This window comes from Marmota flaviventris, chromosome 3, assembly GCF_047511675.1.
Source record: "Marmota flaviventris isolate mMarFla1 chromosome 3, mMarFla1.hap1, whole genome shotgun sequence".
Classification (NCBI taxonomy): domain Eukaryota; kingdom Metazoa; phylum Chordata; class Mammalia; order Rodentia; family Sciuridae; genus Marmota; species Marmota flaviventris.
This window is the reverse complement of record NC_092500.1, coordinates 101041786-101103739: the sequence shown is the minus strand read 5'-3', so window position 1 is coordinate 101103739 and position 61954 is coordinate 101041786. Positions and strand designations below refer to the sequence as shown.

Sequence of the window (61954 nt, the reverse complement as noted above, 5' to 3'; positions counted from 1 at the left end):
AGATGGATAGCATACCCTATTATTTATTTTTATGTGGTGCTAAGGATCAAACATAGTGCCTCACACATGCTAGGCAAGTGCTCTGCCACTGAGCCCCATCAAGTTCTGGTTCTTTTTTGCTTAACAACTCTTCAATTTATCTCATTCTTTTTGCATTTTATTATAAGCAACAAGGAGAAGCCAGGCTGTATTGTCAGTGTTTTGCTTGTGAATCTCAGGCGAATAACCAAATTCATTGCTTACAAATTCTGCTTTTCACAAAATCAGAACACAATTCAGCCAGTTTACTTCTCTATATAAAAAGGATAATCTTTCCCTCAATTTCCAGTAATGTGTTTCTTATTTTTTTCTGAGTCCAACTATGTTTGTTTGTTTGTTTCTTATTTTTTTCTGAGCCCACAATAAAAACATTTGTATTTATTTGTTATAATTGGTTATACATGACAGTAGAATGCATTATGACACATTGTACACAAATGGAACATAACTTCTCATTCCTCTGGCTGTACTGCTGAATCACACCAAGAGTATATTCATTTCTGTAAATATTTTGTTCATAGTAAATGTGTTCTTCAAGATGATAGAAACTTTCTCGACCATGCTCCTAATATCCTTCTCAGTCTTCATCATCTGTCTTTAACATCTGTATTTCTATCAACATTATTCAAGGCAGTCAAGACTTTTACTGTCATGTACCTTAATATTCTTCATCTTCTATTCATTATATAATTCCAAAGCTACTTCCACCTCTTTGTGTTATAGTACATGTTATAAAGCATCCTATTCCTTAATACCAAAATCTATATCACCTTTCTAGTTTTCTATAATAAATTACCTCAAGTAGGTGACTGCCTCAGCCTCTATTGTTTACTGCCTCCTATCTATCAAATATCCCCGGTGTGTCTTTTATCATGATACTTGTTAAGATGGTCCTCCCAAATCTTTTATTACAAATTTTGTTGTATAAGATAGTATCTACTTCTTTGCTGCAAGTCACAAATTCTGAGAATTAAGATGTGAACATATCATCTTGGGTACTACCATTTAAATTACTACATTAGCCATAAGACCAGGAGAAAGAATCTTAGACAATGACTACTCCAGCCAAATACCACAGCAAAACTGCTTTTCTGTCAGCAAAGGTCAAACAAGGAACTTTGACTTCCACACTCATCAGATTGTTATGAGGAGTCCCCATATCTCCCACTAGGGTGATGACAAAAGAAGACCAACTGAGGAGCTAGGACTTACATGTCTGCTAGATGCTAACAAGTCCCCTTCCACATGGTATCAAGGGAGATTACATGGTGAATGGCACTTTTAACCACCCATTAATTGTATTAATGGAGACATAGTTAAGAGAGTAAACTTCCACATCTTTCTAAGTATCAAGGAGCTCCTGCTCCCAGTATTTGTCAATGGAGTTTTACTGAACTCTACTGCCATCAATGAGTATATCCAGCAGACATTCCAGATGGCAACAGGCAGATTACCATTTTCACTTGATAATAATTAGATGGCATTTTGTCTCCCTTGATAGAACAGTGCCAGAGGAAGCCTACTCAGAAGATTTAAATAAAATACAGAGCTACATAACACTCAAGTATCTAAATTTCATTCTAAAATCAATTCATTTTTATCATGGGTCTATATATTTATTCAAATCTTCTCATAAAACTTTTAAATAGCTGAAATATTTTACCCATCTAGATGTTGCACATTAAAAAAAATTAATTCCTACACACTGTACTTTTGTGACATGTCATTTTGTCAATATTTTTTATTTTCTATAATTTTTAATTGGTTTTTAGTGGTAGAGGGGAATAAGTTAATGTTAATAATCCAGTCATCTGGTACATTTTTATTGATTATAAATTAAACACATTGATTATGTAATTATATATTATTAGTTTATTTTAATTCTATTGTTATCTATATAAAAGTTACTCTTCATGGCAAATATGATTTTTTTTCTTTTCTAATCCCTTTGATGTTTTATTTCTCTTGTCATTGTAAGAAAATTTCTGTAAATATTTAGATCTCCAGTACTGGTTGTACAATAGTGATGATATTGGACATTCCTGTCCTCCACTGAAACCAAAATTATATTACCAAAAAGGATGATTACCATAGGCTTCTGTCAGATAGTGTTTATCAAGTGAAAGATGTTTTATCATATTCCATTTTCTGAATCCTGTTAAGATCATAAATTCACTTGAACTTTATCAAATGCTTGCTTATGATTATTTTTAAGTTCAGTTAGATAATATTTAGGATTTTTACATTTATTTTTATATCTGAAAAGGGCCAACATTTTTCCATAAGCTCCAAAATAGAATGAGTTTTTTAATAAGTTTAAGGAAAATGCTGATTTTTTTCCCTAGATTGATGCTCAATATTTTTAACTTTATGTTGATATCTCACAAACCTACATTTCTTCTTCTTTTTTAAATAAACCTACATTTCTACTCCTAAACTTCAAATTTCTGTATCTAGTCATACCAATCATATTCAAATACCTCACCCAAATCTCCTATATCTGTAATTTTATTTCAGGTAATGAAATTGCCATCTCATAAGCCAGAAATGAATGATTGTGTTAGTCAGATTTCTGTCACTATAAAAAATACCTGAGAAAATCAGCTTATAAAGAGAAAAGGTTTATTTTGGCTCACAATTTTGAAGGTTCCTGTCCAGGACTGACTGGCCCCATTGCTTTAGGACATGGTAAGACAGCACATTATGGCAGGAGTAGATGGCAGAGTGAAATCACTCACCTCGTGACCAGGGAACAAAGAGAAAAAGGAAGAGACTAGGATCCCATACTCTCCTTTGGGGGCATACCCCCAATGATCAAAAGACCTTCCATTATGCCCCCACAAAGTTTCTACCACTTCCCAAAATGTTTGCTTATGATTATTTTTAAGTTCAGTTAGCACTTCCCTGGGCTTTTGGCAAACTTTTAAGATCCATACAATAGCAGTGATCATGCTAGCCTCATTGCATTTTTCATCCTCCAATGAATATGAAGAGAAAACTGGCAAGAAATAAAGTTAGAGGGTAGGCAGGAGATGAGTCATCTTAGACCTGCAGGCCACAGAAAGGAGTTTGGTTTTTATTCTAAGAACAGTGAAAGGGTATTTAAATAAATGTAAGATATTTTTTGCATTATGTCTTTAAAAATCACTCTTGTCCTATTTGGTGAATAGTGTGTGGAAAGAAAAGGGCAGAAGCAGGATGTCCATTGATGACAACTATGGCAATAGTTCAAGAGACCATGCTACACCAGACTTGCATATAGCAGCTGAGGTGGTGAGAGGGAATCTGATTCAGAACAGGCTTCCCTTCATATTCATGGGGGATTGGTTCCAGGAACAAAGTCTCCAGATGCTCAAATCCCTTACATAAAGTGGTAAAGTATTCTCATAGAACCTATGCACATCCTCCCAAATATTTTAAATTATCTCTATATGCTATGTACTGTTGTATGGTTTAAGAAATAACAAGAAATAAGTTTGTACACGTTCAGTATAGATAGGTTTTTTTTTTCAAATATGATCCATGTTTGTTTGAATCTGTGGATGTGGAGTCCTCAGATACTGAGGGCCAGCTGTGTTCTAGAGACTGAACAGACAAGAACTTGCTGATAAATCGGATGTGGGGTATGAAAAGAAAGCAATTAAAATGATTCCTGGGGTGTTGGCCCGATGACAGAATAGATTAAAATGCCATTTACTGAGATAGGCAAAATTTAAGGAGAAGCGAGTAGGTAAGAATCAAGAATTCTTTAGAATATTTTGTCAGTTTGATGTGTGAGCTCAAGGGAAAGGTTAGGTTAGAAATATAAATATAGATGTCTTCAAGCTACTCATAGCATTTTAACACTAGAGAAGGTGGAAAAGCTGCTTAGAGAATCAAGGCCTGAGCTCCTTTCCCATTAAGGGAGGAGAGCCGAGGAGGAGCTAATAACCAGCATGTACATACATGGCCCCTGAAAAATGGACAGAAAAGAGGAAGGAAAACACAGAGTATGTGCTATCTTAGAAGTCAATTGAAAACTAGTTATTTCAAAAAGAAACTAGTTAAGTGAATCATATGTAGGTTGTCTAAGAAGATCAGGAATAATTTTCCTTGTATTCTCTAGTATTGATTTTTAAAAAGCAGCCATAATATTCATATAAAATTTTTTCACACAACTCCCTACATTTGTAAATTTGGAGGTAAATAAAAATGCTTTTATTTAATGAAGGATAGTCATTCTCTAGAACAAAGTAATCTGAATATAACCTGGCATATCAATATTTAACAGGAAAAATATGAATATGGAAAAAAAACTAGTCCAAGTCTATTTACAAAATTTTGTCAAAAATATACAAAAGAAGGTAAGTAATAATATATAAAAGATCTAAAAAATTAATAGAAGACAACTACCTCCATTAGAAAAATAAGCAAAGGCAGGGGTAGTGGCTCAGCTGTAGAGCGCTTGCCTCGCATGTGCGAGACCCTGGGTTCGATCTTCGGCACCACATACAAAAAATAAATAAGTGAAATAAAGGTATTAAAAGAAAAATAAGCAAAGGACATGAATAGGAAATTCACAAAAGAAGAAATACTAATGTTCAATAAGCATCACTTAACATGTACACTGATATTGCAAAAAAAAACAAAATTAACCATATGTTGCTATTTAAAGAAAAAAATTATGTAAAGCCTTACTTCATTATTTTAAGATAATGGGGATTTTAAAAGGCAAAGATTAAAAACAAGAAATGTATGTTCCAAAATACTGATAGTAGTCAAGCTGGATAGAGAGATGATCACTAAATTTTCTTCTCCTTTTATTCACTTATCAAATTTTTCTACAGCAATTATGTATCATTTCATAATAAAAGTTTAACTTTATACACAAAGCAATTGCCTAGAATTGGTTATAAATGGACCTAGGTGTTATGCTTTTAGGATAACATAGAGCTGATGTCATATTTCGACTTCTCATGGTATAATGAAAATTTAATTGCTCATTATAGGTCCTTATTTGCTTATTACATTCTCCCTTTCTTGTGGTCTTTTCATCACTTTGGCTCCTAGCACAAAAGGGGAATAAAAAGTAAAATATCTTTAGCTAATAGTTGGCAGAAAAAAAGTTCTGGTGGATAGCTGCTTGTGTCCACCATTCCACGCTCCTGCAGTGCCGAGTACAGAATTTCACTGCAGTGTGGATTGCAAGACATTCCCAGAGCCTTTGGAAATAAGTATGATGCTAGTGTTGCCTTTATCACATATGAAATCTGTCATGCATTCAATATCTATTATTGTGCACATATATGTTCACAAGACCAGTCTTCAGTACCCAATTCCTACCATCAAAATTGGACTTCTGTTTTTCCTTCTTTAGGGAGAGGATTCCAGAGAAACATCAGGAAAACAGAATCTCTTAGGTTAAGATTCCAGGTCTTCCCCTAAGAAACATACCAGGATGTAATTCTGAGGTTCCCATTTCCTCTAGCAAAACTCAAGCTTTGAGCCATTTGCTTCTAGGGCAGCTTCCAAGACCCTCCCTTTCTTTTTCTACCAGACCAAGGACGCTCCTCTGTAGCCCCGCCCCGGAACCGCCCCAGCGCGTGACGTCACCACACGCGCCGCGCCGCGCCGTGCCTCCTGTCAGAGGCAGCCATTGTTCAGCCGGTCGCGCCCGCCTTGCTGGGCTGGATTGATCCTTATCCCTTCCTCAAGTCCCCGTTCCTTCTTAAGGCTGGGGGAGGCAGGCTAGTCCCTGTCTCTCCCAGGCTCTCCCAGGCTCTGGACACCCTGGAGCCCTCGGGTGCAGGCCACCATGAGTAAACGGAAGGCGCCGCAGGAGACTCTTAACGGGGGAATCACGGACATGCTCATGGGTTAGTCCCGGGCCCGGCCCCATTGGCTTTCTCTTTCCTTTCTACCCATTGCCTTCCTTTCTCCCCATTGCCTTCCCTCCCTTCTCGCCTGCCGCTATAGTCCAGTGGGTGGGGTCAGCTCCTTGCAGCTGGTGGTCTTCCTTGGAGCTCTTCCTGAGGCACCCGTGCCGGGAGCTGATTGTCAGTTCTTCCGGGGATTTCTGGGTCATCCCTTGGGCAGCCTTTGCTGCCTGTGAAGAAATGGGTAGCCACTGGCCCTTAGATGCTGCCACATCCTCTTCCAGGGAACTCAGTTTTCCTGCGTTTACTCGTAATTCTTGTTCACCCAAGCCTCTTGTTGCCTTTTCAGAACTCGCAAACTTTGAGAAGAACGTGAGCCAGGCTATCCACAAGTACAATGCTTACAGGTGGGACAGTGCAGCATTCTTTGCTAGCATGCAATCTGGTATACACCTGCTTTGCGTGGCACTTAACATAACCAAGGTTCCAATGGATATTTCGACCACCTGCAAGAGCAGAAAAAGCAACAAGAAGGTGGTACCTCACTTAATATTTCTGGAAGAATTTTGACAGAGCTCTATAGGATCAATTCAGATAAGTTCCCAATTATCCAACGTGATTGATTGGAAATGGAGTATGATTTTAAGCCATAATGAAAGGCAGTGGTTGCAATATGTACTCAAACATTTGTGGTGCGACGAATCATATCTTTCCATCTGGTTGGTCTGTGGCTGATCCTGTCACCTTCGTCGGATCTAGTCCTTGTCCATTACCAGGGGCCTTTTCCTAGCCATTATTTCCACATTTACCTGTCTCAACCCCTTAGCCTATAAATGTGCCCAAGTCCCTCAGTTCTTAATAGCAAAATGAAAACAGTCTTAACTTCCCTCTAGCTAGTACCTTATTTTTCCTTCTTGAACAATCTATGTTTCATTTCTGGACTTCCTCATCAGTAGTCATTCCCTTATGTCATTGCAGTATAATTCCCATCTTGACATTTCTCTGAAAATACTCTCACCTACATCTCATCTTATTGGAGTCTCAGTGGCATTCATCATAAGCTCATTCCATGAAAGTCTTTCCCTTGATTTTCACGATGGTAATCCCTTCTATTCTTTCATTTTTTTCATCTGTCTTAGCTTTTACTGTTGCTAGTTTCCAGAAGTCTTCCTGTAGCCCTTTCAATACTTTCTCTTTCTTGCCTTTGAGTACCACTTAAGTCATAGACTCCAAAACTTTGGGCTTTCACCAGAATTTTTTCCTTCCCACTCAAACATATTTCAAAACTGATTATGCTTTCTTCTTATGATTTCCTATGTAAAGTAATTGTACTATCATTCATACATTAGTGACCTAGAATTCACACAGATATTCAACCCTGTTTGGGTCACAGCAGTGTTTAATCTTGAAGGAGCTCATCAGAGGTTGAGAGGAGCAGAAATCTAGACAAAGGATACAAAATGGGGCAAGTCCTTGAGGTGAAAGAATATAACATTTTCTAAAAGTCAGTAATTCAGTTGGCTTAAGGGTTATATATAGCATGAGTGGGAAATAAATCCAGAAAAGCAAATAATCCCCTACTATCCCTACGTACTACTCACATACATACTCACCCCTAGTATACATTTCTCTTGATTGTGAATGAAGTATTTTTAAAAATAATCTAGTCTTGTCAGTATTTCATATCAAATAATTCAATATTTTTTTTGATAAAGCCTAAATATATGATGGCATACAAAAGGCCTTTCATGATCTAATTTATTCCTTTCAGGCTTGGGTACCCAGTTCCAGTTATCTGGATCTACTTGCCTTTCCTTAGCTAATCCCTTCCATAAACCGCCTTAGCCTGTTGCTTCCCCTATAATTATAACCTTTCTAGAAACATCATCAATCATATGCTAATAAATAAGGTATAATTCAAATCTAAAGATATATATGCTAGAATAGAGTAAAAATCATAGGTTCAAAAGATTATTCAACATTTGTGCTTTAGATTTAGTTGTACTATTGCTTTTTATCAGCAACAATTCTAAACTACATTTAGCATTGAAATTTTAGACAGAATACCCTGTTGAGCACCCAGAGTATACCTAATCTATCATCAGATTATTAAACTGGGTGTACGTAGAAGTAGGCAAGAAACACATGATCACTGCTTTATGTTAAACTGAAATGTTAACAATTTTTTTTAAAAAAGAATTGATATAAGGACATAGGGAATTGCAGTTTGAAGCCATGAATTTTAAAATAGCCATCTGTAAGCAAATTTGATATCTAATAGTTCAATTAGTTTGTTAGCACATTTTAAAGCAAGAATTATGAATCATCTGCAGAAACAATTAAAATATATTGTTATATGCTATTTTTCAATTATTTACAAGAAAGAAGTCTACTGGTATCCCAGATCCCTCTAGTGTTACATAAACAGTTAAAATTATCCTCATCTGTGAGAAATTTCAAGAAACTTAAGAATTAGAGATATAGTAGGTAATCTATCAGCTCTCTAAATTCTAAGTCTTACATGGGAATGGAAAATTAGTTATCTTGGTGAAAGTGTAAGGTAGATATTTGTATGTGCATTTTAGTTTAAGAAAAGTTAAGATCTTGCTTGTTTTTTAATTGATTTTCCCTTTTTTTCTCTTATAGAAAAGCAGCATCTGTTATAGCAAAGTACCCACACAAAATAAAGAGTGGAGCAGAAGCTAAGAAATTGGTAAGTTTAGTGAACACACTGGTCGAACAGTTTACAAGTGTTCAAATTTGGGGGGTTCTTACAAAACTAAACTCATTTTTCTGAAGCTGTCTTGACCCACACAAACAGATTTCACTACTCCTAATTTTTTGGAATAAAATTAATGCCATTTAAAGCATACTCTTTCAAGCTCAAAATGTGTTTATTTGGAGATGAATAGATATATAATTGTACTTTTCTTTTTCTACTCTATCACATATGCATGTACTGACTCTCACATTGAATTCCTCTGACAATGGTGGCCATTGTCAGATGGTGTACACTTGTAATCCCAGCAACTCAGGAGGCTAAGGCAAGAAGATTGCAAGTTTGGGGCCAGACTCAGCAATTTAATGAGTCTTTTAGTAACTTAGCAATACCCTCTCTCAAATAGAAAATTAAAAGAGCTTGGGATGTAGGTTAGTGGCAAAGAATCCCTGGGTTTAATCCCCAGTACCCCACTGCCCCCCAAAAACTATGGTGATGTAATGATACTATCATATCTGGTCCCTATCTATCCTTCTCTGATCCCCAGGTATAGGGACTTACATTAGTTACATTTGGGGAGAGTATTCCCCAAAGAGATTTTTACCTACAAATAGGCACATGAGTAGACCTTTTTTCTAATATGGTAGTTAGCCCTGTTTTCATTTCCATGAAACTCTATGTGCTAGTAGTGTCCTAGTAATATCAGTTTCTAGAGGCTCACATCTCTTGGTAATTTGTAATAATATCACTAAGAATGTCCTTGGAAGATCTCCCTATTGATAGATGATTCTCTCTTATTTAACCTTACATAAATGATTCAAAGTTGCTTAAATATCTTACATTTTGTTAAAAATGCCAAACTGACATGGCTTTGATTATTCCGGATGATAGTTATCATCTCCATTTGTTGTTCTTTACTTGTGTTTTACAAAAGTCCTCTGGAATTTTAAGTATTATATTTGATCATCCTTAATTTTTCTAATGAGAGCCTTAAAAGTATGAACCATAAATGCCCTTTGTTCTCTCACCCTTCATAGTCACCCATGAATCTTGTGATTCTTACATTAATCACGTGCCACATCTTAACCTTGAATTTGTTAACCAATACAAATCCTACTTTGGTGCATGGGTTTTAAATCCTTTGTGCCATGAACCATTACCAGCAATAGTATATTTTCCCCCAATACAGCATCCAACTAAGTTATAAATACATTAGACATTTACTTCTTATTCTGAATTTCTGTCTTAGTGAACTGTTGCAATGTTAACTTCAGAGACCACACCTATTCATTCTGTTCCCCTTTCATTGAAACTCCTGAACTTCCTTTTCTGTGCTGATTGCAAATAAATTTTATTAAAGTTTTTGAAAAGCTCTGATACACTTCATCCTGAATCTGAGCTCCTGATATGACCCTAAAAAAAAGCATGAAAGTATCCAAAACTCCTTTTCCATTAGACTGGACTTCACATAAAAATATCAGCATTATTTCTTTTTACTATTACTTAAGAATCAAAGACCTATTATCTAGCCCATAGGAGTGCTTCTCAATAATTCCAGAAATCTTACATTTCCAGAATGAGTTGTTTGTCTTTTATTCCTTAATGTTAGATACAGAAAATAGCTTGGGTCTAAATTGCTTGAGGTCTATTTATTGAGTGAAATTGTTGTAGCACTATCTGTAAAGGAAAAAATAATTACCTTTTTATCATTTAATATTAGAAATGAGAAGTCTGAGCAGTTTTCCTTTTCTAATCTTCCTAAATCTTTTGTTCATTTCTACTTGGTTATTGCTTTTTCAGAATTTGAATATGCATTCAATAGTTTTTGAGACATCGAGAGTACACAAGGGTGAATTAGGGCTAAAGGTCAGTAGGAAATAACTGACACACATGTTATTTTGCTTGTTGAATGTTTAAAAGGACCAATAAATGTGAAAAAAAAAAGTTTAAGTTGGAAAATAAAACAATATACCATATATTGCCTCTCAAATTATCAAACTAGTATGAAATGTAAATAAGGTTGTGAAAAAAAAAAAAAGAACCTTCATTTACTGCTGAAGGGTGTCTTGATTGTTACAGCCTTTCTGGGGAAAATTTGGCATACTGTATATATTGACCCAACAATTCCACTTTGAGGAATTTGTTCTAAGAAAACCAGTAGAGTTATGTGTACACAAGGACTAAGCAACTTACAACTTTTGAGCACCTATATGCCAGGCATTAGGGATATGCAGTGAACAGATAAGATCTCTGCTTTTTTAGAGCTTACATTCTAGAACAGTACTGTCCAATATGGCAACCATAAACCACATTTGACTATTTAGTCCTTGAAATGTGGCTAGTGTAACTGAAGAATTCTAAATTTTAATTAAATTGTCATTATGTGGCTAGTGTTCTACATTGGACTTTGTAGTTCTAGAGCAATGATTCCTAGACCAATGTGATACCTAGACCAGCAGCAACAACAGCACTGAGGAACTTAGAAGTACAAATCCTTGGCATATCCCTGATAAAGTGAATCAGAAACGCTAAGGTGGGACTTGACACTGTGCTTTTTTTTTTTTAATACAGACACAACACATATTGGGTTTTTAATGAGAAAATGTCTGTATACTTGCATCAAATGCCTCACAATCACTATAAAACCAAAGCAGGATAATAACACCGAAATGGTTACATACACAGGAAAGCCAGATACAGAGTATAATTTTCAAACACAGTATTACTACTTTTTCCCCCTCCTCCAATAAAAAAAGAAAGAAAATGTCATTTGGATAAAGAGCAATACAAAATCAAAATTGGCAGCTTACTGAATGCTAAAATTCAGGAAATTGGTTTTGTAACTCAAACTGGATATAATCACCATCTCTAATACTTAGGCTGTTTTTTTTTTCAATACATAGTTTAATTAAATCCATTCTTCATTTGGAAAAAAAATGTCTTCAGCGACAAGAGTCAACTGCTTTAGTGTTCGTTGTTATTGAGTATATATATGTGTGTGTTCATGTGGAACTGATATAGATACTGCTTCTGTGTCATTGCCTAGGGTGGGCAGCATGAATGGGTAATTGGCATTGTCATCCAAGTAGAACTCAACCCGACTTCTGTCACTGATAGACCCTGTTTCTATAATTTCTGGATGAGAGAACCCAGGTGTGTCAGTAGACACTTTGCTTGTGTCCAGGTGATGCTAATGCATGCACCTCTGTTCTAAAGGGAGTTCATAATAGCATTATTATACTATCAAATAATTAGAAACCATCTAAATGTTTACATGTAGGGTATTAAGTAAATTATACATCTGTAAGATGATATACTAAAGACACCATTGTATTTATTTATTGATATAAAAATGTGTTCATAATGTATTAGGAAAAAGCATATATGTAAAGATGTATATTTATAAGTAAAAAAGAAATCAAATAATAATTTCCAGGGCAATGAGATTGACAAGTGATTTTAGTATTATTTGTGTAACTTTTCTAATTTTTCTACAACAAAATTTAATTTTAAATGAGTCATTTAGACTTATTTTATAAAGGTTTCTCTTTTGTCAATCATTTAAGCATTTTGCTGCTGGGAGAATTCATTACTGGGGTTCAATTTTCTGTCCATTGTTTGAAAACTTGTCGCTTATGAGCATTTGTTTATCTTTTCCCACTTTATCATTTAGTAATTTGGTAAGCATTACAATTATATGATTTTTATATTTTTCATTTTTTGTGTAGCCTGGAGTAGGAACAAAAATTGCTGAAAAAATTGATGAGTATTTAGCAACTGGAAAATTGCGTAAACTGGAAAAGGTAAAATTTTAACTGATTTACTTATTTGGTTACAGTGGCTTCCTTTATGGCAACAATCATGTAGTGTCCTTACAGGGCAATTGATGTCTTTACTCACTTTTCCAGAAGGAAAGAGATGAGTAGACTTTATGGCTTTACGTATTCTATTTTTTAAATGTGAACATTGCTTCTATAAAATTTTCACTTATTAGTTGGGCATGGTAGTGCAACCTGTAGTACCTTATGCACAGGAAGCTGAGATGGAAGGATCACTTGAACTCACAGGTTTGAGATAAGCCTGGCCCACTTTGTCTCACACACACACAAAAAAATCCCTCTTATTTTATGTGACATTTAAGAGATTTTTAGCATCATGATACAGTTGGCTCTTTATTTTTTTTTACTATTCAGAAAAGAGATTATAAATTTTGACTAAAAGGTCATTGTCATTTAGAATTTCTGTTCTTTAATTCTTCCAAGTATTTTTATGCTTTTATTTCACTCTAATGATAATAATTATATCATTTCTCGTCTCTTATGGATAGGCCTCTTAAAAGTATTAGAAAATTGAAAAATTCAGAGACTGGATGTTAAATGTTCTTCCCATGAAAATAACTATATGAAGTGGTACATTTGTTAATTAGCAAATTTATTGGATTTTACCAGTCTACAACTTATGTATATTTCAAGACATTGTGTTGTATATGATAAATACACGCAATTTTATCTGTCAATTTAAAGAAAAAAAGTTATTTGTTTTGGTGCTGATGATTGAATTCAGAGCCTCATGCACACACTCTACCACAGTACTATACCCCCATCCAAAAGTATTGAATAAATTAGAGATGAGACATCTTCAGCTGCTCTGTTATTCGCCTGTAACTACCTAGGTTATATATGAATATTTCACTATGTGTTAACCAGGTAAATGTAAATGATTTTGGTTTTTAATAAGATCATTTAAGTTCTCAAAGCATTCTTAAATCATTGTTAGACGTTTTTTTTTTTTCCTTAAAGATTCGGCAGGATGATACAAGTTCATCCATCAATTTCCTAACTCGAGTTAGTGGCATTGGGTAAGAACTACTTTTTAACAGACATAGTCATAGATTGGTTATATTTTTCATGTCAATCAAGCTAAGTTACCTGCTGTTTTTCTTCTAAACCTGTGCTTCACTACCTCTTTGCCTTTACTCATACAGTTCACCTTTTCATAGCTTATGGATGTGAAGCTGATTATTCACATGATGCCTCATTTAAAGCAAATGTTACCTTCTCTCTTCTTTCCTCTAAACTCTACTAGTATTTGCTGTGTACACCTTTTGCCCTCTTCAGATTGTGTCTCTTCTGCTTCTCTAAGCATAATGTTTTTCTTTAGAACCATGAATTTAGAATAAGCACTCAGATGTTTTTTAATGCAGGAATCTTTATCTCAGATTTGGAACTAGCACTGAAAAGGTCTTTTGACACTGGACAAAGGAAAGATTAACACTGAAATATTAAGGCCATAATGTTTTCCGTACCTCTTATCTTTAAGAAACAAGGCATTCCTTTACATTATATGATGATTATTCCTTTAAGTGACCACATTTTAGATAGAAGTTATTCTAAACTGTATTACATTCTTAAGCATAATATACTGAAAATTATCATGACTCCTTATGGACCCAAGGCTATTTTAAAATTTTCATTAGAAGATGTTTTAGAGAGCATGTTATATTATCCTCTTTTTTTAAGGAAGAAAGCTGAAACTTGAGTGTAGAAAGTACTGTGGCAGAGCCAGAATTAGAACTCTTGTCTCCTGACTCCGCATTCAATTCTGTTTTTCATTTGCTACATTGCCTTACTAATATCCATGTCAATTATACCACACTATAATATCATAATGTTTGCACACTGTTCCAAAAACTATGACTCGGGCTGTTATATGAACATGAATGTGTATGTGTGCTTTTCTTTCTGATCTCTGTTCTCACTTTTACTGTAAATTGATATAAGGGAAGAGAATCAGGAAAACTGAGTACTGGTCCTGACCAACTAAATTTGTTACCTTAGCAAATTATTTTCAGTTTTTTAGATTCTGATGTCCTTCTTTATAAAATGAGATGGAGATTTGATTAATCTCTAAGGTTCCTTCTGTCCCTGCCATTCCATAAGAGCATCCTTAGTCCTTTTTTTTTTTTTTTTAATATTTTCTTAGTTGTCAATAGATCTTTCTTTCTTTCTTCCTTTCTTTATTTATTTATGGTGCTGAGAATCAAACCAGTGCCTCACACATGCTAGGCAAGTACTCTACCACTGAGCCACAACCCCAGCCCATCCTTAGTTCTTTCTAATGTTCTGATTTATTTATGTGAACATGGCAATCACAGTGATTGTTCATTAACCCAATCAGATTTTATCACTGCTTTGCTCAGTATGCTCTAACAGCCTCCCATTGCACTCAGAATAAAACCCAAACTTACCACCCTGGCTTTAAAAACATGATAATGTGTGGCCCCTGTGTACTGCTCAGTGATATCTCATTCTAGCCATACTTGTTTTTCTTCTTTCTTGAACAAGCCAAGCTTATGCCAGCCTGAGGGCTTTTGACCTTCCCTTTCCCTTTCCCCTTGATCCCTTGTAGCTGGCTCTTTGTTATTTAAATCTCAGCTTATGTATTATCTCAGAGCCCTTTACTCACCACCCAGTCTAAAGCAGAACTCAGTCATTCTGTTATGTCTGGATTTGAATTCCTCCACTTGATATTTTTCTTGTTTGTATATGTATTTATGTATCCCCTTACTAGAATGTAAGCAGGTGATATCTAGTGCTCTCATTTATCTTATTTATGCTGCATCTTCAGCACAGTGTCTGGCATATGATATGGTCCTCAGTAAATCTTATCTGAGTGAATGAACAATTTTCAAGTGCCCATATGTTTGAACGTGGATATTATGATGGCTAGCTGTTTAGGTGTTTTTTTCCCTGTCCAAGTTCAGGATTATCTTCCTAATGATTGAAACTTCAAAAATTCTTACTTTGAATAAAATTGCACATTACCAAAGTAACCATTTTGGTAGGTCTTATTTAGCATAATATCAGGTCTTTATGTTTGACCTTCCCTTTTATTTTATTTTTTAAATATTTGATTGTTACAGTGACCCTGAATTCCATTCGATATTGAGACAATGCATTTCTTTCTTTGTAGTCCATCTGCTGCAAGGAAGTTTGTAGATGAAGGAATTAAAACATTAGAGGGTAAGTATGACCACAGGTTGCTAATTCCAGCTTAAATATGGTCCTGAAGGACCATTAATAAATACTCTAACAAACTAAAACCTGGAAAACCTGTTCTCAATTAATAAATACAAATAAAATTTTCTTTTTAACTCTGTAGTAGAATATAGATGTATAATTTATAGTCCCATCTTAAACATTTTTAGGTTTGTAATTCAGAAGAAAATCAAAACCAGGAAGTGATTTCTTGGTTTAAAGACAATGAAAATAGTTCTCATTTATAGATGTTTAGAAGATTTAAATTACTTTTGTTTCTATAATAAAACAAAAACATTTGTTTCTATAATAAAACATTTAATCTTATATGTTAAGATTAAATGCTGAGTTATTGAGAGTTGAGTGCTTATTGAAGGAATTTTTAATTTGAAGGAAGTATTAAAAATAGAGCCTAAATCAAGTAATTTTAAAACACATAAACTTAACATAGCAATCCTTTCAATTTAATTTATCTCTTCATACTTTTCAAGGTGTATACTATATATATATATATATATATATATATATATATATATATATATATATATATATGAATTCATTATAGTACATCCATGGCATTAAGGGTTTAGTATTTGTGGGTTCAACTATTATAAGCAACACAGTGGTTAGGTGAACGTGTTTTGGAGACTGACCTGGTTTGAATCCCAACTAGCCATACTTGTTTTTCTCCTTTCTTGAATAGCCAACAAACTCATGCCAGCCTGAGGGCTTTTGACTTTCCCTTTTCCCTTGATCCTTCATAGCTGGCTCTTTGTCATTTAAATCTCATATTATATTATATTACATATTATCTCAGAGGCCTTTATGAGCATTGTGCTTCAGTTTCTTAGCTACAAAACAAATATTTCATATAATTTAATGCAGTCTGTAAAGCACTTAGCAGAGTGCTTAATAGTAAGTACTGAAAAATGATTAACTTACTTTTATGAAATATTGTTCACTAAACTAAGTATTACTAAACCGAGAATTTCTAGAGACTGATCTCTTTCTGTGCATCTCAGAGAGGTTATGTGCTTTTCTCCTTGTGACATATACAGTATATCTGAAGAAGATGATTGACTAAAGCACTTAAACCCACTCAAGTTTGTGGGTTTCAAGCTGGTTGCTGCTTGGGAGGCTGAGTCAGGCCAGCCTGGGCAACATAGCAAGAAACTGGAAAGAAAAAAAAAAAGTGGGTTTCTCAAAGGTATTCAGGTTTTATCTCTTGGTAGTGTCAAACATTTTGTTTTTATATTACTTCATAATTATGTAATGTCTATATATTTAACTTATAGATATATACATATATATCACTATTTCCATTTCATTTTCAGATATATATGTTTAGTATTTCCTGTGGGAGATGTTAAATGTTCCATGTGTCATAAAGATGCTTATTTTTCTCTGTTTTATATCTCCAGAGTGAATTTATGTATTTGTTAATCTAAGGGTGATCATAGGAATTGCTTTTAAACCATGCTTGTTGTTTTCTTTAACGAGGTTCACTACTGTACTCATGCCTAGAAAAAGAAGAACACCTAATGGAACTCAGTCACTTTTAAGATACAGTGTTAGGACAACTTTTGCAAATTTAAAAATGAAGCTAATACCTTTACTTTCAACAGGATTTTTAGTACAATGCCTAAAGTAAGAGCAAATTTTCTTTTGATATTTGAAATGTGAAAGTAAAATGCACAAATCAGTATTCAACACTAATTCAATGGAGTGAATGAACAAATGTACACTATGAATGAACCTAAGTAATCATAAAGTCTTCAGAAGTTGTGATTGCTGCTGCTATGAATAGTAAATTAAGCAATATTAGTTCTTATAAGGTCGCCTTTTATGATAGCCAGCAAAATTTGATATAATTCCTGTATATATATCATTTCATGTAACTCTCATTCAAATTTTGAGTCAGTAAATGGAAATGATCATAAAATTAGATGTTAAGTTTTTACTATATTGATTTGAAGAGTCATTTTTTCTAGTTCTTAATATCTAAAAATTTTTTTCTCCTTGTTTTTATCAAAACCATTTCAATGTATTTTCCCTCCAGCTAGTTCTTTGAAAAAAAGTAGCTGAGTTTAGTATTTTTTCTCCCAAAAGTGTTCAAATTAACACCTCAAACTTATCTTCTATTCAGATCTCAGAAAAAATGAAGATAAATTGAATCATCATCAACGAATTGGGCTAAAGTAAGAGCAAATTTTCTTTTGATATTTGAGATGTGAAAGTAAAAATTTTTATAGACATTCTTTTATACACCATAATAATTCCTCAAATTAGGTAAACACAAGCATTTTCCAATTTAGGAATGCTAAGATTTGTTGCAGACTCTTGTAGAGTTTATGTATATGTACGTACATTTTGTTATTGTTTTATAGTTTACTTATTTTAAGAATTTCCCTCATTCACTTGACTTTAGTGGACAACTCCCTCTTAAAATACATAAAGCTTAGTGCAGTGACTTAGACAGTCATTGGGTGTTCATTCCATGATTCTGTAGTACACAGCACTGTACTAGGTCTGGGGGAAGAATACTAAAGAGATTCAGTGTAGCAGTTTATTTAGTCTGAGAAGAACATGAAACATGTAAACATCAGTTTACATGAACATGAAAAACTAAAGTTTTTTAATAAGAAGAAAAATCTCTAAACAACTAAAAACAGTATAAATAACTAGTATGTATGTTTCTCTATCAGTATCAATAATTATTTTGTGTGCTAGATATTGATTATTTACAATGATAGTGTATAAGCAGTATATGTATTTCCTCTTAAACTTATACTATTATTCTAAAATTTTGAGCCATTAAGAGACCAGGATGGTGTGATTCTTACTTTCTTTGCATTTATATAGTAAATGGAGGTATTGTGAAGAACGTGGCTATCATGAGAACTGATTTTGAAGAATTACATTATCATTCTTAGCCATATGCTTAGATATCATTTCAAACAGAGATAATATCTTTATAACTGCTTTATTGAGATATAAGTCATAAGTCATGCAATTTATCAATTTAAAGGATATAGTTCAGTGATTTTTGGTATGTACACAGAGTTGTGCAACTATTATTACAATTTAAGGACATTTTTGTTATCCTCAAAAGAACTCATCCATTAGCAGTCATTCCCCATTTATCCTCATTCAGCCCTAGGCAACCACTAATCTGCTGTTCAAATTTGCCTCTTCTGGACATTTCATATAAATGAAATCAATATGTGGTCTTTACTGATTTCTTTCACTTGCCATATTATTGACGAGGTTCATCCATGTTTTAGGTTAATATTTTAAAATGCAACAATTTGCAGAATTTTTGTGTTATTTTTGAATTTATATTTATTTTTTAACTGATATATAATAGCACTGTACATATTTGGGAGTTTCCATGTGATGTTTGATACATGTATATGCTGTGTTATTTAGTTAGAGTAAACATATCTCCTTAAACATTTATCATTACTTTATGGTGAAAACATTCAAAATCCTTTCTTCTAGCTATTTAAAATATATAGCAAATTCTCATTATCTATAGTTATCCTACAGTGCAATAGCACAACAGAATTTCTTACTCCTATTTTTGCAAGATTTAAGTGCAGTTAACTGTAACCAACCCCTTGATTTACCAGTAAAGAGCAGTACTTTGAAAACATGTCCCAACTTAAATATGTTTATTTACTATTGTAATGTGAATATGAAACTTACTTACATATAAGTTTTGATGCAGTTTCTTGAATATTACAAAGGATGAACTTCAGGATTTTGATCCAGTTAAGAAACAGACACCCCATCTCAGTTTTGCTGTTGTCTTCTCAATAAATTCTATTCTTGATTTGTGAGAATTGTAATCTGCTGGTATAAGGACACTATGTATGGTAGGCAATTTAATTTCTAAAAAGATTTAAATTTTGCAAAAATCTTTTGTGTACTTTTTCTGTCTTTATAGATACTTTGAGGACTTTGAAAAAAGAATCCCTCGTGAAGAGATGTTACAAATGCAAGTAAGAATATGCTGAACTGTATTTTTTGATTACTGTTGAGAACATCACTTGGTGAAAAGCTGTTTTTGGAATACTGACTTAATCTTTCTTCTATTAGGATATTGTACTAAATGAAGTTAAAAAAGTGGATTCTGAATACATTGCTACAGTCTGTGGCAGTTTCAGAAGAGGTAACATACTTCCTAATCTTGGGCTATTTCATGCCTCAATGTTAAAATTGCCTAGAATATGTGAAAAACTTGGATTAAAAATGTGTCATTTATATTACTTCTTGGATTTACTAAGACCCTATAGTATTAGCTATTTATTTGTTCATAGATGGGAATATGTATAAATAATTAGAGGAGAGTCATTCTAATTTTATTATAGAATAATATTTTTAACTGCTTTTAACAAAATTTATAAAATTATTTAGGTATATTAAAACACTAATAGTGGGGCTGGGGTTGTAGCCAAGTGGTAGTGCGCTTGCCTTGCATACGTGAGGCGCTGGGTTTGATCCTCAGCACCACATAAAATAAATAAATAAAGGTATTGTGTTCATCTACAACTAAAAAAAAAAAAAAAACTATAAGAAAAAAACACTAATAGTGGTTATCTGGTTATACGCTAATGGAGTTGTAGGTAGTTTTATTTACTTTTTAAATTTTCTACATTTTCTCTAATGAATCTAAGAATAGTGTCTCAAAATCACCAGCTCAAAACCCATTCTCACAATCACCAGGTTTTTCAGGTCTTTCACTTACTATGTGAGAGCAAGCAAAGTGAGAACCACACAATCCTAGTCTCTTTGGAGGCTAACATAGCTTTTTAAATTGGAATAGAAAAATTTTGTTTAAAACATTTTAGAGTAAATACCTAGATTGAATCTCTGGTCACCAGTAGAATTTTGGGTAGAAAGTAGGCAATGGGCTATCAGAAATATTCCAGGTATTTTCTGTAAGAATTTAGAGTTGGATTAAATCCATATTTGCTGATAAGTGGAAAGAACATTGAATTGGGATAAAAAGACCTGGGTTCTGAGGCCAAGTCTTCTTACTACTATATGATTTTAAGTAAATCTGTCTTTGCTTTATCCTAATTTTCATATTTTCAAAATGAAAGGATTAAAGTTAACCAGTTATTTGAGTATGTCAATATCAGAAACACCTGGGAATTTTAAAAAAATATATATACATTGTTATACCCTGCTACAGACCTACTAAATAAAAATTACCTTAGGTGGGGACTTGGATTATCTATTTTCAAAATGTGTGTATGTGTATACGTGCGTATATGTGTGTAAAAAATATATATTTTTGTATATTTTTATATACATATTATATATATATATATATATATATATATATATATATACATATATATATATATATATACACTTTGTACCAGGCATTTAACCAAGGGATGCTTAACACCTGAGCCACATCCTCAACCCTTTTTAATATTTTATTTGGAGACAGGGTCTAAGTTGCTTAGAGCATTGATAAGTTGCTGAGGCTGGCTTTTAACTCATGATCCCCCTATCTTAGCGTCCTGAGCCGCTGGGATTAAAGGCATGCACCACCACACCCAGTTCAAAATGTATATTTTGATGCAAAGCAAGCTGAAATGCACACTCTGAATATGACAAACTTTTTGGATTTATATATTTTATTTTTATTTATGTTGTTGACTATGTTATATGGCTGTATGCTTTAATATTAAAAAAGGGGACTGGGATTTGGCTCAGTGGCAAGCGCTTGCTTCGCATGTATGAGGCACTGGATTCGATCCTCAGCACCACATAAATATAAATAAATAAAGATATTGTGCCCATCTACAATTAAAAAAAAATTTTAAATATATAAAAAAATGGCATACACTGTGAAGTCTCAGTTTTACTCTGTCTCTGTTCATTCTGTATACTACATGCCACCATTGTCCCATTAATAATCACTTTCTTTTGAATTCTTTTCAATGTTTCTGCTTAAAGATAACAACTAATATGAGTATACATTTTTTATTTTCTCCTCCACTTCCCTTTCCCTTTTTTTCACCAGGTAACATTATATTTGCATAATACTATACCTTTTTTTAAAAAAATTAAAGATATATCCTGGAGATTTTTCATATCAGTATACAGAGATTGTCTTTATTCTTTTTTATAGTTGCATAATATTTGCTTTTGTGGGTTTGCCATAATTTATTTATCAAGCCCTATATTAATGGACCCTTGAGTCTATCTTTCCTTCCGGTCTTCCTTTGCTAATATGATTTTCTTTTTGTTTTTTAAAAATAATAAAGTGATTTTGGTGGTAACTGCATAGTGAAAGCATTCAACTTATAGGAGAAAGAAATGAGAACACAATAGAATTTTCTTTATTAAAATAGCTTTTGTAAATATCCTGAAATCAGTACACATTCACCCTTGTCTTTTTTATATGTAAATACAAGAATTCCCCACTTATCCATAGTTTTGCCTTGTGAGGGTTCAGTAACTCAGGACAACCACAGTCTGAAACTACTAAATGGAAAATTCCAGAAATAAACAATTTGTAGTTTTAAGTTATTATGGGTACCAAGAAGAAATCTCCCTCCATCCTGCCTGGGATGTAAATCATCCCTTTGTCCAGTATATCCACAGTTTATTCTACCTGTCCTGCACTTCATCACTTAGCCATCTTGGCTCTCTGATCTCAGATTGACTATTGAAATATCACAGGGCCTTATTTTACTGAATAAGGGCCTCAAAGCATAAGAGTAGTGATGCTGATGATTCAAATCTGCCAAAGAACATCTATAAAGTATGTCCTTTAAGTGAAATTGGGAAAGTTCATGACTTAATAAGGAAAAGAAAAAACTTGTATGCTAAGCTTGTTAAGGTCTACATTAAGAACACATCTTCTACCCATGAAATTATGAAGAAGGAAAATGAAATTTATGCTAGTTTTGGTGTCACATCTCAAACTGCAAAAATTATGGCCATGGTGTGTAATAGGTACTGAGTTAATATAGAAAAGGTATTAAATTATAGGGTTTGGTCCTATCTGTGGTTTCAGGCATCCACTGAGGGAGGGCCTTAAAATCCTCTGCAGAAAAGGGGGACTACTGTATCTGGTTAAAGATTGATACATAGGATGATGATCTGCATGGTCACCTAAAGTATGTTTTGCATGTACTATACTTATCAAAATGAAAAGAGAGGAGATAGGATTATTTGATGCCGAATGAGGCACAATAGTAGATGCTTTAGCTCTTATCTAGTTGCACAGTAGCCTATGAAATAGTTTTTAGTAGTTTACAGACAAAGAAATTGAGGTTTAGAGAAATGTAAGAGTCCTCATTTGCAGTACTAAAAGTGAAAAACATCTAATTAGAGTCAAAATTTCATAGTTCAAAGTAAGGTTCAAACAGCTATGTGTAACTTGCCTGAAGTTATATGGTTATAAAGATCAAAACCTGAGTCATTATAAAGTGCTGTGTTCTTATCCATGATACTATAATAATAATTTTTTACCAATATTTATTAAATGACTTCAGTCATAAGAATTAAAATAAATTACCTTTTAAAGAGAGCATATTGTTTGAGATTTTTAGATATTTAGTTGTTCATAGATGTATTCCAAAGCCATTTTCAAAAATTGTCTTTATTGTTGAGTGGTTAAGTGCATTATTAGCACATTAAATATACAAGTTGTATGCAATGTGTATCTAATGCCAATTACTGTTGTTATCCCAGATTCTGCTGTCTCTATCAATAAACCTGAATTATTGGACAGAAAATTGAAATCTTTTAACTAATTCTGAATATGAAGCACAGTGAAATAGAATAATAGGCTATAAGAAGTAAGGCTCTTCTATGTATGTCATTAGTTTTGTTCTTCATTGGCCTAATTGATAGATTTACATGGAGAATACCTTCCAAATTCCTTGTTACTGTAGGTGCAGAATCTAGTGGTGACATGGATGTTCTTCTGACCCATCCAAACTTTACCTCGGAATCAACCAAACAGGTACCCTAGAACTTATAATCAAATATGTTCTGTCATACAGCAGTGCAGCAGTAAATATCATTTTCTAAATTGTTTCACAACAAATCATTTTAATCTTTCTGAAAGTATTGGGCTGGGGATGTGGCTCAAGCGGTAGCGCGCTTGCCTGGCATGCGTGCGGCCCGGGTTCGATCCTTAGCACCACATACAAACAAAGATGTTGTGTCCACCAAAAACTAAAAAATAAATATTAAAAATTCTCTCTCTCTCTCTTTAAAAAATAAAAAAGTATTGAGAAACTACTTTTTTTTTTTTTTTTTTTAGTTGTAGATGAACAAATACCTTTATTTTTATGTGGTGCTGAGGATTGAACCCAGTGCCTTACACATGCGAGGCTAGCATTCAACCACTGAACCACAACCTCAATCCTAAAAAACAAAACATTTTTGATTTTGGATGACATATGCCTTTTAAAGATAAAGCAGCTAACTCTTTAATGAAACAGATAAACACAAATTGTGTTTGTTTTAGGGTATCATGAGATTGGTGAGAAACTAGTTTCTGAAAATGTTTTATTTGATAAAATGAATTCTTTGTTTGAGGGGAAAGATACTTAATCAGAACATTAAAAAGAGTGTGGGGCTAGGGATGTAGCTCGGTGGTAGATTGCTTGCCTAGCATGCTGGAGGCCCTGGGTTCAATCCCTAGCAATCCCCCCCCCCCAAAAAAAAAATCCTCACATAAAACAAAATCATAGAGATTTTTCCATAAATAATCTGAAAACTCATGTTAAAAATATTTTAGGTTGGACATGTAGCTCAGTGGCCTTAGGTTCAATCCCCAGCATCAAACAAAAAGATTTTTTCATATGACAGAATAATTGCTCTTTTTTCTTATTCCCTGATTATGATTCTGCAGCCAAAGCTGTTACATCGTGTTGTGGAGCAGTTACAAAAGGTCCATTTTATTACAGATATGCTATCCAAGGGGGAAACAAAGTTCATGGTAAGTACCCATTTGAATTAACATATGTGAAAAAAAATCCTTAGAGATTGCTTAGTAACCATTCTGAGTATGTGACTTTATTGTAGCTTTGTAGTAAGGTCAACAAATAGCTGGGCAGGATGGCGCTCACCTGTAATCCCAGTGGCTAGGAAGCTGAGGCAAGGAGGTTCATGAGTTCAAAGCTGGCCTCAGTTATTTAGTGAGGCTCTAAGCAACTTAGTGATACCCTGTCTCCAAATAAAATATCAAAAGGTTGGGGATGTGGCTCAGTGGTTGAGTGCCCCTGGATTCAATCCCCAGTACAAACCCTCCCCCCCGCCCCCGTAAAAAAAAAAAAAAGGATGTCCTTGAGACCTTAGAGAAAAATAATTGATACGACACCTGATTCTTACAGCTACTCTTACAATGTTTTAGTTAAGAACTTTTTTCTTTCAGGGGCTGGGATTTAACTCAGTGGTAGAGTGCTTGTTAGCATGCATGAGACCCTGGGTTCAGGTCCTAACACTGTGAAAAAAAAAAAAAAATATATGGATTTTCTTTTAAACTCCCCATTTCTAAATAATATATACTGTCAAAGTAAGTAATTAGGCATAATTTGCTTTTGCATAATATCTGTAATGACTTTGACACATAGTAGGTTTTCCCCTAAAATCACAAATGGTTCTCATGTTCTCTGACTCAAAATCCTTCAACGAGTGAGATTAGAATTGACTGAAGGGTATTTATCTATTACAACCTCAAAGAAAGAAAAAGAATCAGGGTCTGTCTTATATAAAGGATGTTGTTACATGAAATGATAAACAGGGAAGCTAATAGAGGGGGACACTTGCAAAAATTTTCACAGTGAAACCCATTACGATGTGCTGTCTAGAAATCTAAAGACTCAAAACAAATGGCAAGTGGATTAAAAATAGATTAATAAATGGCCCAGTATAATAACCAATAGGAAAGCCAATAAAAATGTAGGATCAAGATTTTTCTTTCTTTAGGCTTACTTTCTTCTAATCACTTAAAGACTTCTTTGGGTCCCCTCTTCTCCATTCCCCACTTTTATGAAGTTATATGACTTAAAGGAAAGATACTGTGCTGTCAGAGCCTAGACATGCTAAAATTTGTGAGTCTCAATAGATTTGACAGGAGTGTTAGCTAAAAGTAAAAAGATGATTGAGAAAGATAAAACATCATGTCATATAGAAATAGAATGGCAGTTGCCTGTCCCTGAGGAGAGGGAACATGCAGTTATTTTTAAATAGATACAGAGTTTCAGTTGGGGAAATATTCTAGAAATGGATGGTGGTGATGGTTATAAAACAATACTATATACTTAAAAATGGCTAAGATGATTTTAAAAAATTAATATGGTAAATTGGATGTTATATATAATTACTGCATACACAATTATTGCATTAAGTTCCTCATGGTGATTTTAAATGAGCTGTGAAAGTGTATTCAGTCAATTCGACAGTATATATTTGCTGAATGAATCTCTTATGTTTCAAGCACTGTTCTAGGATCTGAGAATAAATCAGTGAGTTTAATTAAGTAGAACTTACATTAGGACTCATGGAAGGAACTGATCATTAGTGATGAACAAAATAAATAGGTAAATTATTTAATATATTAGGTTAAAATAGTGCTCAAAAATGGGGGAATAGGTATGGAGGATATGGGAATGCAGGAAGCAATATTAAATAGGAAGGTCAGACTGACTTAGAGCCTCAAGGTGAAGGACTTAGCCAAGCAGATACCTATCTAGAGAAAGAGTTGGCTAGGCAGGAGTCAGAGCAGTAGCCTGAGTTACGGACAGTAGCAGAGACATCCAAAGAAGTGAAGGTCTCTAGGTTCTGAAAGGAAATTGGCTGCAAAATGAATTCAGTTCATGAAGTTGAAAAAACTATTCTCCTTTTTCTTCTTGATTCCAAACCTTTTATTGCTATAGCCATTTACTAGTTTTAAAGCTATATCTATCTGGGGTTGTGGCTCAGCAGTAAAGTGCTTGCCTAGCATGTGCGAGGCCCTGGGTTCAATCCTCAGCACCACATATAAATAAATAAAATAAAGGTATTGTGTCCAACTACAACTAAAAAAAATATATATTTTTTTAAAAAAGACATGTCTATCCATGTGCTTGCCAAGTTATCTTCAAAACATGGATTCCTTTAAGCTAGTAGTAATCAAATTCTAGAAACTAGTCAGAGTTATTCCAGATCATTTTGTAAAATCATGGTCTTTAGACAACTGAACTGTTCTTACTGTGAATATAATAATATTTGGAAGAAAATACAGTTTCTCTACATTCTGTTAGTTTCATATTAGGTATGTGCCATTCAAATTTTAGTATTTTGTGCATGTTTGGCCTTGGGTGATTTTTCTATAGAATATCCACTTTAAGAATTCAAGGGACCATAGAAGATACCTGGACTACCCTGAGGAAATGAATGGCTTTATTTCAAACACTCATTGAAGCTATTGAATTTAAATACCAAACAATACTAATCCATTAAGTCTAATAAAGCATTTATAATAATACAGAAATATTCTTTAACATTAACACTTCAGAAAAAATTCAGGAAATAAAATTAGCCTTGAAAAGGGGAACAAAGCCAATAGATGAAATCTTATCACTGATGTAACAAACAGCAAGATCATTGCCTATGGCATCCAGACATTTATACCCATAAGTAATACTTCATGGTAATTCTGATGGAAGTTATTCTGACCATTTGAAGTGGAAGTTGAGTTGGAACTTGTTAATGCCTAAGTAGGTTTCATATTTTGAAGGTAAATATGTTTCGTTAATCTTCCAACCATAGGAATGGCTAAAGAAAATACCCATTTTCAATTTTAATTTTTCTATTTTGTTGAGTGAAAAAATACAGCTTTTAGTGATGTGTATTAACTTGACTACTTTTTTATTTAGGATAAGAAGCTTGTCACTTGCTTATTTTTCTTAGAATGTGGTATTAGGTAATTGTAATTTGAAATCTGGTGATGTGTATAGCTCTTTTTCACATATGCATGGGTTGCTGCCAAGTCCAGAAATTTGCCCATTTTTCTGGAAAGGAAAAAAAAATGACCACATAGGCTTTGATGATTTTTGCTTGAAACTGAAGAAGTTTTCACTCACCTGTAAAGAAGGGTAAAAAATGATCCTTTAATTTTCTTATTATTTATTGCACTCCTAAGGATTAAACCTAGGTACACTCTACCACTGAGCTATAGTCCCAGCCCTTTTTATTTTTCATTTTGAGATGAGGCCTTGCTAGTTGCCCAGATTGGCCTCAAACTTGTGATCCTCCTGCCTCAGCCTCCTAAGTAGCTGGGATTATAGATGTGTGCCACTACACCCAGATTTTCTTATATTTTAAAATTTTTTCTTACCTTTCTCATATTATTTAAGAGATTTCCTCAGACCCTTCTACTTCTGCTGTCATATTTAAACCCGTCCAAAATGTTTTTTTCTGTAGTATTCTGCCCTTATTCATGTGTTGAATATCTTCTATTGTCTGAGAAAAATATCGCTTTTTTTGTTATTGTAGCCTTTTTGTTTATTTTCTTATTTCTGCATGATCATTATTTCTCCCAAGTTGCTTTTGCCTGTTTGTTTTGTGCTCTTTCATATATGATGCTTTACTTGATTTATTTATTGTTTAGAATCATATACAGGTGAAATTCTTATGGCTAGAACCTTTGTTGATTCATGTAGTTCTCAAATTATCATAGAATGTCACAGGAAGTTCATGATAACATGTAGCTTAGAGAAGCGAGCTAATAAGATGAAAGTGCTCAGAATTCTAAAACTGCCACCAATAAAAGCAAAACTAGCCTCACATTTAAAATTTGATTAAAATTAAGCCTTAAGTTTAAAAATATCTTTAAAAAATTCTTTAAAATATCCTTTTCAGGGTGTTTGCCAGCTTCCCAGTAAAAATGATGAAAAGGAATACCCTCACAGAAGAATTGATATCAGGTGTGCTCAAACTTTGTTTTTTCTGACATTCTTGCTTTTTCCTTTTTGAATCCTTGTCTTTCTTCCCTCTGTATATCATCTTATTAAAGTTTACAAGTATGTATAGAACCCTCTTTTATTCTGAAGGACCATATATTCTTGCCTTAAGTATAAATAATAATGACTATCTACAGATTTTTTTTTTCTTCATGTGGATTTGCACATTACCAGAGTGTCTTCTATAACTCAAAAAAAATTTCTGGCATGGGGAAGTGAGTTATACTAAGTGATAATGCTTTTCATTTCTCCACACCTCTTACAGAGGAAAGTTTACTGAAACCTAAACAATTGCAAGGTTGTGATTTAAATGTTCCACTTAATGATAGTCTTCTCTTCAGATTGTTAGGACACAAAGATTTATTTTAGGCGTTTTGTTCCTTGCTTAGTTAGGAGTTCTATGCTTGCTAAATTTGAGAAGTGTAATAAAAACTTTATCTGCTTTATTTTTAGGTTGATACCCAAAGATCAGTATTATTGTGGGGTTCTTTATTTCACTGGGAGTGACATTTTCAATAAAAATATGAGAGCTCATGCCTTAGAAAAGGGTTTCACAATCAACGAATACACTATCCGCCCCTTGGGAGTCACTGGTGAGTATATGTGACTGCCTTAGAGATGATCCATGTTATCTGGAGAGAAAGTTATTTTCAAGGGGTTAGCAAATTTAGCTTCTCTAAAAAGCTGGTCAAATGTATTTGTATTATTAGTCCCTTAGAACAAAGGGGGCTTGAATGCTTAATGTGCTCCCAGTTCCTTAGTAATGACCATTTATTAAATCCTTCCTGTCCATCATAGTTATTAAAAAATTATATTGGTTTAAAAGAGTTTTTTTGTTTTGATGTGTGGTTCCAAAAATTCTGAGATATCATTGCTTTTAATGTCTCCCAAACTTTAAACCTATGCTTTAAAGTTTAAAGAATAAGGATTCTTAACTCTATAGATCTTGTTAACATTTCACAACATACTGTATGATTTACTATTCCCTACTGGAGAATGAATTTTTGCCATTTTGCCCTAAAAAAGTAGGGCTTTTATTCCTAGGGCAGTGCTGCTCACATTTCAGCATGCATACTGTTTACTTGGGGACTTCATGGGATGCAGATTCTAATTCCTTGGAGCTCAAGGTTCTGCATTTCTATAAGCTTCCACAGAATGCCACTGCTGCTAGTACTAGAACATTTTGAGTTGCAAAGGAACTAACTAGAGTATTTTATATAATGTGATAGCTATAATGGAGATCCAGCAGAGAGGAAAATCACAAGTTGGGGTAACTTTAGTGAAAATAGTTGGAAAACTCAGGTTCTTTTTGTAGCATTGGTAATGTATATGTAATAAAACTCAAGTACAAGCTGGTATGCAGAGGATTAGTAGCTTGGTTTTCCTTTTTATTATGAAAGCAAATCTCACACAGCTCTCAATCCTGAACCCTCATAACTAAATTGCTAAACTGGTTCTTAAAATAAATTTCTTTTCCCTCTCTACTTCTAGGAGTAGCTGGAGAACCCCTGCCAGTAGACAGTGAGAGAGACATCTTTGATTACATTCAGTGGAAATACCGAGAACCCAAGGATCGAAGTGAATGAGGCCTATTCTTCCTTCCAGACATAGCCCAATAGGAGTCTTAATTTATTTCTTAACCTTTGCTATGTAAGGGTCTTTGGTGTTTTTAAGTGATTATTTCTTCCCCATGCTTAGCTTGCATTAGAATCAATAAAACCTCTTGTTACTATGGATGGTGATGTTCTTATTTCTTAGCAAATTTGTATAGTTTAAATTTCATATTATGTTCACGGTCACACTTTAGTATGGGTAGAGATGAGACGATAGCAAGTCTTGAATAGGAATTTCATTTTCTTTATTTTCTGTCCTATGTTATAAACCACATTACTACTTTTCCTCCTATTTCTGGATTACAAATATCTTACTAGGGAAATATATATTGAGGAAGATTTTTTTAGAAACTAGAGGTCTTCATAAATTTGATTTTCTCTTTTGTAATACACACTTATGGCTTAAATAGAATAGGTGTATGATTTATCTCTTAAGTGAATTCTGTAGCACCTGACTGGAATCCATTAGAGCTTCCTGAAGCAAGTCCTCTTCTATTATGCACATAAGACAGTCTCTTAATCTTAAAGAAACAAAAATTTCATTCCTGAGTTTTCCTCTGAAGTAACTTTTAAGTATAAGCAGTCAAAATGTATAAGTAAAAACATTTATTGAAAGCTCTAGCTCTCAAATATAAACATTAGATAAATATAAAATAGGAAAAGTTATCAAATGGTTAGGAAAGTTATTGAAAACAGAATATGTGAAAATGCTTTGTAACTTGCAAAGGACTATCCAAACAGAAGATATTATTACCTTTGAGTCTTATTTTTTTGTCATAAATTATTTTGTGGTGAAATATAATTTCCCTTTCAACAAATGAAGGGAAATAAACAATAGAGTTTTTAAAGAAAATTGCTATATTTGCTCTGATAATTTTCCCTAGTAAGATATGAGAATTTGTTTAATGTCAGGTACCATCACTAATTTTTCCCCTAAGATACTGTTAGGTACCAGCCCTGCACTAGGAATTACATAAAAATTTATGGGAATGTGTTTTTTTTTGTGGGGGGAGTGGGTACCAGGGATTGAACTCAGGGGCACTTGACCACTGAACCACATCCCCAGCCCTATTTTGTATTTTATTTAGAGACATGGTCTTACTGAGTTGCTTAGTGCCTCACTTTTTGCTGAGGCTGGCTTTGAACTCATGATCCTCGTGCCTCAGCCTCCTGAGCCCCTGGGATTATAGGCATGCACCATTGAGCCCAGCAGAGGATATACATGTTAATTGGCTTGACTATGGTAATCAGTCATCTATGTATATAGTATATATCAAACCATCATTCTGTGTACCTTAAGGTATACTATTTCCTTTTCTAAAAAAAAATTTATTTGAACTAATTGAGTCACTAGATCAGAATTCTTTTTTAAAAAAATTTTTTTAATATCTATTTTTTACATGTAGATGGACACAACACAATGCCTTTACTTTTGTGTGGTGCTGAGAATCGAACCTGGGTCCCACCCATGCGAGAGAAGCGCTCTACCGCTGAGCCACAATCTAGCCCCTCTTTTTTTTTTTTTTTTAACTTACAGAATCACATCAGATGAAAAGCCAAAGATGGCTTCCATTCATCACAATGTATCATCTCATAGTTCTCTAGTTTCAGTCTACTTCTGTTGCTGAAAGATTTGATTTTAAGAGAGATTTGTATGGAAGCACTTTAAAATTAATGTCTGAGAATCTGCTTGAGGACAATGAAAATTCTTCATGTTGAAGTGTTTACAGCTTTTTATATTTTTTGGCATATTCTTAACCGTGCATGTTGTCGATTGCCAGTCACTTGGCTTCGACATAATAGTCTAGGACCACAGTCACAGCGCTGGAAGATTTCTGGAGCTTGAGCAGTATCCTTATGTCCTCTTCTAGAGCAGACTTGTCCCTCTAATAGGACTGGTTTACAAATTTTAGTCCAAAAATGACGAGCACAGCAAAGTCCAGAGCCACAATCAAAGGTTCTCAGACAGCTTTCTCCCTCTTGTCCTGTAACAAGATTGATATGAACTTTAGTGGTAAGTGGGGGAAAGCTGGATGTAGGCGAATTGCTAATGGGACAAGATTAGAGATCTAGAACTGAAGGCCACAAAGTAAAAATAAGAATAGTCTTCAGGACATATAGAGTTAGATTTTCACACTAAAAGCAACAATGAAGTGGAAATCTCAGTCCATCTGAGCATTTATTGTCGTATAAAGTTAAAACATTCATCAAGGGAAAACGGGATTTCTAGTCTTGAGAAATGAAATATCATTTGGCAATGTTTTATTAGGTGGGATTTATAGTGTATGGAGAGACCCTTCATTACTTATGAAGGGACCTACTTAATCTGAAGATACAAATAAGAATGGCCAGTTTACCACTTTCAAACATTCTGGCTATGTTAGAGAGGAATTTTAGACTACAACTTTAAAAAAAAAAAAACTTTGTACAAGGCTGAAAATTTAATGCATCTACTCTCATTTCTATTTTATATCCTCAGGATCTAAAAAGGGAAACTACGACTTGTTAAATTACCATATAGGCAGAAGAAAGCTGTATGTTTGCCAGGCATGGTGGTGCATGCCTGTAATCCCAGCAGTTTGGGAGGCTGAGGCAGAAGGATTCCAAGTTAGAGGCCACCCTCAGCAATTTAGCAAATCTCTAAGGAACTTAGTGAGACCTTGTCTCAAAATAAAAAATAAGAAGGGCTGGGCATGTGGCTCAGTGGGTAAAGTACCCCTGAGTTTAATCCCTGGGACCAAAAAAAAAAAGGTGTATGTGTGTCAAACTGAACTCAATAAAAGGTTTTCTTGTTAACCAGTCTATTGTTAACAGCCATTCTCCTGTCCTCTTGGCCTACTGACTACCTTATACTGCTCCTTGCATGCTCTCTGCAACTTCTTATGGAAAGAGATTACAAACAAGACACGTTCCCTGTTTCCAAGGCAGAGAAGAATAGTTTCAGCCTTTTCTTATGAGACTGGAAGGAGAAGATATTTTTCTTAAAACAAAAATGCCTTCATGATGCTCTCTTACCCTTACTGCCTTGTGGTTTCTTAATATTTGACTTCCTCTTGGGTTTGTTTTCCTCCATTGGATGCTCAGTTGTTCCTTTTGTGTCTGTGCCATCTTGGTCATCAGTCTGTCTTTCCAGTATTGGGGCTGCATCTTCCATTGTAGTGCAGACATCTGAGAGACAAGCAGGTGGCACTAGAGTTAATAACTTCAACAGAAAAACAGACATGCTAGTTATGCTGTTATACAATTTGGCATCACTTCTGTCTTCCAGTTATACATAACTTTCTAGATATCTGGGACATACACTAAATATTTACATGCTGATATATGTCAAAGAAGGTAATTAAATAATTAATAGAATCCGAATGAAAAATAGAAAAATTTGAATGATTCTAACTTGAAGGTTTCCTTTAAAATCATCATTCCAAGGCACTGGCTACAGTTGTTTGCCAGGAGATGAACTATTTTGTTTCATCAAGAAGAGACAGCTGTATAAATATATTTCAAGCATGACTCTAGGAAGCCCTTAGAGTGCCTTTCTTGGAATCTTCTAGTCTATGAGATTCCATTGCTGTCTTCAGTTTATAAATCACTTGACTGAAGCAAGGCAGTCCTGCTGGGTTTTTGATTGCTCACCATTCATGCAGAGTGTTCCTGGGCAGCACATGGCATTTCGCTGGCACCTCCTCCGCAACCCTCGGCATGTAGCACAGAATGGCTTCTCATCACGGGGCTTGAGGCAGAATTTTCTAGTGTTGCAGTCCTTGTCAGACATGCACTGTGAAACCTGTGAAGGAAAACTTGTCACAAGGCTAGGTAATCAAACAAGAAGTAAGATGGCTTTATTTAAGGAGATGGAGGAGGCCAAATCATAGTAGCACTTTGAACGCTGTGACAAAGGCAGGGGCTGGGATTGTGACTCAGTGGTAGAGTGCTTGCCTAGCATGTGTGAGGCACTGGGTTTAATCCTCAGCACCACATTAAACTAAATAAATAAAATAAAAGGATTTGTCCATCTACAATTAAAAGAAAATTTTTTTTAAAACTTAGGCAGAATTTTAATTTTTCAGTGTAGTTGGTTTTCTCCCACAAAGGGGAGATCAAATCACCTGCAAAGAGACCTTGGCACTGCAAAGGTTGTTTATGTTTGAAAAATTGTCATACTTTCCAAAACTTTAATTTCCTCATTCTCTTTGTGAAAAGGGAAGAAAATGTTTTCCTATGTATGTCTTATAGATGGCTATGAAGTGTCTAATTTATATTTCAACTTTAGAGGCTGTGCTACAGTTCAGTTAAATATAAAGTTGGCATTTGTAGCATTCTTATTTGATTTTTTTACTCTTGAATCAGTTATTGTCTCAATGATCCTTACCCAATTTAACAGTTCTTTGATTTTTAGTGATGCCTCATTCGTTTGCACAGAGAAAAAGATACCATAGATCAGGTTTTTTCATCCATAGTTGATGCTCTTTTAGGGATACATAAATGGTGGCCTTGCTGGGACTCAGAACCAGCTGAGTCCCAGCAAGGCCACCATTTATGTATCCCTAAAACAATTCTGTGAAGCAAGATGGTGACAATAACAATGCATCATGTTACTGCATTTAAATTATACCCCTCCCCATGTTTACTGGCAATGTGGTCTTGGTTAAATTACTCAACATTCTGAGTCTTATTTCTTCATCTATGATTTGTAAATGTGAATCTATCTCAAGTTGTGGGGATGATTAAGTGAGATATTGTGTATAAAAGCCTGGCACACGGTAGAGTTTTTTAAATGTTAGTTTATTCCCTGAGCTGAATGTCCTGAAAAACCACTTGGCTCTTTTAGTAAGTTAATGCTGAGGCAATTGGATTCTCCCTGGGAACCTTCCCAATTCCACAATCTATTCAGATAAGCTATTTCACACATTAATTTTTTAATGAGATAAGCTATTTCACACATTAATATAAGCTATTTATTAAGATAAGCTATTTATTTATTTATTTTATTTGAGATAAGCTATTTCACACATTAATTTGAACAACTTATTTAAACCTGAGTGCAACACCCATCACCCACCTCCAAGTGCCAGCGCTTTCACCCTAGGTGTGCTCACCTTCCGAGCCCCTTGCATGTCCGCAGAGGTTTTGATGTTGTTGAAGTCCAGAACCAGAGCTCCCAGGGGCGAGCAGAACCAGCTGAGTCCCAGCAAGGCCATCAGCACCATCCTTCAGTTTCCCGGGGTCTCCTTGATGTTCACAGCACTTTGCGTGTCCCCCCAAATTGGGATGCTCCAAACCCACAGCAGAGCTTCTGCCAAGCTGGAAACTACAAGTCGCCTGTAACCCTGTTCTGAAAGAGAAGCAATTCTGCCTACGGAAGGTGTATGAAATTGAAGAAGCAGGTATGATCAACAGGTTCTTTCTGCAACTATTTATAGCCAGATGTGCCCCCTCATCCTTCTCCTCCCTCTCCTCGCTTCCTTCCTTTTTACCCCACACAGGCTTCAACAAATCCTTTCAAATCTGTTTGATCAATAGTTCAAAACAAGGACTAGATAGAAGGAGACAAGAGGCAGGGCTGCAGCGGCTTCTCCTCCAGGGGTTGAATCCCTCTTAATTATTGCATATCAAAGTTAGTTCAAAGGGCCTGCAGGAGAGCAGGATGTCTGTATCAAAGGCAAACTATGATAATCACCTGCATTTCCGACCTTCAATAATCCTTTGGGGAGGGGTGGGGGGAGTCTAAGATCTGTTTTCACAGCTAATTGTGCTCAAAGAAAGAATGAATCATACTGGCCAATATGCTGTAGAAGATGCCAAAAGCGAATGTTACCAAATTTTCGGAGAAGCTTTAAACTGTTTCAGATAGTGTGGACAGATAGAGAAAATGCCTTCAATTAGCTCTGGCATCTGGATGTAAAAATCTCAATAGCTTAAAAATAATTATGAACGTTAATAGTGCCTGTTCTGACTAAATGGCAATAAGGAAATTATTCTTACAATGAAAATTGAACTGCTTAAAGTCAGAGATATTTAATGAGGAAAATAATGGGGTATATAAAAATCCCATTTAAAAATATTTTTGATGGTGGAAACCACAGAAAGCCCATTTTATATAGATTTATGCAGATCATTAGAATGTTTTTGATTCATTTTATGAACAATATATTTAATTTGTATTGCATTAAGTTAAATTAACATAAGCAGAACTGGTCTTTAAGTCTCCAGCTGATTCCAGATGAAATTTCATGCATTTCCAATTTTCCAAATTTGAATGTTTAAAAATTGTTTTAGTCTTTTTGTTATTGATTTTAAATTCTTTCTTTTTAAAACAGGGGTCTTGCTATGTTGCCCAAGCTGAGCTTGAACTCTTTGGCTCAGGCTGTCTTCCTGCCTCAGCCACCCCAGTAGCTGCACGAGAAGTAGTGCCACCTTGCCTGGCACTATCTGATTTTTTTTTTTTCTAGAAAGACAGAGAAGTCATGTATTGCTGCTTTGAGTACTTTAAGGGTAGAACAATCTAGATCTGGGTCAAAATTTTCCTCTCTTCATTGTTTTCTATATTCTCAGGATAAATCCATCCCAGTACCTCAGGTAAGATATTATTTAAAATCTAAAAAAGGCAGGTTTTTTTATACCATTTTTATAAGTGGCAACCTTAGTTTTACCAGGTCTTCTTCCAGGACAACCTCACATCAGCCCCTGGTCTTGGATCTTGACATTCTGTGTAATGAGAATATTCTTGCTGTGTGTGTGTGTGTGTGTGTGTGTGTGTGTGTGAGAGAGAGAGAGAGAGAGAGAGGCGGGGGATGGAACCCATGGCCTCATGCATGTTAGGCAAGCACTCTACTATGGAGCACTTGACCCATGCTGCATTTCTCACTTTGAGTAAGGCACAACGTGGGTCAAGAGTTGAACTGGGAAATATGCCTTTAGGTTACTTGGCTCTCTTCCTTTCGTTGGTGTTATTTGGTACTGCTCATGTGGTACATTGGGAGTTCCTTCTTTGTCAACTACTATTTTTTTAAAATCACTTAAACTGACAACATCAAACACCCTTTGATAATGTGATAAGCCAGCAAGTAGGGATGGTACAGAATTTATTTTGAAGTTGGGCAATTATGACCAAGGATAAAGGCGAGAGCCCCAGGGTCCCCTGTCTGCTGAGTCTCTCCACTTCCTGTTGCCTAAATGCAGAAAAAATGTCAGGGTACCAAAGGCCACTGATGCTATACAGACAAAAGGGCTGGTAAGAGATGCTGTAACACAATACAGAATCTTAAGGATGTAGTAGAACCTGTATTCAATGTTGGAAATGATGTATGAAAACTCTGAGTATACAGAGTCCAGACAGAAGACATATGGATGGGTGACTTGTGTATATTATGATAAACATTAAAATAAATGCAGAGTTGGAGGACCTACCAACATATCAATACAGAGGAGGGCATGATTTAGATCTTCTGAAGAAATAAAGGAATGTGTTTACAGAACAGGTAATATTTGGGCTGTATTTTGTGGGCTGTATTTTGAATAGAGGTTTGCTAGGTTGAGAGGCATGGATTGGTCTCACCCCAGGTCCTGACAAGTGCAGGGAAGTGTATGTAGGTTCTAGTGAGAGATTCTGTGTGGCTGGGGCAGATAATGGGGTGACAAGATGAGGCTGACTGTGACACACCTGATAAACCATGTCAAGTAAACTAGATTTTATTCTCTTTGCCATAGAATGATACTTGAACCTGAAAATGGCATGCCCTAATTTGCTTTCTAGGAAGATGGTGCTGGTGGTAGTGTGGAACTGAGGTTGTGGTGGATAAAAGGTGATGCAGGGAGGTCATTCAAGACTCAGCTGTGACTGCTCTGTGACAATGCAGAGGTCCAATCTCTGGCAGTGACTCATGGCAATGAGAACTAAACAACGGATGGAGTTCTGAAATTGTATCTACACCATTTTGTATAGGTGTGGGAAGTGATTGGGAGGGAGGAGCCAAGGATAAATCTGACATTTCTAATTTGGGGTCATGGGATTGGGACTGGGATTTTAGGCTAGAAAGCAAGTTGGGGGAGGCAGGACAACAGTTTGCCTTGAAAAGCTATTCAAATAATCAAGTATTTGCTGAATATGTAGTATTGAAGTATAAGATTAACTAACATCTTGCATGAATGATAGAGATCTCCATTTTGTCTCCCAGAAACAGAAGAGTTAATCTCTCTCTCTCTCTCTCTCTCTCTCTCTCTCTCTCTCTCTCTCTCTCTCTCTCTTTGTCAGCACTGAATGAGTGTTGGCTTTGGAGTCAGGCAGACCTTATTTGGTCCCCATCCTTGCTTCCCTTCTTGGGCTTCCTTCCACTCCCATCCCCTGTGCCTCCATATGCCTATCAAAGCACTTACAAAACTCTTGTTATTTGTCTTTATATCTAAATGTTAAGCTCTGTGAGGGCAGGCCTATAGCTAATTTATCTTTATATTCTCATGTTTTGAGTGCTTGGCACATAATAAATGTTTTTATGTGATGCAAGAATGCATAAATGAGTGGATTTACAAAACTTTGTGACCTCAAGCAAATTAGTTCACCTTCCTAGATTGCAATCTCTTCAACTGTACAGCTAGCACTATTTAACTGAAGAAGACAATATTCTAAGGGTTCAGTGTCTGAATACATGCACAGGGCCTGGTGGGGTAACTAGCACTCATAAAACTCTAAGCAATTGTCACTCGTCAATTTTCCAGGCTAGAATATTCCATCATCATATAATCTTTAGCACCTAGCAATCACATGGCCATATCATAGCAGGCTTTCAATAGTTGTTTGTACAATGCTTAAAAAAAAAAAACTATTTCTGTCTCTCAAAGGTCAGAGCAACTTGGAGGGGTGTAGGTAGGTGGAGTACTCCCTAGAAAATGACTTTTGATATATTTTCAAATTTGCCAAGGCTGCTTGCCTATCGGTAACAGTCCTCAGCTAGGATGGCAATAAAGAAGACGAGATGCCCTCCTGGCAGCGTCTACTGTCACAAGCTGCATCTCAATTTTCTGGGGATTAGAGGTAATGGGAAGAGGGTGACAGAGAGGAATAAAGGAAGAAAATGAAAGCTTTAAAAAATGTTTCTGCTTAAAAAGGCATCTCTGCTTCTGAGTTACTCCACTGGATGCAAACCACACCAACAGCACAACAGGGACCCCTTGAGCAGTAGGCAGCATCTTGAACCATAGCTGTCTTTTTGAAAAAGCCACTTCATTCACTGTAGAACAAGGGAAGCACTCCTGGGCAGTTTTGGCCAAGATGTTGCCATTTTGATGCCCCCTGGCAAGGATTATGGGTTAATTGAAAATCTCAAACTGATCCTTAGTTTTGTAGCGAACACCTGGACCAATGAAACACCAAAATTGAGCATTATTGAGTAAGCTTAGAGGAAACAAATATGCCCAGAAGAAATTTCCAAAGGTCCTGGTTTTAGAACTGTATGTTTGATCACACTCTGGGTGTCTCCTGACCTAGATAAGAATTGTAGGCTTGCGTCTGACAGCTGACACCTGTATTCTCCCAAATTACAGCTGCTATGGTTCAAGTCAAAGGCAGTGTCAGAATTGATGATTTATATTCACAGAATGGAAACTTTTATTTGTTATGGTTTCAATGTCAAAACCAGTTTGATTTCCATAAATTTTACTTTTCTTAAAAGAAAAATCAAAGTAACTGAAACAAGCAGATCTTTGGCAGAATCTCACAGGAAATGTTCAATAAAATCAGAGATGAGAAAGGGCATGTTGGGAGCAGACAAAGACTGCAGGATATAATCACAGAGTTGATGTAATCATTACCTTTTACCTACCTGGGTCAGGAGGTAAAGCAAACCATGTACAAATGCTGAGGAGCAAGAGTTTGTCAGGTGTCTTGCAACAAAGTGTGGGGGTTGCACAGGATAGGCTGGAAAGCAGGGAATCTGAGAGGTCATGTCACCTCTTAACCTCAGTTCTTCCTGATTTGGGGATCTCTCCCATACCAGTTTTCCAAGAGTTTAGGATGGGGTGTGCCTTGTCCCCATGTTGCCCAGCTGCATAAGGCACTATTCTTACCATATTTTCTGTAAAAGTAACTGCCTTGGAAATGGTGCAAGATGGCATTGTTAGGGACCTTCCTTCTCTAGCATAAATGGCCTTGGTTCCTCCCCCGACACCAGGCATCTCTCTGGGAATAGCACCAGGCTCCCCAGACATTGCTTCCTCAAAGATGGTTTCTGTCAACTTTTTGGGACGGTGGGTACCAAGGGTGGAACTCAGGGTATTCAACCACTGAGCTACTTTCCCAACCCTGTTTTGTATTTTATTTACAGACAAGGTCTCACTGAGTTGCTTAGCATCTTGCCATTGCTAAGGCTGGCTTTGAACTTGTAATCCTCCTGCCTGAGCCTCCTGAGCTGCTGGGATAACAGGTGTGTGCCACTGCACCTGGCCCATCTTTTTGTTTAAAACGGGATTTGATGCTATTTCTTGTGACTTCATAAATCCTGAATGCCTCACCCTAGTCCTGGGGACCCTTCCCTCTCTTGCTTCTCTGTGCCAAGCCAGCTGACGTATGTTACACAAATTGCAATGGGAGTGACAAGAGAAGAAACTGACCCTGTCTCAATACATAGTAGTTGGCAAACGTTGCTCTTCACTTTTTCAGTGAAGGAGTTGGTGATTTGAGAGGAGGACAGATGTGCATTTGAGTGGACTTGGGTCGATGCTGCTCTGTACTCTGTGAGTGGCATCCTGCATCAGTCTCTGTGTGTCCCAGCAGTATTCCACAGAGTATGCATGTACATTTTTGGTGTTTTATAAAAACTCCGAGTTATAGTTATATTTCAAGAGTAGTTCATGGCCAAATTCTTTTTAAAAAATATTTATTTTTAAATTTTGGTTGGACACAATACCTTTATTTTAGATTTATGTGGTGCTGAGGATTGAACCCAGTGCCTCATCATGTTAGGTGAGCACTCTACTACTGAGCCACAACCCCAGCCCAGGGCCAAATTCTTGAGGCTTCTTTCAGTCTTACAACTTTATGAAATTCTCCCATATGAAGTAACAACTTAGAAAGCAAAGCATTTTCCTGGAGTTCCCTTTGATTTATTCTCTTTATTGGCTTAAAAGCAAATACTATGCCAGGAGGTGCACATTGGAAAGAGGACAGAAACTACTCCACTAAGCGGAGCTCTCTTCCAATTTTTTCCATTTAATTCATTATCTTCCATTTCTACTGTTATCTCCTGTATGCTTTTCCATCATTTGAGCCTTTTTTGCCTCAATTCTCTTCATTTCCTTAATTTTTCTTTGCATTATATCCCTGTAACCCCACTTATTGTTTCCCATTTTTTTTTCAATACAAATATTCTCTCAAATTTGATGATGTTCTGGTGGCATTTTGAGCCTAAAGGGAATGGTAAGCTGATGGTTAGTTCTGTCCCTTGTGCCCTTTGGTGCCTATGTTGGGATGGTGGCCTCCTCTATGTGGGCTTGTGATTCACTGTCTCCAGGAACCTAGTCTGGAGTGGTGTCTTGTGCATGAAAGGCTAGAAGGGTTGTAGAGGTGGGCAAGGACCGTAAGCTCCACAGCAACACTGTGTGTGACTTGGGGGCAGAGGCTGTCATTACCAGGTAGTCCACAAGCCCTAGGAAGACTTTTTCATGGAAGGAGTAAGCAAAGAGGGATCCTCCAGGTCTGCAGCCTCTTCCCAATTGACAAAATATGTTCCGCCATGATGCAGACCAAACTGGGTCTATATTTTTTTCTCAAAAGTAAGCGGTGAACCCCATTGTATTAGAACACTTCAAATCTGCTAGAGTCCTAAATCTGAAAAAGCAAACTTTAAAAGATTAACGTTACCCATAACCTATGTACAACATGAGCTCTGGAATCCCCTACTGGAGAAAAGAGGCTTGTGCTTTTAATTTCCCTGTGTGTTAGAGGGTGTTACATGATTCTAATATCCCTCCCCATTACCACTCCCACTTCAGGGTGAGTCTTCACCTAATTATTCCATCTTCCTGGTGTTGTGGTATATCTGAGTCACTGGGTATGATCATGGCTCCTCTGTTCCAGGCTTTCAGGTGTGGTCTAAGTCTCCCTAGGACTTTCGCCAAAGAAAGCTGTCTGTGGCTGAAACCTCCCTCTGGGTGGGCCCCATCTTACCATGAGTTTATTCTGGGGATCTCCATTTTAAAAATGAAGACTGTGAGTTCAGAGAGATCAAGCAATTTGCCCGAGGTCACATGGCTTATGAGTTACAGACCTAGGATTTAAACATTTTCTGGTTCCAAAGTGTATTCTTCCCTCCATACCACATTACATAGCTCATGAGCTGAAGTCCATCCCCAAACTTATCAAGTCGATTGGAATATAGGTATATATATTCAATAAAAAAATCACAGGGAACTGTGTTGTTGTTCTTAGGTTATATGTAACTGTAGGAATGTCATCTTTTTTCCGATCTTTTGGGTAAATGATACTTCACTAGGAAGTGCTTATGATTAAATAACTCTTTGGTTGTGTCAGCCAGGGTCTACTCTAACCTGTGGTACATTGAAAACTGGTTTTTATCATAACTTTATAAACATTTGAAGCTCCTTTGGACACTCAAATTTGACTCTAACTTTGATATAAAGTCCCCAGACACTCTATCCAATCCTGATTCACAACTATGAGAATCTAGAAGATCTTGGATCAGGTTTGGGGGAGTAAGAGGAAGGGTAGGGTTTTTGTCTTGACTCAATAGGAAACTGGCCCTTTAGGTTTAGCTTGACTTTTACCTTGTCTTCTTGCTCCCTCTTGTGGCCAAAAGTGGGCCAATCAGAAAGCCTAATGTAAATTCCAGGTATGTGTGATTCCAGAAACATTTCCCAATTTCTGGGGGAAATTCCCCAAGGAACAGCACTCTCCTTCTCATAAATCTAGGTACTTCCACACCTTATGAAAGTAAGTCAAGCTTTTCTAATTATAAAAGAAATACATATTTCCAAATTTTAGAAATTTTGGAAAATACAGAAAAGGGTGAAGAAAATTAAAATAACTTATGCTCTGATTCAGCAAGAATAGTTACTGTCTGACTTTGGTAAATTTTCCCAATTTTCTTTTTTTTTCTATGCAGTTACATATACATATATACATGCAGCATTTATTTAATATGCAATGTTTCATCTATCATCAGCTCCATAATTAGTCATTACTTGTGCCCATATCTACTCTGTGAGCATCCTCTGCCAAGTTCCACTGTTTCCCCATTGGAGGTAGACACTGATGTTTATCACTCCCTTGCTTCTTCTTAAAATGAAATCACAACACACACACACACACACACATACACACACACACTGATTATACTAGATATACCTTTGTTTATACCTTTGTTTCCTCCTTTTTTTTTTCCCCTTCCGCCAAGGCTTTCTCCTGGATAATCAAATATTATCAGGCATGACTGAATCATAACCCAGAATATAGATGTAGTATACTTTATTTAATGAATCTTCTAAATGTTAGCCATTTAGAGTCTTTTAAATTTTTTTGCAACTTTAAATTATTTAAGCAATTAATGATAAATCTGGGCATAAACATATGATCACTTCCTTGAGGTGAGTGGACTCTAAGGTTATGAAATAAGTCTTTGATTCTGCTCTCCCTCTGCTGTGGAAGCCATTCCCCTCTTGTCCATTACAACCATTACAAGAAGTCTTCAGTTTCCTCCCAGGTTCAAATAGGTGCTGGCACTGCTGTGTTCCTGTGCTCAGCTGCCTCCTTGTTATAAGGTGCCTTCTTCTCTTCAAAGATACCATCAGCATCAGTTCAGTAGGTAAGGGATCTTCAGGTCTCATCAGAATTTTGGAGTCCTTGAAAAGAAGCACATGGGCCCTTTTTATATAAAGAAGGAAAATTAACACCATTGGCTTTAGAATCATATAGTATTCTTAACCCTTAGAGTCATTGAGCTATCAAAACTTCACAATAGTACTTCTGTTCTCAGCTGTTTTTTAAAATTTCTGAGAATATATCTATGCTAACTTTATGGATTTTTCATTATAAAAGGCAACATAAGCAGATCAGCAAGTTATCTTGATGATCTGAGCAGGTGACCTGGATCCTGTGAACCCATTCATGGGGAGATACCATCTCTCTGGGCCTCTCAATCTGATGACTCTGCCACTTTGGGAAGTTTCTTCAAATATTACCTCTAAGCACAATGCCCTGTACACAGTAAATACTTAGCACATGTCTCTCAAAGGAAGGAGTCTGAAGTCCATTTCTACTCTAAAATTCTATAAAAATTCCATAGGTACAGAAGATTATGTTACTAGGATTTGTGAGAACCAACTGCAGTTTTGAGGTAGTGAAGGCCAGAGTGTTGATATGGTCACTCTTAATCTCGATCTAGCTAACTTGACAGGGAGCAAAGGAAGGATGCCTTTCTGCAGCAGTTGTCTTCTGGAATGGTTTCTTTTATTGCCTTCCTGCTTCACTTGTTGGAGAGAGAGCAGATCTCTCTGGATGACCTAGGACTGGTCATGTCAGGTCCTTTCAGAAGACAAAACTTTGAAAAACAGGAGACAAGGAAAGAATGCTGCTAAATTCCTAAAGTGCTCTTCTAATGCCTGCTGTACTTGACAAAGGTCAGGTCTGAGCCAAATAGGCAAATGAATAAATATGGGTTTTACTTGTACAGCTTTTAAACTTCTATTTCATATTAATTTTCATGTTATTAACTACTAAACATTTTCCATCTGCCAGGTAGATTATGAACTCTGAATACAACCTTTAATATCCATTATAATTTCATGAGGTACATATCATTTAGTTCTGTTTCATTGCTGTGGAAACAGATATAGAGAAGCTAAGTTGCTTGCCTAAGATCAGAGTTGACAGAGCTGGAACACAAACTCAGCCTCTTTTGACTCCAAAGTTCATTTTATTTAGGCTACCAAGTTATACTGCTCTGTTCTTATGACAGTTATCACATTCTGTCTTATTTAGCAGATATCTGTCCAAGTCTTACCTTATGAGTCCCTTAGGGGCATTTAATTTACTTATCTCCCATTGACTGAAATGCCTTATGGCAGACAAGCAACAGTATTTGCCTATTGATTCAAGCATCAACCTGTATTGTATAATGATAAATCCAGACTTTATGGTGTTGTTTTCTCCCTTTTATTTTAAAAATTTAAAAACTTACTGGAAAGTTTCAGGAAAATCTATCTATCTTCTATCTAGATTCACCAATTGTTAACATTTTGTCACATTTGGTTTTTCTTTTTTTTCTAAACGATTTGAGAGTTAGTTGCAGATATACTTTTAAATATTTCAGAATGTATCTCCTAAAAACAAGGTCACTTCTGCATAATCAAAACACATCATCCTCAAAACATTTTACATTGTTACAATACTAATATAATCTGCATTCAAATTTCTCCAATTGTACTAATAATGTTCTTCAAGAGCTGTTTCTTATCCAGGGTCCACTTAGAATCACACATTGCTTTTAGTGTCATATCTTTCTTTTGTCTCCTTTGATGCAGAACAGCCCACTAGCTTCCAAAAACAAACCAACCAACCAAACCATGAAACCGATTTTTTTTTTTTTTTTTTTTTTTTGAGTAGACGTTCCCTCATTTCGGGTTTGTCTGATTCTTTCCTGATGAATAGGGACAATTACACAAGTTTGGCCAGAAAATTATCTTTTGTGTTCTTCTCTGCAACACATCGCCAGGCACATAACGTCATTCTCTACCATCCATGGTGAAGTTAAGTTTGGTTATTTAGTTAAGGGTGAATTTCTTGATGTGAAGGTACCCTTTTCTCTTGGTAAGCAGTCTATGGGCGATTCTTTGAAACCATAGCAATATCCTACCCAACCATCTATTGATTTTTTTTTGCCTGAATCAATTACTACTACAGTGGTTCCAAATTGGTGGTTTTCTATTTATATAATCTCTCCTACACATTCATTACTTGGTATTCTCCTCTGAAGAGCTTTCCCTCCTCCATCTCCTCTCCCCCTCTTGAGTTATAATCTACTTCTACTTACCCTTTGGGGACCTATGTTTTCTCATCCTTAAGATGACGCAAGGGTGACATTCTTGTTACTCTGAGATGAAATTCCCAAAAAGATCTGCTAGACATCTACCAGAGAATGAGTATGGATGTCGTGCTCGCGGCAGTATCCATCCGGATACAGCAGGGTCCCCATCTCTACGTGCCTTCCCCGCGCCCCTCCATGGCAACTGTAGCTAGGTGCCTTCAGGCGTTCTCGCGAGAACGAGCCCCTACAGGGACAAAGCGAGGAGCCCTGGACTCCGCCGCACCACGTCAACCCTCGCCCCAGCCACCTGCGCGCTGGACCCTCCTGCGCACGCGCGCCCGAGAAGTCGGACAGTTGGTGCCCATCCGCCCGGGCGGCTCCTCTCAGCACCCAGACCCGAGGCGCGCGAGCGCGACAAGACACCACGGCGTAAACGCGCTCGGGGGCGTCAGGGGCGCGCAGGCGCCGCGGGGGGAGTGAGGCCGCGCAGGCGCGGACGGCGTTGGTTTGAAGAAGACCTTCAGCGTTGCCCTGGCGGAGCCGAGACAGGCCCTTAGGTTGGAGGTGAGGCGAGCTGAGGCCGCGTACCCGGAAGACCTGGGAAGGCCGGAGAGTGGGGGGACTTGATCCAAGGGAGATCGACGGAGGCGGGCCTAACAGAGGGCGGTGGAGGGAGACAGCGGTCTAACGGGGCGCGGGCCGGGCAGGCCGCAGAGGGCAGAGGGGACGCCGGCTCCTGCCAGGGACCTTGCTCCTTGGCCGCCTCAGGTGATGGAGCCGCAGCGAGCCGCGACCTTCCTACCACCCCGCGTGCGGACAGGACTTTGTAAGGCTAGAAAGGAGGTCGGTTTCTAGGGAAGTTGGGTCCTTGAACCCCAAACAACTCCCGCACCCTCGCCCTCACCTTTCTCTCTGGAATTGTTGACCAGCGGGGTCTTACACTGCTGGCCGAAGGGAGGATGCTGTCCGTGCAACTTAAAAAGCAGGAATGAGGAACAAAAGAGGGCTCTCTACTGACTGTCAAGTTTGTGGTTGTGTAAAGCAATATTATCTAGTTAACGCCTTTTTAAAAATTCCAGTCTGCGTCTAATGCAACCTCGGTACACGGTGCATGTCTACGAAATACATTTTGTAGAGCTAATAGAAATATGTGGTTATAGCTTTACTCTCCAGTAACAGGAAATCTCCCTAACTTCTTGCTTTTTGCTTGATCATACCAGCGATGCATTTCCCGTCAGAATCATGGACCTGAAAAATAATATTAAATTAGGCAGAATTGAGATCAGTAAACTAAATCAGCTACTTGACTTTTGCAAAATATCTGATACTGTTTTTGAAAAATAACAAAATGAAAAAGATTATAACTAGTACCTAGAGGAATATATATGGGTGCTTGTGAGTATTTCAGTGTATCTTTTCTCTTGTCACTAAGAAAAACTGAAAGCTTTAGACATTTCTATTTGAATATATAATTCCTGCATTTCTATACTTATCTCCCAAAATACAGGCTTCTGGCAAAATTTCAACGAATGAATACTAATATCGATTGTGATCATAATACGAAGTTAGAATTGAGAATATGTAAAAGTCTTGAATTGATTATTGAAATATAAGGAACTGAATTATAAAATAATTGCTCTGGAAGTGAACTATGAAACTCTGTAGCTTAGAGCACAGTTTTATTCTGGTTTGAGTCAACATATCCATACCACTCTTTTACCTTTACTACATTCTTTCCTCTTTGCTTTGTAATTTGGTGGTGGGGGGGAATTGAACTTGGGGCCTCCTGCATGCCAGGCTAGCATTCCACCACTGAGCTACATTGCTAGCTTATATTCCTCTAAACTTTCTATATGGTTTTATATATATTGTACATGAAATTATGCATGTATGTATATAAAATACTCTGTCCTCTTAACTTTATATCATAGTGTCTGTTATATTTACAGGTTTAGATTAAGGAACAAACTTTAATGAATTCTCAGTTAAGAAGTGCATGAGGACTGGGGCTGTAGTTCAGTCGTAGAGCACTTGCCTATTCTGTGTGAGGCACTGGGTTCCATCCTCAGCACCATACAAAAATAAACAAATAATAAAGCTATTGTGTCCAACTATAACTAAAAAAATGTTTTTTAAGTTCCTCCTTAAAAAAATGTAGTACATGAAGCACTTCAAGTATGATGGTCAAGTATGATGGCATAATTAGAAACTTAGCAGAAGTTCAGATTAAGAGCTAGACTAAATATAAATAGCTGGACTAAATATAAATAATGCATAAATAAATAGTTTGAATGCCTAGATGATTCAGGTGTAGTAATTGTAAGTGCTAGCTGAAACTCTGGATTTTTCTGGTATAATAAAAGTGTGCTCATGGAACTGGTTAAAGTGGTTCTGTAATTGATTAGACATGGCTTTTGAGTCTGTGAGATGCACACAGCAGAACCTGCTGCAGGAAAGAACTTCCATTATAGAAAAAGGGCAAAGGAATTGTGTTGGTAGCTATGGCGAATTTGATGTGAAGGTCATGTTGGCAGTAGACAAGTTGGGGCAAGATGTAAAGTCAAGGCAGCTTAGGTTTTCAAAGTTATAACTGCAGAGTTTACATCAACTTTGGTAAACAGATTACTGAAGGTAGAATTTATCCTATTTTAGTTAATGATAAAATTATAAACTTTAAGAAGAGCTTTGAAAAAGACCATATTCTGGATGAATACATTTCAATTAGTATGGTAGCTTTTATTTTAAGGCTTCTTTTAAGCCTTGTTTCAGAGAAGCAAAATGTTAATCCTGAGGATTTTTTCCTGTGTGTGTGTGGTGCTGGGGATTGAACCCAGGACTTTGAGCATGTGTGCCATCACTGAACTATATCCCTAGCCCCAACTCTGAAGGTTTTGGTTACATATATTGTTACAGTTCCATAAAAATTTTACCTTGTGGCTGTACGCAGCTCATTCGCTATATAAAGTCCAGTAAAGCTTTTTCTGAAGTAAGTTTTGAAGGTTTTGTTTTGTTTTTAGAAGAGTATCATTTAACAGAACACCCCCCTTCAGCCTGTGAGAACTTTCTTTTCTTTGAAATGTAGTCAGAAAGATAACTTCTGACTCTCATGAGAAAACCTTTTATTTTCTAGTGTTCTGGAGAGCTCTTTTTTTAAGGAGCAGAATGCCTTTTCTTAACTTTGACATTAATGACGCAAAGGAAGAAAAAAACTATGCCTCACAGGAGGAAAGAGTAGAACAACTTTAGGTGAATACATACTAAATGATTACTCCTTTGTTCTCATCTTTCTTTATAAGATATGTGTAACACACCGACTTACTGTGACCTAGGAAAGGCTGCCAAGGATGTCTTCAACAAGGGATATGGTAAGGATATACTATTATAAATCTCCAGGTTTGGGTAAGGGTTAGTGTTGAATAGCTACTGTGTGTACAATAATGTGTTAGTAAAATAATGGTAAGCCAACATTAATTTACTTTACAAACTTTAAGGGGATAGCTATTAACAGGCTATTAGACTTCATTCTTTAGAGATAGAGTTCCTTAAAGCATTTATTTTTAGGTTTTAAAATTTTTGGCTGTGCACATTTAATTTTTTCCTGATAATATTAATTGTATATTTCAACTTGTATATATATATATTAGCATAGTATTTTCCAGTAATTTTGTTTCTTAGAATAGAAAATATTCCTTTCATTCATTTGTTCTTTAATTTATATTTTAAAAGTATGTCTTTATTCATTTTGAGGGTCTTAAAAATTATACTTATTTCATTGTAATGCAGTTTCTTCTGGAATACTCACCTAATGAGAATACCATGTATTTTCCATATGGAAAGTATTCTGTGCTATTTTCATAATTTCTGAGTGAAAAAAAAATGGTGTGTCACATTTTGTATATTTTGTTTTTGTTTGTGTATCTAGGGTTTGGCATGGTCAAAATAGATCTGAGAACCAAATCTTGTAGTGGAGTGGTGAGTAGCTATTATATTTTGAATAGATGTAGCATAATTAACTTAAAAGGAACTTGCTTAAAAATAATTATTAATCTAGTTAAGTGGATTGGCATACTTTTGGAACTGTGCTATTTCTTACAGTTTTGTTCTGCTCTTGATTTCACTAACTCAGCCAGTGAAACCTATAGACAATCAGATTGAATGTGGCAGAGATACTTGTATTTGTCATAATGAGAATATTCTCCATCATACTCTTAGAAGATAGAGAATATGTATTTTTGACTCATATCATATCTTTGCATTCATGAAAATATATTACCAAAAACTTTATTGCCATTATAATGGGTTCATGTATGTTTTTTAATTAATTTCAATTTCTGTCTCTTCATGATTAGTTAAAACAAAATGTAGAAATAAAAGTATTTCTACATGTATGCACATCAGTAATTAATTCTTTAATTTTTAACTGATGATGTTCTTAACTTCCAGTCTTGTTCTCTCCCTTTCTTTTTTTTTTTTTCCTGGTGGTGCTGGGGATTCAGTTTTGAGGATTCAATTGTCTCATGCTAGACAAGCATTATACTACTGAGCTATGTCCCCAGCCCCAACTTGTCCTTTTTTCCCCTGGAAGTAAGAATATATTAAAGGATGTATTGACATATTTTCAAAGCATCATTAACCAAAGTTTTTATTCAGGAAATCTCAGCAAATAGGTTAACTTTTTATTAACTTCATTCTCTGATTTCTCCTCATGAGCTTCATCTTTTGTTTGTATTTACCTATTTGAACCCATGCAAAGTTTATTTCTGGAAATAAAGATTTAATTAGAAGGACAGAAGCATGTGGAATTCCTGTATATTTTCTGTTGGACTCTGTATAATTTTTGGTTTGTCACTGTCATTCTTTTTCTGGGATTCTGTAGCATAAATAAATATACATATTCACCTGCCCTACTGATATTGGCATATTGTATGTATGGCTATGTGAAAATAGAAAAATCATACATGTTTTGAGTAGGTTTTGGAATTTGTGCAAGTTATGTTTGTGTTGTGAATGTTATCAACTAAATTTTATCTCCCCTTTCATGCTGCTGTGGTGTGATTATATTCATTCAGATGGTAAGGAAAAAAGCTTATTTGTTTTTATGGTTGCTTTTGGTCTTGGGACTTGAAATTTAGGATAAATTTCATTCACTGTTTCTTAGATTGTATCTGCATATTTTTATCATACAGCATCTATTTAACAGTGACATTTTTGTTCTGTTGCTTACTAACATGTAATATAGAGCTGTGGATGTTATATGCATGTTATAAATATATTTTTCACTTATTTGACCTAAGTATGAAATTAGACTGAAGCAGTTGTGGGTATGGAGTTCAACTTAGAACAATCTAGTCTTCTCTGAGATTTTTACCTCTAGAGGTTTAGTTTCTTGACAGAGCTTCAAACTAAGAAAAGTTGACAGTAAGAAGGAAGACATGTAGACTATATCACTTTAATTTTATTCATAAAATTTTTCTAACACCAAAATTAATATCTGTGTTTGCTATGCTTGACAAATTTATGAAAATGTAAAAATACTAAAACAAAACAATTGTCACATTAAAGAATTACATGGACTGTTAAACATGACTAATATTTTATCGCTTTTTTTCTAAGGCCTTGCTCTAAATGTGCAGCATGATAGTCTCTTTGAAAGCTTTCTGTGTGGTGCTGATAAACAGATCACAGTTTCCCAGTTGTTTCATCTGCCTGTGGAACTCGAGTTAGGGGGCAGGGTTTTGTTAAAGGGAGGATTCATATTGCAGGCAGTGAAACAGAACTGGTCAGGGTTGGCAGCCTTTTATTCTGTTGGCAGTATTTCAGAAATGCTCCTTGCAAACAGGACCAATCAGAATGTTTTTTTCTTGACAGTTGTAGATTGTCAGTGACAGGTGTTGACTGTTTGCATGCCCCTAGAAGGAGGTCTATTTCTAATTGCTTATTGTCATATGACTGAAAGGATACTTAAATTGGGAGGAGGATATACTTAAGGCATTCATAGTAGCTGTTGGTAGAAAGCAACTTTATAAGGTAACAGAATGGAGAAGAAGGAAAGAGGGATAAATTGTAGCATTCTACTTTATTGTGAAAAATAGGTAGATAATTTCAAGTATTGAAATTATTTATGTTGAAAGTTTTGCGGATAGTGTTGTAGACAAAAGCAGTTAATGTTTTCACAACATTGTGAACGTACTTAATACTTCACGTTAACGTGTAGGCTGTACACTTGAAAACTGTTAAAATGCTAAATTTTATGTTAAATGTATTTTTCCACAATAAAAATACATTAGAAAAAGTAATAGGCTGGGGGTTTAGCTCAGTGTTAGAGTGCTTGCCTAACCATGCACAAAGCCCTGGGTTTGATTACTAGTGCTGCAAAAATCAAACAAAAAACCAAAGCACTGATTCTATTAATGGGGAGGGGTAGTGCTTTGGGCTTTTTAAGGACCTCTAGATTTAATTAGTAGTTTGAAAGGCATTACAGAGAACTGATGATGTTTTTTAGACCATGAAAGTAAAATGTTTAAGATTCAATAATTTTGTCTTTTGGCATTTATTTTTAGTAAAGATATATTTCTTAAGGAGAGAATTATTTTTATTGTTTGCTTGTTTATTTATTTATTTTGACACTAGGGTTTAAACCCAGGGGTACTTTACCCCTGAGCTACATCTCCAGCTTTTTAAAAAATTTTTATTATAATTACTTTATTTTATTTGTTTATTTTTATACAGAGCTAAGGATCGAACCCAGTGCCTCACACATGCTAGGCAAGCAGTCTGCAACTGAGCTACAGCCCAAACCTCCATCTCTTTTTATTTTTTTATTTTGAGATAGGGTTTTTCAAAAAGTTGCGTAGGGCCTCACTGAGTTTGCTGAGGATGGCTTCAAACTTGTAATCTTCCTGCCTCAGGCTCCTGAGTCACTGGTATTACAGGAGTGTGCCACCCACACACAGCTTGAAGGAGAGACTTTAAGGTGCCCATTTAGGAAGAGTATATAGAACATTAAATATCAAAAAAGAAAGATGATTAATTAAGATATATATTAAGAGAGGAAAAGCAGAAGGAAAGCAGGATTGCTATAAATTAGGGCACTGGTATAAAAGTAAATTGTATTAGTTTCTGATGCATTGAGCTCTGCTTTCTGAAATTAATGTTTTCTCTTGGATGAGATAATTTTAAAGTAATTATCTTTTTGTTTATCAGGAATTTTCTACTTCGGGTCATGCTTATACTGATACAGGGAAAGCGTCGGGCAACCTAGAGACCAAATATAAGGTCTGTAACTATGGACTTACCTTCACCCAAAAATGGAACACAGATAATACTCTTGGGACAGAAATCTCTTTGGAGAATAAGGTAAGAGAAAGCATTAGAAGTTATTTGTAGGTTCAGTTTCTCTTGAAGATTGAATGATGAACAAACCCCAAATATAATCTGAATGAGGTCTTACACCATATCTAATAGCTGTATTTTTTCTATGCATTTTTTTTTTTTTTTGGTATGTCTTACATTTCTAGAAATAAGGCTTTGTTTGTGAGTCCTCTGATTATTACATAACATCTTTTCTGATCAGTTCTGATTATTTTGTTATATAGTTGAACTTTTTCTGAGTAGAATAAACTATTTGCAGTAGTTTAGTTTTGTAATCATTGTAAAATTGGCTCCACAAAAAAATGTTTCTAAAATTCTTTAACATTTTCAAGGAGAAATATCAGTAGACATTTGTCAAGTGCCCACTATGTACAGGGCACTGTTTTTAAAAGTATATTTGTATGCACGTTGTCATATAAACAGATTACAGCTGAATAAATTATTTAAGTTGACTTGTTATATCATTATAGTAACTTCAAGAGAATGTAGAAGATTATTTTGTTGTATTGGAATTTATTATTTTTGTTCTATAATTTATGTTATTTGCCTTAATAGGATTTGGCCTATACATTTTAACCTCCTTTTTTGAGATGGGGTCTCACGATGTTGGCCGAGCTGGCTTTGAATTCCTGGGCTTAAGGGATCCTCCTGCCTCAGCCTCCGAAATAGCTGGGACTACAAGTACCTGCCCAGTTGGCTCAGCTTATAACCTGTTTTTTGATGGGAGAACCATGCGGAAGGCTAGGGGTGAGGGACGAGGAATAAGGGGACAGGGAAGGATGGGAGGTAATTTATTATATAATTTAATATCTGGCTTTATTTAATGACTTCCTATTTTTGTTAAAGAGGAAGTTAAAGGAAACTTAAAAATTGGCTCTTTGAGTCAAATAAAGTATTAAAAATTACTAATTGTTCATTTAAAATCTTTGTTTTTCAGTTGGCTGACGGGTTGAAACTGACTCTTGATACCATATTTGTACCGAACACAGGGTAATTATCTAAACCCTATTTTATGAACTGTTTTTGAAGCCTTAAAGGTTTAGAAGGGAGTTGCGATGAAAGTTTAGAGGCAGAGAGAAATTAGGAGGCTCCTGTTAAGAATACTAGAGATCTTGTGTATAAAAAGATAAAGAAAGATCCTTGAAGTAGGATAGCATTTTCATTTGAAAATTGAACAGATGAACAAAAATATATGTATCTATTCCAAAGAGGCATATTGTAGAAAAAAGTTTGGGAGCTAGAAGGGTCTAAGACCATAGGTATATCTTAAGCTGTTCTAAAGATTGATGGGTATGGTATTCTTCTGAGAAGTTAATTTCTGAAGCAAATAATCTTCAGAAGATAATATAATTTATGGACTCTAAAACACCATAATGAATAGTTTTGCTACTGACTTGATTTCTTAGCATACTCTGTAAAGAATGTGGATGTGTTATTTCCTCTAAGTTGGTTCCCAGCTATCTGAAGGACAAAGGTGCTGCATAAATGGAAAGTAGAATTTCTTCTCAGTTGTAACTAGTATCTTTCCTGTTACATGCTTAGTTACCTTTAGGACTAATATTCTCATCAGAGATTTGAATGGAATAGGACATGGATTATTAAGAACTAATTTTGTCTGTTCAGTACTATTCTTCAAAATAATACATTTCTTTCCATGATAAGTTAATTATGTGTATTGGGTGTTACTTTTGTGGCATTTGCCAACTTATAAAGAGATTTAGTTCTCATATGTCTGTATACCTACATCTCCAGTATTAATTTGGCACTGAAAAATTTTATTCCTTTTTTAATAAAGTTTTAATTGACATTTTACATGTTTTATGGGTATTGTGTGGTGTTTTGATATTTGTATACATTGTGTAATGTTCAAGTCATAATAAACGCCTCTGAACATTTATCATTTCATGGTGAAAACATCAAATCCTTTTTTCTTTTTTGAATTATATATAGTACATTATCTTTATCTATAGTAACCATACTGTGCAATAGAATGCCAAAGCTTAATATTTCTCATATAACTTAGAATCTGTTGACCAATCTTTCCCCTTATAGTTTTATTTATGCCTTTATAAAATTAATCATGAAGATATCCTGTTATTTGAACTTGCAGGGAAGAATAGATAATAATAGTGTGTACATTTCTAATATTAGTAAACTTACATTTGTAGAGCTAAGAAATCTGAAACATTTTTACCATCCTTATTCCATCTACCAAAACAGTATTTACTTTGGGAGAGAGACGGTCTTAACTCTAAAGATTCCTGCATAATAGTTGAAACTTATGTTGTTCTCATTTGTTTTTTACAGAAAGAAGAGTGGGAAATTGAAGGCCTCCTATAAACGGGATTGTTTCAGTGTTGGCAGTAATGTTGATATAGATTTTTCTGGGCCAACCATTTATGGCTGGGCTGTATTGGCTTTTGAAGGTTGGCTTGCTGGCTATCAGATGAGTTTTGACACAGCTAAATCCAAACTGTCTCAGAATAATTTCGCCCTGGGTTATAAGGCTGCAGACTTCCAATTGCATACTCATGTGTGAGTATTTATAAATTGATTCTTCTTTAGTACCAGTGCATTTGCCCCCCAAAAGGTGATAGTTAGCATATTGAGAAGATTAGAAGTGATAGTAATATGCCGTGGAGGATACCCAGCCTTGGTGTGTTTTCATTGTCAGCAGAACACTGTCAGGAGGCCAGTGAACTTAGTGCATATTGCTGCACTACTGGTAGTTACTGGCTTCTCAGCCTTTACCCCAAGCTTTATTAAGCTCTAGAAACTGTAGGAGAACCACTACTTAAGAGACAACCCAGAACATGGGTTATCCTCTGGGTATAAAAAATCTTTTGGAGAGTTCTGCTTCTTCCTCTGCTACCCTGCTATCTATGCTATCTGGGCCATATCTGGAAACTGGTCTGTTTGGATTACTAAGAACATCTTCTGTTTTTCTATATTGATTGGCGCATCCTCAGTAATTCTATGGAGGTTTTCAGGTATCCTTGGTCAGAACTGCTTCTCCTATTACATTCAGAAGTAATAGAAGTCCTCAGAGCTGTCCTGGGATTCAGTTGTGTAGCCTGCACTCTGTTGGCTGAATGAATCTGTACTTGTATTTTAAGTCTTGGCCAACTGAATATTGTACTGTACCAGGACATAAAAGAAAGGGTGATCCAGGCATGGTGGCAAACACCTGTAATCCCAGTGCCCTGGGAGGCTGAGACAGGAGGATCATGAGTTCAAAGCCAGCCTCAGCAAAAGCAAGGTGCTAAGCAACTCAGTGAGACCCTGTCTCTAAATAAAATACAAAATAGGGCTGGGGATGTGGCTCAATGGTTGAGTGCCCCTGAGTTCAATCCCTGGTACCAAAAGAAGATAAAAGGGTAAGAAAAGTGTTTTTGAAGTATTACAGATTGCTCTCCACTAGATACTCTTATTCACTTATGATGGCTAAACAGAGTCAAACAGTGATATAGATAGGCATTGATACTGGTAAAATGGGAAACATGAAAGCTCATCTGTGATGCTTTAAATCTATAATTGAGGTGCTTCTCTGGTGCCCCCTCGATATCTTAGGGATATGTTTTCTCACTCTAGGGCTATGTTTTAAATAACATCCAGATTTGGCTTTCCCATATTTCTGCTTTTTAAAAATTTTCATAATCTTTATTGAACTCTACTTTGAAGTTTCTAAATTTTATGAACATCCCAAAGATCATATTTACCTGCCTTTGTGCATAATTGAATCAATCTAAGAAACTTACATTATAGCTGGGTGTGGTGGCGAATATCTGTAATCCCAGCAACTAAGTAGTCTAAGGAGGAGGATCACAAGTTTGAGGCCAGCCTCAGCAATGTAGGGAGACCCTCTCTCAAAATAAACAATAGAAAGGACTAGGGATGTAGCTCAGTGATGGAGCAATAAATGAATCAAATGTTATTGTGTTCTCATTAGGTGATTATAAATTGCACAGCTGGATTAAGTTCCTTGTTTAATGGTCATTTATGTTAGAAATTTGCAGAAATCTTTAGTTGCAAAATGGAATCTATATTTAGATACTCTTAGAATTTGTTTCCATGTCATAATAATGAATGGTACAAACTAATATTTATGACTTTTTCTTATGCTATGAAAACAGGAATGATGGCACTGAATTTGGAGGTTCTATCTACCAGAAAGTTAATGAGAAGATTGAAACGTCAATAAACCTTGCATGGACAGCTGGTAGCAACAATACCCGTTTTGGCATTGCTGCTAAATATAAGCTGGATTGTAGAACTTCTCTATCTGTAAGAATGTGCTACTAGTTTGGATCTGCTCTTATGTTTTCATCTCAACTATAATTGAATGTTGTGATATGATTGTAGTTTGGGCATTCTTTATTAATTTTAATGAGATAGCTCATTGTGTAGTAAAAAGATAATTGTGCCTGGGGGTAGGAATTATGGATTCTACTCCTAGCTCTTCCTCTGTTTGGCTATTGTCTGACCTTCTGAAGTAGTTTGATCTCTTTGGCCTTAGCAATTTCTTATCTGTAAACTCATGGGATAGGATTACTATTCTTGTTGTTATTGGTAGTTCTTAATAATAGTAAATCTACTCTTAGATTTCAGGGACTTAATGCTTAGGCTTTCCATATACTATTTCATTTAATCCTCACTACTGTATGTGATGAGTAGTGTATCTTTATCTCTGATTTATAAATGAGAAAAATGGTCTAGAAAGGTCAAAGTCACAGTTTGTGGCAGTGTCAAGATTTGAACCCATATCTGATTGTCTGTCAGCAGAGTTCATGTTATAACCTCTGTCAGGTTGTAAACTAGCATTTCAAAGAATTCAGTTCATAGTCATATACTGTGCATTAAAAGAAATTTGCTCAGGGCCTTTAAGCACACATTCTCAAAGTTGCCACTATTCCTCCCAGCCCTATTGACTTCTTAAAAGGCTAATCTTTTTATTTATACAATTTTCAGTTTTACTAATTCTAGTTTGGCTCCAAAGTGCTTTTAGTTTTGGAAACCTGATGCATGAAGTAGTGGTTGTATTGGCTACATATTGTGAAATTGATTGTCTTCTGTTTTTATTCCATCTCTTAATCTTAGGCTAAAGTAAACAATGCCAGCTTGATTGGACTGGGTTACACTCAGACCCTTCGACCAGGTATGTAAAAGAATTAATAACAGAGGGGTTCAGGTAGAAGGTGAAAAAGGAACCACACGAATAACCTATAGAAAGACATCCTACAGGGCTGGGGTTGTGGTTCAGAAGTAGAGCGCTCACCTAACATGTGCAAGGCACTGGGTTCAATCCTCAGCGCCACATTAAAATAAATAAATAAAGGTATTGTGTCCACCTACAACTAAAAGAAATCTATTAAAGAAAAAGAAAGATAGCCTGTAATCATTGTAGGTTGATTTCAGACCATTTTATAACATTTGATCAAGTACTTTCAGATCAAATACTTTCACATAGAAAGAGTTTATTTCTAATTATAATTTGGTCACTCTGGCTTTTTAGTTTGGTTGATCACTCATTGTTTGTAACCCTGAACTCCAAATAAAAGTTTGCTGTGATCATGCTTTACGCATGTCAGATCAGAGGATAATGGATAACCCTATTCCAATTTAGTACAGCTTATACCCAGCTTATAATTCATGCAATTGACTGTCCATTAGTTCTAGAAAACTTAGATCTGATAGTAATGTTGGCAATAACCGACTGTGGTGTTTTCTTCTTCCTAGGAGTCAAACTGACCCTGTCAGCTTTAATCGATGGAAAGAACTTCAGTGCAGGAGGGCACAAGGTTGGGTTGGGATTTGAACTGGAAGCTTAATGTGGTTTTGAGTAAAGCATCAGATTTGTTCTTGGAAGTGAAGAGAAATGAACCCACTATGTTTTGGCCTTAAAATTCTTCTGTGAAATTTCAAAAGTGTGAACTTTTTATTCTTCCAAAGAATTGTAAATCTCCCCACACTGAAGTCTAGAGATTGCAAGTCCATCCTAAGGGAGGTTCTTGAAGGCATGCCTGGAAGTTGTCATGTTTGTGCCACATTTCAGTTGAGTTCTGCAGTGTTAATTTAAATTTGTTCCTCAGCGACAGTGTAGTGTCATGTTAAAGGAAATGACCTGATCCTCAAGTTTGTACATCACGTCCTGCATGTACCATACCACTTTTTCATGATGTTTTAATATATTGGTCTCTGTGCTATAGTGGAATCTTTGGTTTTGCATCAGAGTAAAATAAAATAAACCCATCACACTTGGAACACGATTGCTTATCTGATTTGCTAGTGGTGGTTTTCTTGTATTTGATGTGGTCTTTTCAAAAATACTTTCATAGATGGGATATGTATCCAAAGTGGTATTTCTAAAACGCTGTTGCCTATCCTTTCTACTTTCATTACCCTCACACTTTCATTGCTTGGGCTGAAGGATGAAAAGGTAGGTTTTGTTCTTCTGGGGAGAAATACATCTGTTGAGGTACTTGCTTTCTCTTATGGTGTGACAGGGTAGTGTCATGATAGTAGTTTCATAAGTCTCCTGATAAAGAGGGAGGGTGTGATTTGGTGAAAAGATGGAGCAAAGAAAAGAGTACAATTTTGGGAAATATCGGATGGGAAGTGATACTGGTAGAATAGCGCCAAAGCTGTAGAAGGATGCCTCTGGATCCTCTGGGGCTTCAGAAAAATATTTTTGATTAGTTTATCTAGAAAAATGATAAGCAAAGAAGGAAGTACCACTGAGTACTTCCTTCTTTGCTTATCAGAGTAGATTTTAAGATTTTCAGGGCTTTCTAAAATCATATTATTTTTAAAAATCTATCTTCTTTTTTTTTTTTTTTTCCTCTTTCGGGACAGGTCTCTCTTTGTTGCCCAGGCTGACCTAAAATTTTCAGTCCTCTTGACTCAGCCTCCCAGGCAGCTGGGATTATAAACATATGCCACTATGCGTGGCTACCCTGTCTCTCTCTTTTTTAGTATACAAGTAATATATGCTGGTTGTAATAAATTCAAACTATTTAGAAATAAAAGTACCAATTCCCATTCCTTTTTCCAATCTTTTTTTTTCACTATTACTTTTATATATATCCTTGTAGATATTTTTTTATTGTCTATAGATTTCATAAATACCTATACATAAAATGTTAAAAATGCATATCTTGTTTTGCAATATACTTTTTTTGGTGGGGGGAGGGTGTGGCACTGGGCATTAAACCCAGGGATGCTTTACCACAGAACCACAGCCCCAGTCCTTTTTCTTTCTTTTTTTAACTTCAGACTTGCAGTCCTCCTGTCTCAGCTTCCTAAGTTGCTGAGATTACAGGCATATGCCAATTACAATTGACTGCAATATATTTTTAAATTTAACATCGTACCAGAGTCTGCTTTGTTCGTTCATGTCTGCTTCATATTTTTTATTTGCATGCTTTAGTGTAAATGTGACATAATTTATTCCCCCCAACACTTTTTTTTTTTTGCTTTTTAACCAATGTAACATTGAATGTTATCATTCACTTTTGTGAACAAAGCACAGCAGCACTGCCTGGTAGAATTTTCTGTGATGATGAAGTGATCTACATCGGCACTGCCCTATATAGTGGGCATGGTCCACAACATACCAATGGTTTTTGAGCACTTAAGGTGAAATAAGGGCAACTCAGCAAATGAACTTCTGATTTTATTTTATTTTAGTTAATTTAAATTAAAATAGCTAGTGGCTATTGGGCAGTGTAGTTCGGTAAGGGTTTTCTAACCATGAGATGGTCAAGTCAAGGTATAGGCATGTGGTAGGTAGTACAAAATGACCTTTCAAAAATTTTGTACCTATTTATATTTCTACTAATGGTGTTCAAGTGCCTATTTTATTACATCCCAAGAAACACTGAATGTTAGCAGACTTTGAAATTATTACAAGGTTTATTTATTTGTTTTCGTGGTATTGGAAATTGAACCCAAGGCTTCACATGTGCCAGGCAAGTGTTCTACCACTAAACCACATCCCTAGCCCTTTATCACTTTTGTAGGAGAAAATATACTGGTTTTCCTCCATATTTTTATTGTATTATAGTTGTACATAATGGTGGGATTTGTTGTTATATGTTTGTACATGCTCACAATGTAATAGTATAATTTGACTGATACCATTCCTAGTATTTCCCCTTCCTAGTATTTCCCCTTTCCCTCTCTTTCTCCCTCCCACTGGTCCTTTTTCTTTCTCTCTCTCTCTCTCTTTTTTTTTTTTTGTGTGTGTGTTTGTGTGTGTGTACTAGGGATTGAACCCAGGGGCACTAAACCACTGAGCCACATCC

At 35.8% G+C, this 61954-nt stretch overlaps 3 protein-coding genes and 1 long non-coding RNA gene across 5 annotated transcripts; 2 read left to right on the top strand and 2 right to left on the bottom strand.

Annotated features, from left to right (window-relative positions):
* Positions 1–5647: 5647 nt before the first annotated feature.
* On the top strand, positions 5648–30370 carry Polb (DNA polymerase beta). The gene is made up of 14 exons (XM_027939340.2): positions 5648–5894; positions 6244–6301; positions 8541–8607; positions 12342–12416; positions 13413–13471; positions 15586–15635; positions 17797–17848; positions 19600–19654; positions 19752–19824; positions 23576–23646; positions 24544–24630; positions 28536–28600; positions 29090–29229; positions 30128–30370. The coding sequence occupies exons 1-14, from the start codon at positions 5834–5836 to the stop codon at positions 30220–30222; spliced, it is 1008 nt and encodes a 335-aa protein (XP_027795141.1). The 5' UTR covers positions 5648–5833; the 3' UTR covers positions 30223–30370.
* A 1613-nt stretch (positions 30371–31983) lies between these two features.
* Dkk4 (dickkopf WNT signaling pathway inhibitor 4) lies at positions 31984–35456 on the bottom strand. The gene is made up of 4 exons (XM_027939231.1): positions 35346–35456; positions 33883–34033; positions 33265–33417; positions 31984–32234 (listed from the first exon to the last, which is right to left on the bottom strand). The coding sequence occupies exons 1-4, from the start codon at positions 35454–35456 to the stop codon at positions 31984–31986; spliced, it is 666 nt and encodes a 221-aa protein (XP_027795032.1).
* An 8252-nt stretch (positions 35457–43708) lies between these two features.
* On the bottom strand, positions 43709–46554 carry LOC117794829 (uncharacterized). The gene is made up of 2 exons (XR_004618704.2): positions 46287–46554; positions 43709–44097 (listed from the first exon to the last, which is right to left on the bottom strand). It is a non-coding gene; the product is annotated as an uncharacterized lncRNA (long non-coding RNA).
* A 191-nt stretch (positions 46555–46745) lies between these two features.
* On the top strand, positions 46746–59912 carry Vdac3 (voltage dependent anion channel 3). 2 transcript variants are annotated; one of them, XM_027939306.2, is made up of 9 exons: positions 46746–46844; positions 49577–49645; positions 50203–50252; positions 53484–53636; positions 54589–54641; positions 55959–56186; positions 57785–57935; positions 58749–58806; positions 59388–59912. In XM_027939306.2, the coding sequence occupies exons 2-9, from the start codon at positions 49579–49581 to the stop codon at positions 59477–59479; spliced, it is 852 nt and encodes a 283-aa protein (XP_027795107.1). In that variant the 5' UTR covers positions 46746–46844; positions 49577–49578; the 3' UTR covers positions 59480–59912. The 2 variants fall into 2 exon arrangements, with proteins under 2 accessions (XP_027795107.1, XP_071466272.1); XM_071610171.1 differs by lacking the exon at positions 46746–46844 and adding an exon at positions 46979–47123.
* Positions 59913–61954: the final 2042 nt, after the last annotated feature.

Excerpts from the sequence above, each read along its gene's own strand:
- Polb (XM_027939340.2), top strand. The coding sequence starts at position 5,834 with ATGAGTAAACGGAAGGCGCCGCAGGAGACTCTTAACGGGGGAATCACG. Across the intron at positions 23,647-24,543 it reads CCTCGGAATCAACCAAACAG|CCAAAGCTGTTACATCGTGT; the intron begins GTACCCTAGAAC and ends ATGATTCTGCAG. Across the intron at positions 24,631-28,535 it reads AGGGGGAAACAAAGTTCATG|GGTGTTTGCCAGCTTCCCAG; the intron begins GTAAGTACCCAT and ends TATCCTTTTCAG.
- Dkk4 (XM_027939231.1), bottom strand. The coding sequence starts at position 35,456 with ATGGTGCTGATGGCCTTGCTGGGACTCAGCTGGTTCTGCTCGCCCCTG. Across the intron at positions 33,418-33,882 it reads AGGAACACTCTGCATGAATG|ATGTCTGCACTACAATGGAA; the intron begins GTGAGCAATCAA and ends CTTGTCTCTCAG. Across the intron at positions 32,235-33,264 it reads GAAACCACAAGGCAGTAAGG|GACAAGAGGGAGAAAGCTGT; the intron begins GTAAGAGAGCAT and ends ATCTTGTTACAG.
- Vdac3 (XM_027939306.2), top strand. The coding sequence starts at position 49,579 with ATGTGTAACACACCGACTTACTGTGACCTAGGAAAGGCTGCCAAGGAT. Across the intron at positions 49,646-50,202 it reads TGTCTTCAACAAGGGATATG|GGTTTGGCATGGTCAAAATA; the intron begins GTAAGGATATAC and ends TTGTGTATCTAG. Across the intron at positions 57,936-58,748 it reads ATTGTAGAACTTCTCTATCT|GCTAAAGTAAACAATGCCAG; the intron begins GTAAGAATGTGC and ends TCTTAATCTTAG.